The sequence below is a fragment of the Amborella trichopoda genome, chromosome 1 (genome assembly GCF_054954075.1).
Source record: "Amborella trichopoda isolate Santa Cruz 75 chromosome 1, AtrichopodaSantaCruz75HAP2 v2.0, whole genome shotgun sequence".
Lineage (NCBI taxonomy): Eukaryota > Viridiplantae > Streptophyta > Magnoliopsida > Amborellales > Amborellaceae > Amborella > Amborella trichopoda.
Window position 1 is genome coordinate 30,628,298 of NC_142336.1, and position 61,115 is coordinate 30,689,412.

Below are 61,115 nucleotides of genomic sequence, written 5' to 3' on the forward strand. Positions count from 1 at the left end.
CTCTTTTTTATCTAGCAGAGGTGTAGAGCTTTATGGCTGAAGGGAATGTTTAGGTTTCAAAGAACCCTTTTAAATGCCGAACAGGAACTCATATAACAAGATCCCATTAGGATCGAGTACTAAATTGTCTTGAAAAATTAGCATGCATGAACTATATAATATGAGAATGAGAAACAAAGCATAAATCCACTATACTAATGAGTTACATTACAAATTTTTGGAACTTAGCTATAAAACCCTAGCGAAGCTCGGTTAAGCAACCCTTTCAAACTAGCCATGCCCATCAATATCATTCATCTCTATTCTACTGCTAAACCAATATCCAGGAGGAAAATATTGAGAACTTTTAAAATTGTAACTCACTTAAGATTGTAACTCACTAAAAAAAAGATACTACCCAAAATCTAAATGAAAATCTCTTCTCTGTAATAAATCAATCTCTCATTCTACACGAGGCATCGTCTCAACGTTTCTCTCTCCTGGAGTTTCATATTTATTCATATGGAGTCTTGTCTCTCTATGAATGCCTAAATTCTTTATGCAGGAGGCCCCTGCCATCCTCTCTAGAGGAAACCACATTTTTCATACAGTGACCCCAAATAGGACAAGGTTCTCTCTCTCATCATATATATGCGTGTATATATTTCTCACATAATGATCGCAATATGTATGTTAGGAATCTCCCAACAAACAAAAAAGTTTTATTAAATTTATTCAAATCTTAACGAGAGGATTTTTATGGGGTGGTGATTTTGACTATCACATCCTCCACTAGGGAAGGGGAAGTCCGATTTCAATCAAATAAATGGAAATTCAAGGCTGAGTTGACTCACCTAAATCGTAGTGTGGCAAGCTCAACAAAACATTTTCATATCTAAATAAACATATACTACTGAAACTATAATATAACGGATTATAGAAAATTATAGTCCATTGGTTTATCACCATCCGTTAATATAATGGATGGCACAGGACTGACAGCAGACTTTTGCAAAAGACACGTTTGTACCATCTATGGACATGTACACGTTGAAAAGTTGTAGGGAAACTAATCAAACTACACTTGAGATTTCAACTATTTAACATCTCACCCATATTTTTAATTTAATTTCAAGTACCCATCATTCTTTCGATCAAATTTCAAATGGCTCGTCAATGACACGTCAAAATGGGTGTTGAAATTTATCAATTCACGCTTAGAACAAAATGCTAAATAGTGCTAACTTTCATGTATATTTTGACAAATTTTCCAACATGCCTCTCTACATTATAACATAACATCCATGTTATGATGACATTTGGCCTCCTGCCCTAGGGCCCTAATTGGCAGCATCATGGCCCCTAATGGTGGCTAATAGAGGGAGCCCCATATGACAAAAAATTTGGGCGGTGATACTTTGGTTATTTTATATTATTAAAAATATTTTTAAAATTTTTTTTTTGGTGCAACCCATTGAAATGATTGTACGTACCAAATTTTATATTTATATGATTAGTAGAAAGAAAGATTTAAAATAAAATAATCTGAGGCATATGATCTAGGTCAAACAGTTAGTGACTCGTTTGATCTAAATTGAACACCTAGTTCGGAGAAAAGCATGTAATTTCTACAAAATAGGGGAAATATAGAATGCTTTCCCTTTATGTAATATAATATTAATTTAATTTTAAGACATTTTGTATGGTTCTTATATGTTTTGGCCTTGGAAAAAGTTTGTATAAGGTTGCAACCTTATACTATTGAGGAAAGGTGCAACTCAAAAATCCTACAATGGAGAGTGTTTCCACATAGGAGAACCCTCCAACTGATCATCTAGACCTTGAGATGAATGGACATGAAGAAAAAAAGAATTTCAAGCTCAAAAAATAGTACATCTAGTAAAAGGTCATCTGGACCGTCTGTTTTCAAGATTTTCAAGTGTTTATCAATCTGCTTGATTTGTACCATTTTTTAAATTTTGATTTTTCTAACTGAAAGTAAAAAGAGATTTTGAAGCCATCCTACGATTTTCGACACCGAAACAATATCTCTAAGTAAATTTTATAAGTGCACCTGACCTCTACAATATAAGGATGCAACCTTATACAAACCTCACCATGTTGCCTTTGAGAAATATTTCTCAAAAGAGAGTTGTGTAACTTTTAGAGTTGCTATACTAAAACCATTGGTCATCCTCAACCATGAGCATCGTGACATTCGTGATGAGCCACCTAAATTTTAATTCTCTCTTTTTTTTTTTCATTGTGGCTCTATATATGCTAGGGTGGGGTTTTTCACAATCTATTGGAGTCATGTTATACATCATTTTTCCACGGGAAAATGATGACCCAATAAAATGGTGTTTTTGTTTTAAGGGACGGTATGTAATGAAACCATTTACCTTTGGTGTAGGGAGGTCACAATTATCTATAACCATCCGATATGAAATTTGATAGCTTGGATGTGCCACAAAGTTTAAAAAAAATTGTTTTGAACTTTTAGCTTGGTCAATGAAATAAATGCAACCACCCAATTTCACATTCAATGGTCAAGATTAATTGTGATCTCCTTGTTCTCACTGTATACTTGCCCTTTTTTTAAAGGTTAACAAGAAATAATAATTTTAATTATCAAATGGATTATGGGTACAACTCTGAACGTTTTTAAAAAGGACTTGATGAGCATGATCGTCCCTTTGGATTTCAGATCCGGCCATTCGGATCACGATCTGAAAAAACAAAATTGTAAAAAAATTTAAAAATTACGTCAAGCTGGTTTTGGTTTGATCATTGAAGAACTGACCAAATCTATCAGAGAACCCGCCAAAAAAAAGACATAAACTGACCAAAACTGGTCGATTCATTAATAAAATAATAATAATAATAATTTTTAAAAAAATGTAGAATCGGTTCATATGGTTCTCTAACAGCCCGGTTTTGTTAGAGAAACAGTATGTATTGGCTTGAACCGACTAATGCATGGGGGGAACCAGCCTATTCCCAATATTTTTAGGAGATCCTAATCAACTCAACCGTTTCCGAGCAGATTTTGTAAAAGAACCGGTATGCACAGGCTGGAACCAACTGGTTCATGAGGGGAAGCAGCCTATTCCTGATATTTTTTAGATCCAGATCACCTCCACCAATTCCCAATCTGTATCGGCCGGTTACGATGCAGATCAATTTTTTAAACACTGGGTACAAGTTCCGCTGTTAGAAAAGAGTGAAGAGAACTCAAGGCCCAATTTTGAGTCTCTTTCACAAAGTTCCAACTCCTGGTTCTCCTTTATTTAATACGAGAAAACAAATGGGTTTTATATACACATAAGATGGTCTTTTTGTTATTTTAAACAAGGAAAAAGTTTATATAACGTGTCAACTTTAAACTGCAGGGCAACTCATAAATCCACCCCAAAGTGTCCGACATTGAAAATCTCTACAATTGATTGACATCGAGATGTATAGAAATGAGGGGAAAAAAAACAGTGTGTAATAATAACGATCCACGTAAAACATTGTGTAGATCATCTATTCTCAAAACTTTTTAAGGTGTTTGTAGATATGGTCTATTTATATTATTTTTGAAGCTTTAAATTTCATGATTAGAGATGAAAAAACAATTTAAGCTGTCATAAAGATTTATGACCCTAGAATTGTATTTCTTTAGTAAGAGTTAGAGGTGACACCTTGCTCTGATTGCTTGAAGTTAAGCACCTTTTAAACAATTATATTGTTGGTTGACACCGTAATAAGAAAAAAGGTGTGGTTTGTACAAGGTTGTAATTTTAAACAATCAAATTAAGGTGTACCTCCAAATTTTATAATACATATATTTTTAGTGTAAAAAGTTAATAGGATCGCAAGAGAATCCATTTTCATATCTAATTATAAGATTTTAAAACTCTAAAAGTTGTTCAAATCCAATAGATCTATAAACACATGAAAATCTTAAAAATAAACGGTTCAGATAATGTATCATAGATATACTATTTTTGGGACTGAAAATATTTTTTCCTTTGTATACTCATACATCTTGATGTCGTGATGATGGGTTTTTTAACATCAAAACAAATATTTGAGATGCATTATAATTCTACGTTACAACCCTATAGAAACTTTTTCTAAGAAAAATATACTTCTACGTGTTCCATCCGGTATATTCTTTTTGGCTTGGAGGGTAAGTGCCAGCCATTGAAAGTGAAGGCGCATTTACACATAAAAGATACAATCACAATGAAACAAACAATAAATAAACACACAAAAGGAAAAAGAAAATCTTTTGACGCATCACAGTGATGTGCCACTTCAAGGTTCCATGCTCCAGTGGTTACTTTAGTAAAGTGAACTTGGACCGTTCAATGTGCGGATTTTTGTTTTCCAATCAATAGCTTTTTTGTGTGTTGGACGGTGCGGATCACCGGTGCTACTGTATTAGTAAGATCTCCCACTGTTCAAGTATAGTTCTCTCTCTACTGCAGTCCCACAGTTCATGTCTCTCTCTACACTTGGTATATGCTGAGATTACAAGTTGGTTCTTGCTTGTCAATTCCCTTCAATAAACCGTTCAAAAAGAATATAAAAAACAACATCTTTTTATTTTTATTTATTTTTATCTGAAATATTAACTATGAGAATAGGGGAACCTTATGTTGAGGCATCCGCCCCTTTATGTCATACATTTAAGGGCCGTTTGTATCTATGAAAATATCTATAAACGGCCCCTCGTAAATATCATTTGCCCAAGTATTCAAACGGCCCCCATAAAATCATATTGTATGTAATATGTCTCATTTGCCCAAATATGCTCAGTTTTTTAGTTCTTTTTCCTAAATATTTTAGACTCATGGCTCCTGGTAAAATCATTAATTCCTTTCTAATTTTATAATGCAAAAACCCGAGAAGGCAAGTTGGAAAAAGGAACTCTACTTTTCACCAAGCCGCCCCACACTGGTTTTTCCATTAAGAGAGCATATTATTAGCATGATTCCGGGTGAGTATCCAATTCTTAGGGCGGAGCAGCTCTTTGAAAAAGTAGGGCCTAGGTCGCATGAGGGCTACAGCCGCTGCCAGCCCGGCCCGGCCCAACCCGTTTCTATCAAGGCTAGGGCTGGACAGAAATGTGGCCATACGACGGTAGTAATACCATATTTTCAAACCCTACTTTTGTTCGATTTATAACGAACGCCATCACCTCCACATTTCATCGTAGTTTTTCTTTTTTAAACATTAACATTGCATCGTAGATTTTACTTTAACAAGTCAAATCCACAGAATTAGAAGCACAGCTTCGTTACAAATAAAATAAAATAAAAAATAAAAAATAAAATAAAAGAGGGTACAGCTCTAACAGATAAGTTCAAAAAGATTCAGAAGAAAAGAAAAATTCATCACAGGAAAAAGTTTAAACGTGATGCAGTCCTGTTTCCAAAAATCTATATTGCATATAGATTTTGGAACTAAAATTTTTCATAAATACAACCTTGACCACTACGGACATGAATTGCAAAAATAAATAAAATTTAAACCTTTAAAAAATACATTAGTATAAAAGAAACAATACGAAAAATAAAAAAACAAAGCTTACCTAGGCTTTTAGGATTTTCTCACAGAAATTCAATTTTAAGTCGAACCACGATCATAGCTTATTGCATCTTACTGAATAATTTACACCCTTTTGCCCTTGAATGGAAATCCCAATCACTTCCATTAGCCAAAATATATATTATAACAAGGCGAAAGAGGACTCCGACCACCCACCCTTCCACTAGAGGGCAATTCAATATAAGAAGGGCAGCAAAAAGATAAACCAACAAACCACCTAAAAAAGTATTAAAAATCATGCACTTCCTAATCCAAACACGGCTTCAATGCAACCTTTCCCACCTTTTGTCTTGACAAAGGAAAAAGACACAAGTGCCCCAAGAAGTGCTCCAGTCACTCACATCACCACCTCTCTCTCTCTCTCTCTCTCTCTCTCTCTCTCTCTCTCTATATATATATATATATATATATATTGTCTACCAATTGTGGCAGTGGGCCAGCATGATTCTGCTTAAGGGCAAAAGAAATCTGCTACTTGAAGGGCACAATGGTCATTACTTGAAACTTTGGCACTTATCGATCACATTTTATATGCTTTTGCGGGGCTTTCTTAGAAATTTCCAGAGATTTTACTGATGCTTCAGTAATCTTCCCTAAAACACCCCGCGCCAACAGCCATGGATAAATCTTAAGTTCAAGAAACATAAAAGGAAAAGCAGGTTACATAATTGACTTGGAGGCAAATGAATGGAGTCTCCCCTTAGTGCCCTTCACATCAAGACATTCCAATGAGCAAATAAGAGACCCCACTTGCACTTGCACTTCCACACATTCACATGATTATACTATGCATTGTTGGATTTATATATAATTCAAGGGACGAATTGAAGATCTACAAGCCACGTAGCATGCGCAATGCAAAATAATGCTTAAGATTCACAAGTGCAGGGCTGTCATAAAGGGAAAAGCTCCACTTTCAGATTGAGTTTGACCGGATGGATAGAGATATGGGTGGCATGGTTATTGGCTATGGAGCTGAGTTCACCACAGGCTAAAACAAGATTGAGACCAAAAAAGGTTAGTCACGGTTACCATCACCAAAACAAACATGATGAGCCTCAGACACATAGGACTTGAAGATAAGAGAGGACTCCTCAAAAGTCAGAAAGTTATAACAAAAGAGCAGCGAGAGAGAGAGAGAGAGAGAGAGAGAGAGAGAGAGAGAGAGAGAGAGAGAGAGAGAGAGAGAGAGAGAGCTTTAATAACATCACCGTCTTCATAGTTATAAAGCCAGGATAGAGTGCCAATTCAATATTTTAAAGAAAAGAAGAGAAGAGATCCAATGATAAACTAACAAACCATTGTATTAATCCAGAACAAGTTTACAACAGTAAGTCAAATGACAAACCGACCAAAATCATTTTAATTCTTAAATGCCCACATCCATCCTGTTAACTCCTGGAGTTCAATAGAGTTAACAGTCAAGCACCAGGGCCTTCCAATGTTTATGCCCCTTCATAACTATTCTAATCTTGTGACAAGGACGAACTAGATACCATCCATATCTTCAAAGAAGCAAAGCAAACAGTTGATACAAGAATGTGGAGGATACATAAGAGAGGGGTCAATGTCATGGTCAGGAGCTGCAATGGAGCACTTTCTCAAGTCTTCAGTTGACCAGACATTATACGATGTTACATGAACCAAGATATAAATAGCAAAACATGGCTGGCGAAGATATCTAGAAATACATGAAAACCCCTAAAGAGCAAGAAAAAAAAGTTGCAAAATATATGCACAATGCAAGAGTACAATGACAAAAAGTCAGATCCGAGCAATTTGTTCATCCAAAAGTCACTGCACATAACGAAATTTGTGAAATTGTCAAATGATGATGATGATGATATGCCGACCTACCCCAAAAAAAATAAAGGAATAGAAAAATATTCTTAATCATTTTTCCTCTAAAATATTAAAAAATATTCCAAATCATTTTTTAGAATGAGATCGTCTCAAATGAAATTGCAAGCTTCCATACTGCAAATGGCCATAGTCATAGCATGGAGTACCATGATCCATAGCTGCAAAGGCAGGATCATTGATAGTCATGTAATGTTAGAAACCATGTCTTGAAAACAATGCATCTTACAATTGTCCCATAAATGGAGATAAAAATTAACATATGCAAAATTATGAAATGTGTAGTCAAGCTTGCCGTATCCCAGAGGATGCCATGTTAGGAATTATCTACAGTGAACCTTCAGCAAGAGCCTGAATCCTAGCCCGGTCGACATTCAAGGGTCCAATTTCACCACATTAGGATATGGATATCTTGTGATTTCTCAAATCCAAAAGCTGGTATTGGAAAGCCCCCAATGACCTTATATTTTAGCCATTCATTGCTTTCTACACTAATTGTTCATCAAACTCTCGATTGGGTGCTTTTATCCAGTACTACTTCTATCTTGGATGCTATGTACATCCAGATGATTATTGGGCATATGCATATGAACCTTAATGTAACTTGTATTAGATTTATAATAATTATGGGGATGATACTCCCCATCTCAGGATGTTTCATCTGCAAAGCAGACAGCTAACATTTTTACTAAAGCTATTGCCCAATAGGGACATCATGTTACAGAGGACAAACCTATTCTTAACAGACATTCACATCAGTTTGAACGGTAATCATGTATTTGTAATTTTCCGTACCTATGTTGCCTCTAATGTTTTCTTATTTTAATTGTCCGAGGACACATTGTCTTATTATATAATCATAAGAATATTTCAGTCATTATACCTAAAAATGTACTGTGAATTAAACCATTTCAGGGCTATCTATGACTTTATGAAAATTCATGCACATTCTCAACATTTATGCTCTAAGTCTGATACTATCTGTTATGCGGCCACCCCTCATTCAACTGCAAGTGGGAAAGTGAGTCAAACAGTCAAGATCACCAAAAGAAGAAAGAGGATTCGTCATACTGATATCTTTGCACCACAGATGACCCTGAAATCACCAGAAGAGAGAGTGTTTCTATTTCAGTAAGTGGCAATTGAGAATGCCTCCATGAGTGTGTAAGAGTTGGACTTGGGGCACATTTATACCATTTAATGAAATTACTATAGTTTATTTTACTTGAAGGTCAGATAATGACTCATCCTACACTGAAAGCATCCGACTTTGATATGAATGTCAGAAACATAGACCCAAAAATGAATGTCTAGATGAGAACGTGCATTTTCTCTGCTCCCTACACTTTTCACATTCTAGTGATAATAACAGGCATACATAATAGGTTATAATAGTCATGCAACAGTCTTGCATAATGGGCTATAATAGCCATGCAATAGTCATACATAATGGGTTGTAACAGCCATGACAATGATGCAGAAAAATTTAATAAAACAGTAAAATCAGTAAGAAATAAAGTCAAACACAAGCACAATTCCACACCCAAGCTAGGGTTGCAAAAGCTAGAGCTTTTATTTTTTCTCAATTCTAGAAAATCACATAACTGCCTTCTTTTAGGCCCCCACACACCTCTTTATAATTATCATTTGAAATTCCTAGTATAAACAATGTCCAAAAAATATAAAAACCTAGAATCCCTAAAAAACTAAAAAACCCTAAAAAATAAATCCTAAAACTACAATCTACATTCTCTGAAATTGAATAAAAATTAAAAATAAAAAGAATAATTTTGCCCTCCATCATTCTCTTTTGGATAGAGAAAACTCGTCATTGAGTTTTAAAGTGTATGCTAAGATGAATTCAACATCAAAACCACCTTCTTCAACCTTCTTTATTTTTTGTTGGCTCAGATTATTCATGATAAAAAAATTTCCTCAGGAAACTAGTCATGATATACATATTGAGGAATCAGTTCAAATTTATCACATACGGCTATCCTTGAGCTCCTGTTGAAAATCATGTAGAAACTTCAAACCTAATTTTCAGGTATTTAGAGGTTTTTATAGCATCATTACTTTCTAAATCAGGGCCATAATTTGCTCTTTATGAGTTGACCATATCTCATATGTGTTACTCTAATTCCAATACCTTAAATTTTTTGAATGCTCTCTACCTCTTCAATATTAATGAGATCTTCAAAGGCGATGATTTGGAGCAGTCATCCTGCTACCTTCTCTCCATATTCCTCACTTTTGTCCAAAATCTCTTTATCATCATCTCGATCCTTATCATAGATCGGATCCCCTAAATGATCCTGTTGTTTATCAGAGTATGTATCGAAGATTGGTGGTAAATGCCGATATACAACTTGCTGATTTTCGATGCAATCTGTGTCAAAATCAAGAATCTTATCCTTCAAATCAAAAACCCTAGAGTGATACTCCCCACGTCTAGGTCTTTTGTCATTGTCCACATCACTCAACTCTCCATGAGGAGCACAAAAGTGAAAAAGCTTGTACTCGAGATCCTCTTGGGCTAAAAGATCATCGTCTTGTACATTATTGAGGCTCACAAACTATTGTGTCAACTACTAAACTTGCCATTCAAGTTCCTTCTGTCATTACTTTAAATATAATTGCATCGCTTAGTGGCTATAAATAAAAAGATCTCTACTTAAACGAGTATATATAGTCCTAAGACTATACATACTCTTCAAAGTTTGAAGCAAGATTCCAAAAGGTTGGGACCACAATCCCTAACATTTGGGGATCTAAATACCTAACATATGAATTGTATAGACGGTGCTCACAACCATAGGGACAAATACCCAACATTTGGGGACCTCTCTCATTTTTTTGGGTATGAGGATGGATAATGAAGATGAATGAAAGGAGGACCCCCTTTTTCTGGAAATAATGGTTAAAGCAATCGCAAGGGAGAAGGACATTTCTAGGGTTTTGAGCAATTATGTTCCCCAGGAACGCATATATGGAGATGATTTATGGGACTAAAAGGTAAAGAGGCTTAGATTTAGCATAGGGGTTTCGATTTTAGGAGCCCTAAATGTTTTAGAGAGTTAAGGTCTAACGACAGAAAGGTGTGGATAAGAAATATTTATGGGCAAAGGATGAGGGAGAGAACAATGGAGAGGAGAGAAAAAGGATGAAGCAATGGGATTTGCAAAGTGCTTTCTAGGAGTAGGAATGGGTCAACCGTGAGATCTAAATCCTCTCTTTCAATAGCATGTGAAAATGTTACCAAAATGATAAAGACAATAAAGTGAGATGTTGTGATGGACAGTCTAATGGGGGATCGTTTAGGTCCTATTGCATGCAAAATTTACTTTTTCTTATCCAAGATACAAAACACAGTAAGATATTTTGATGCATATTCAGCACCCAGATCCAGGTTATGTGTAACCTCATAAAGCCAAATCCTGCATATGCTCATTCTAATGTGAAACATGGAATGAGCAAATGCAAGCTCTTGGGAAAACTAGCTTTTGTATTAGCGCATATGCGTCTTTCCCTTTTCCTTTCTCAATCCTCATAATAATGATATTATCTGTAGTTATAATATCCATATCCAATATTTATTATTATTATTTTTAAATATTTATAATGAAATATCATCATCATCATCATCTGAGACTTATCCCAACTATCTGGGTCCGCTACACGAATCTTGGTTTGTCATTCCACACTAGCTAGAGTAATGCCCTCAGACTATAAGTCGTATCCCTTCTCATTACTTTCCTCGATATCTTTTTAGGCCTTCCCCTTGCCCTTTCAGACCCTTTCCACTTGAATCAAATCGCTCCTCGTAACTGATGTTGTTCTAGATTGACGCTGCACATGGCCAAACCACCTAAGTCTACTTGCCCCTCATCGTATCGCCTATTGGAACTACCCCCAAGTTCCCTAAGATGTATACATTCCGAATAATATCCTTTCTTGATGTTGATATGGAACATCATCAATATCATTAATATAAGTATTAATATATTATAATATGGTAGTATAACATTACGTTACCATCTTAATATACTAATATTGTATTATATTTAATCCTAAAATATTGTGTATTTTTATTATAATATTTATAAATATTATATTAACACTAATAAAATGATATTACATTATTATACAATTATTATAATTGTGATATTAGTATTGATATTATTATATGTATTATTAGTATTAGTATTATTATTACTATTGTTATTATTATTATCATTATCACTATCATCATCATTTTTATGAAATATTATCAACATCATTGATATTAGTGTTATTATATTATAATGTGTTATTATAATATAATAATATTATACTATAATAATCGTAATAGTAATAATAATATTAATACTTATACTTTAATATTATTACTTAATAATTGCATATTTAAAACATAATTTTATTCGATAGAGAGAGAGGAGGGGGGTGGGGACAGAAATCAAAATTGGGCCCTACAAAATAAGATCTAAATCGTCTAATTTGTTTCTCATATTATAGATAGCTTATTTCCAACGAATCATTTCCAACAAATCATTTTAATTGGAGAAATACTATTATGTAATCATCAAATTATCAAATGAATAGCTAAACTGGTTAATAAGCAAGATGTCAAAACCTAGTTTTACATTTAGAACCATGTCTTACAAATACTAGAATCTTTATACCCAAGATTTGATGCATAACCAAGTTTTGCAAATACCAGGTCCCAAATGACCCATAATTGTTCAACCACACTCATGTGTTGACCCATTATATGTATGTATGTATGTATGTATGTATGTATGTATGTATACATGAAGATTAAGAACAATTAACTTTTATAACCTTGATGTACATAAGATATTCCAGTGAATACAATACATGGAGATTTAATATTACAACTATGCCACATTACAATAGAAATACAAGGTATCATATTGCGAATAGTTTTATGCCAAGAGAAGAAAGACAAAAAGATCTCCAAATTTGGCACATGCAAGAGAAGAAGTTTCTTTGAGAGCTAACAGTCACAGACGAGATAGTCGCTAGGGAAAGCAAGTTGAAGGGGAAATCTCAAGGCACCAAAGGATGAAGAAAAGATTTTTCATTACAATAATAATTGTGATGGAGACTGAGAAAGAGAGGGCATCAGCATGGAAGAGAAGAAGAAGTTCTTCATGGGCTTGCATGAGGCAAAGAAGGACTATCCCAAGGCATCCATTACTGTGAAAGATGGTCTCCACATTATTCACATCAAAAAGAAGACAAGGTGGCTTTCTCAAAGGGCCATCCAAGTATGAAAAAGAGAGAGGACTCTCTACAACTGCTGCATGTTCATGCAGAGAAAGATATTCCCTGTATGTTGCACCAGGTATGCAAAAACAAATAGGTTCTCTACAGGTTATTGTGTGTGCCTAGAACAGAAAGCCGTTCTTATGGGCTAAAGACCAGAGAAAGAGGATTCTCATGGACTGCTGCAAGTGGGAATAGGATCAGAGGATCTCTAAAGGTGCACAAGACAAGAAAAAGATCTTCAAGGGCTGCACAAGTATGAGAAACAATAGAAGACTGAGAGAAACCCTAGAGAATAGGAGAAACTCTAAGAGGTACATCACACGAGGTTCTTGAGATGCTTGGAGGTTCCTCAATTTGGAGTTCAATAAAAAAAACTTTTGCCAAAGTCATGGCGCACCATCCATGATAGGAGATCTGTTGTGGTGTGTCCATCATCAATGATAGATCCTGTGTGAGGTGTATTAAGTCTTAGGAGGTGATCCTACGCAACTCTCACTGTGTGCATTTTGTTTGATTTAGTTTTGTTCATGGTTACTGGGATCAGAATCAAGGTCAGATTCTAGATCAAGATCTGAACTGCGGTATCAAGAGATGCATGATGATCCGTGGGATAAGGATCAAGATCCTTACACCGTGATTCAAAGGGTCATGATCATAATATGAAGGGAGCGTGATCCAAATTTGTTCAGGATCAACTGATAAAGTATATGGAATCGAGATCCGTCCGGCTAAGATGGAGGCTCCTCGAGAGGACTTAGCTAGAGTAATCGAGATCCATCCAGCTAAGATTGAGGCTCCCCGAGATCACTTAACTAGAGTACTCTAGCTCAGGAATGAAGTCTATTGGACAATATGATTAATGGTTTTTCTGAACTAAAAAACGAAAGGATCATTACATACAAAGAATCCTATTTGTAAAGTATTTTTAAATTTTTTTCTTACCAATGTAGTTATTCCATAAGTGAGAAATGAAACTGAAACCCAAAATGAGGATTCAAATTCCAATCCTAAGGCCTGAAAGAAGCTCTAGTGTTTGATGAAAATGCTAGTCATCCAGACAAAACAACTCAAATAGGTTGGTGATCCATGGCCCACTATAAACGAATTAGAAATATGTTGGTGATCTTCAGTAACAACATAAAAGAAACTCGATTTCACATTGGTGGACTATTCCACTTACTCGCGGAACCATGATTTGGATGAGAAGGATTTGGATCCCATTAACCAGAGATCTAGATCTCCGATTTTGCGGATTGAGATCCCTAAATTCAAAAAAGTTTGGAATTGAGGTTCCTGATTCCAAAGCACACGATCTAGGCTCTCGAGCTGCAGCGACCACCTTCTTAGGCAATCCCAGTAACTAGTTTTGTTTTGTATTTTATTTTTACACTGTTAGAATGTGATGGCAACAAGTTAATGGGCAACACCTTTGTTTTGTTTTCTTGATGTTTAGTATGGTAAATATGTTTAAATGTATGTAACAGTATTTGTAAAGTGGGCTTGTCAATACATGAACTAAAAGCTCTCAAAACGTTTTGATATTATATTCCTCGCACACACCACTACCATTGGTCACAAATTACACTCAACTTTGGGACTCGTCCCCCATCTTTGGGCTTTGGCCCTAATTATTGGGCTTTCCCACCTTCTTTGTCAGTAAATTGGGCTTCGGCCGACTTCTTTGGGCTTCCCCACATCGTCAAGCGTTTCTCTACCTTTCCATTCCGCATGCCCTTCTTCTTGTGACCTTAAACGATTCTGAATCCAAATTGTTTTAGGAATCGGAATCGAAATCACGGTCGGCTAGAAGAGTCATGTTTTCGGAATCTATGTCCGAACAAGAGGATTCATGGGAAAAATAGATTCTTACTTTATACGAATCGAGATTCCACCAAAATGGAATCGAGATCCCTATAAAGATAGAATCGAGTTTCCGACCTGTTTGGAATTGACCAATATAGAATCAAGATTTTGACATCTTTGGAGACAAGATTCCTAGGCATTTCAAATCGAGATTCATACTAGTTTTGATCATGATTCGACCCAAAATGAAGCCGAGATTCATAGCAGTTTGGATTAGAGTTTTGACCCATCTGGCAATAGAGATTTGTTGCCCTCTTATCATCAAGCATCAAGTAGACACATGGATAGTTAGTTTTGATTATTTATTCTACTTGGCAATGAAGTATTACCATTCCATGGATAACTTATTACTAAACCAGTTTTCTGAACATGCATTGTCCCCCTCTGCGTCGTCTCCCTCCTCCCCCCCCTCCGCATCACCTCCCTCCTCCCCCCCCTCAGCGTCACCTCCCTCCTCCCCCCCTCAGCGTCATCTCCCTCAACCCCCCGCCCCACGCCCCCTCCTAGTTGCTGGAATGACATCCATGATCTTTACCCCAAGCCCCTTCCTCCGCCACCCAGGTCAACGGCTGCTTCACCACTTTCCACCACCCCCTCTCATTTCAAGGCTTCTTACTCTCAGGTCGCAGCCTCCCAAAAGCCGATCACCACCCCCTCCCAAAAAAACCTCCCCCTGCAACCGCCCAAGAAACCTTATCTTGCAGACAGGTCTCCCTTCCTCCCCTTTTGCATCTCCGTCCCTATTGATGAGGTAGAGAAGACTGAGCCTAAGCTTCTTGCGTCATTAATAGGAAGCTTCCGACCGCTCGCCAAGACATCAGAGGTATTGAAAAGGCCGCGCAAAAACACTAGGGGGAGCCAAACCTCAGTTGCAGACGCCTCTCTACTGGCGACATCCTTTTCTCCTTTCCATCTTCTAATAGTGCTCTTCTCGCGCTTCAGGGTACCAACACTTTCACCTTCCACGGAGCACGGTGCTTTCTTTGGGCCTGGTCACCCACAGAAGGGTCAATCAAGAAACAAAGGGTGTGGCTTATCTTTAACCACATCCCACTTCATGCGTGGTCCCCTGAAACCTTCCGCCATCTCGCTTCTAGATGCGGGTCTCGCATCTTGGTACACTGAACTTCAATTGAAACCCTCCCCCTGGGTTCAATACAAGTTCTGGTGGAATTGTTGGACCTCAATATCCTTCCCAAAGTCTTGTGGATTGAGGTTGGTGACCTCTACTACCCCATTTCGATCTCTTGGGCACCGGCATCCCCCCTTTCCCTCATTTCCTCCATAATGCGGCCCCAGCTGAAGCTTCAGTAGCCCAGTCAGCTCCCTAGGCCCTGGTCGCTAAGAAAGCTCGTTTGCGCAAGAGGCGACGACGACCTTCAGACCTGGCTATAGACATAGGTTGCCACCTGAACCCTAAGCTCCCCCACTTTTAGACCCCGCCACCCCCTCCCGACCCGATGCATCCTAAGCTGGCCCCCCTAAACCTCGTCTACTGAAGCTTCCCCTTCTTTCAGTCGTTGACCTGGTAAAGAGACCCAATGTCAATTGTGTCGGGCCTCTCCCTTGTACCCGGCCCATCCATTTCTCCTACCTTTCACACGTGTCCCCCCACTGCTACCCCTTCGGTTACTTGTGGTTCCCTCCAAGTTGTCCTTTCGGTGCCTCTTGCCACGCCTACTTTGGAGACTATCATGCCACCTCTGTTGTTCTAAGTGTCCCCTCTCCCTTGTTGACTGACGCGTCGCCGTCACCTACCTCCTCTCTGCGTGCCATGCTGCCATCTAGCGTTCTCCCTCCTCTGGGGTCTGATGCACCTGCCCTTCCTGTCGTCTCGGCTTTTACTCCCTCTGTCTCCTTTCCACCGTTGCTGCCGCTGAGAGCTGCCATCTCTGGCCTCGAGCCTCTTAATCTTTTCCCTCTCCTCTCTAGAGTGCCTCGTGGCTCCCTTCGGATGGCAGCTGGCCACCTTCATCTCTCTTTCCGCCCTTTTCTCCTTTACCTCCCCCTTCGCCTGCCTGCGGTCCTCCCTTTTTCATCTGCGTTCCTCCCCCCTCCCTCCTCTACCTCTGCTTTGTGATCCTCCCCCCTCTCTGTTCTTGTCTTCGATGGATTCCTATCCCCCCAACTGCGACCTAGAGCTTTATCATCCCTCTCTGGACTTCTATCCCTCTTCGGGTGTTATCCCCCATGTAGTTAAGGATCAAAGGGTGCACCCCTCCCATCACTGTCTTGGGCCCTTTTGCCTTTCCCACCACAGTTTTGGTTTCCCAGTTCCTAGCCTTTCTTGCCCCTTGCCGTCCTCACCCCCTCTGATCCCTCTCCCCTCCCCCCCTCTGCCCCCATCTCTTGGCATCCCTCCCCTTTTGGGCCTTTTTCACTATCGGCCTTACCCCACCTGCCTCCTGTCCCCCTCCTCCCTTCTCCTCACCCTCTGTCCCCCTTGTCCTCTCTCTCTCCTTCATCCTCCTCTTTCCGGGGTTACTTCTCTCCCCCTCCCTTAATGTGCTCCCACCTCTCTCCTCTGATCTTTACCCTTCTCTCCCCCTCCCCTTAACTTTACTGCAGAAGGATGACCAGAAGGATGACCAGAAGGATGCTCAACAAGAGAAGCCCATCTCTCTCCCCTCGTCTAGGGCCTTAGATGGGGGGGTCGACGGGGATGGGCTCATTATCTCAGCAGCTGACCCACAACGCCCCTCTCTCTTCCCCCAGTGGTCTTTGCCCACAAGGGGGTCGACGGGGAAGGGTCTGATCGAGATATGGAAAGAATGAAGGACATGTACCGCGTGATGGGGTTCCAGTATGATGGCCTTGAAGAACCGACGCACCGTTTCATGCTTGTCGATCCCCAAAGCCGTATGGAGGTGAGTTTCAAAGGAAAGAGGGGGCTTCTGAACCTCTTTTCTTCCTTAGCTGACTAGGGTCCCTCCTCTATCGAAGGGTCCCATCCCTCCCCACTAGACCGCTCTTTGAGGCGTTCACCCAGAATAGCCTCTCTTCTCTACTCCTCTTCTTCATGAATATAGTCTCTTAGAATATCAGAGGCCTGGGTCATCCTCCGAAAAGGAAGGCCATCAAGGACCTGTCCTCCAAAAACTTTCCTTTCATCTTAACTATCACTGAAACAAAGAGCCCAGAGCCCTCCCTACTCCAAGTTCGTCAGGTATGGGGTAGGCGACCTTGCCAGTGGGTAGCTCTACCTGCGGAAGGTGCTTTAGAGGGAATCTGGGTTATTTGGGAACCCACCGATCATACCTTACTCGAGGGTGACACTAGAAACATTATCTCTTGGGCTTCCAAGACAGTGTCTCCCCCTTGGTATCATGTGCCTATTTATGATGAGATTGAGCATCTTCGCAGGGATACGCCAATCTTATGGATGCATATCTCGAGGACGTCAAACGAGTTCGCCGATCTGCTAGCTTGTTTTGGGTCGGGCACTAAGCACGCACTCTACTTGAACTCCTCTCGAACTGGGTCCTTTTTTGTTTTATTCTTTCGTTCCTTTTTGTATCTTTTTCGTACATTTTCAGATTACTGTGTAAGGGGATAATCTTATAACCCCATTTTGTATAGGGTCAGATGACCTATTCTTTTTTACTAGGAGTCCTGGATTTAAGGTACTCTTGGATTAACCTTCATCTCTTGTATCCATCCTTCTATTCAATACCTTAACGGTTATTAAAAAAAAAACTTATTACTAAACCAGTAGTCCGATAATGACATACAAAATTAAATTATGCAACAAAGAGTTTCAGGGTCATTTTTTATGGACTTGGCACAAATGTATGTGTACATTAATTTTAAATTTCTCGACTTATAGTCTTTGTAATTGATCATTACAGTGGACAATTACTGAAATCGTCTCCAAGGAACAAAGGCCACTTTTTTATTAGTCATATGCTGTAAAATAAAATATGACTTAAAGATGATTGCATCATATAACTTGAGATTGAGTGTCGAGTAATTTGATGCTTTGATAGAGGATTGACAAAGAAAACATTACTTCTCCAAATGATAAAGGATTGACAAAGAAAACATCACTTCTCCAAAAAAATAAATAACGAGTGCAAGTCCTCCTCTATGTACAGATGCCTTTGTGCCTTGTGATAGTGAGTGTGACTATGTGTAGTATTTAAATTTTAAGGCTCAAAGGACCAAGTTCTCTTGAATTTAATGCACCAACGCGCTAGTTATACCAACCTTTTTTACCTGCAAAAGATATTAGAATCATACATGTTGAGTATCTCTTATCTGCATTTAAAAGATGATTCGAGTAACAAATACTTCAAGCTGCACTAATTGGAATACTATTTGAAACCCCTAAAAACAACAGGAAACAATGTACTTCAAGTGGGTTTCCAAATAATTGAAATCAAAGTCCATAAATATTTTGAGGTGAAACTGCACATACAACGAGTCGCAGATTTGTGCACCTGTGAACAACAGTTACCTGATTTTGGGGAATCAAGATTCCAAAATAACTTGGGTGGAGATTCTATGGAGGTCGAAGCAAGATTGCATATTGATTGAATCACAGTTCCCGCTCCTACGAACCAAGGTACTTGATACTATGAATTCGGAATTCAAAAGCAAAACGAGTCAAGATTCATTACATGTGGAATCAGAAATCAACAAATGTGAAATCAAGATTCAATAAATGTTGGAATCGAGATTCGAAAAAGTTGGGACTGAGATTCCATCAATAATGGGATTGAGATTCGGAAAAGGTTCAAAAATAAAATCCTGAATTAAGAAATAGAGATTCTTGAGTTCTAAAAAATGAGTTCCATAAAGATTCCTCGCCAGAATCACTGAATCAAGGTTCCAAACTGGAATCGTGACCTCGGCAGAGAGATTCTAGTAATTATGGTAATACCAGCCTTCTCCTTCTAAGGCCATATTTTGGCTTTTCACCAGGCCATTCTTATAAAAGGCTTTGGCTCTACTTTAGACTTTATATTTCGCCCTCTTTTGTTAAACACCACCCTTGACATCCTTTGAGATCTGAATAAGGGCTTTCACTCTTGTAAAATATAACTAACAATTTCTTTCGTGTAAGGGTATGATTAATGGTTTCTTTCTTCGAATCAAGGGTTTCCTTCTTGTAAGATTATAGTTAATGGTAGCATTCTAGCGATAAACCAAAAGTAATGAACACGTGCAAATAAATACTTTTTGCATAGACACAGATCCACTCATTACTATGCTCCTCTTGCAATTGAAACTTTTGGTTCTCTTTCTATCTACATCATGGATCTACATGGTCCAAAAGGTGAAGAAAAGAAATGGATATTTTATACCAAAAGTGTGGCAATCCTTACTGGAGTTGGAGCTTATTCAGGATTTCATCTCATAGACGGTTCTTTCCATTTTGAGACATGGGTTTCGCATCTTGATTAAAAAAGAGACTTTCTCCAATAGCTCAACATTTTTCACTATTGTCATTTCCCTTTTTTGGACGTAGATTGGATTTGGGCTATGCACCCCAAGCGGATTTATTCCCTTCCGCCTGGGGAAATCCCTCGGGGGGACGACGACATCTCTTCTTCCTCTTCAAAATCAGAATCCGACTTATCAATTTGTCTATTAAATTACTTGGGGCTCACGTGACTGATGTCGGATTAATCGTATTCTGGGCGAGAGCAATGAATCTATTTGAAGTGGTTCATTTTGTATCAAAGAAACATGTATATGAACAAGGATGAATTTTATTTCCCCATCTAGCTACTCTAGGTTGGGGGGAGGTCCTAGGGGGAAGTTATAGACAGCTTTGCATACTTTGTATCTAGAGTACTTTATCTAATTTCCTTTGCAATCCTAGGCTTTGGTGGTATTTATCATGCATTTCATGGACCAGAGACTCTTGAAGAATCCATTCCATTCTTCAGTTATGAATGGAAAGATAGAAATAAAAGGACCACTATTTTGGGAATTCACTTAATCTTATTAGGTTTAAGCGCTTTTCTCCTAGTGTTCAAGGCTCTTTATTTTGGAGGCGTTTATGATACTTGGGCCCCTGGTGGCGGAGATGTAAGAAAAATAACCAACTTGACCTGACACTTAGCCCAAGTGTTATATTTGGTTATTTGCTAAAATCTCCTTTTGCGCGAGAAGGATGGATTGTTAGTTGGAAAAAGTTTATATAAGGTTGCAACCTTAAAATGTAGAATTAAAGATGCACCTCAAAACTCCATCAGAAAAAATCGTTTTAATGTTGAAAAGCTTTCTAAATGATCATCTTGACATCGAGATGTACGAATATGAAAAAACAAAAAGATTTGGAGTCCCAGAAATAGTACATTTTGTAACTCATTATCTAGACCGTCCATTTTCATATGTTTATAGAGCTACTTAATTTTAACCATTTTTGGAGTTTAAAATTTTATAATTAGATATGAAAATAGATTTTGAGAAAATCCTAAGAATTTTTTAAACCAAAATTACATGTTATGATAAAATTTGGAAGTGCGCCTTAATTGGATGGTTTAAGGTTGCAACCTTATAGAAACCACACCCTAGTTGCAACCTTGTTAGTTTAGAATATTTTTTTACATACCTTTTTATGTTCTGCCTCCAACCAAATGGTGAACCTCCAAACAAATGGTGAACCCCCATCCACAACTACAAAGAAAAAGCCAAACACACTCTCTCTACCTTTCCTCTTTAAGAATTAACACATCCCCTCTCTCTTTCATCTTTTTATTTCCATGATTTGAAATTCTCTCTGGACTTGGTGGACATCTCTCTCTACAAAAAGATGTCTTTAAAAGATTTGACATTCCTCTTTGCCTTAAGCTCATCTCTCTCTTACGGATCCTCTTTCCTTGTTGCCCCAAGACCTAGCTTCTCTCTCTCTCCCAGTGTTTCAAAAAGTGCTTGGCGGGTACTAGGTGGCTTGGGAGGTCTAGGCCGCCCAATGCCTAGGCAGGCGCCCAAAACCTGGGCGGCCCAGTTGAATCCAAATAAGGATTCTGCAGTGCAGTTATGTCAGTATCAGTTATATGTATTGCAGTACATAATTCAAATATACTATATATTAGTATTTAGCACACACTCCATAAGCATAACCATAATCCATAAGTCGGTTCATACTCCATATCCAATTAAAACTTAAAATTTACAACCAACCAAATTATCAAACCAAGTTATCAAATAGTATCACACCAGTACTGCAGTACACCATCATAAAGAAGAAGACAAAATTGAATTATGAAACTATGAAAGTAATGCTTGAAGACTCGAAAGAATCTTGAATAGTTCAATACACAATAAGTTTAATAATTATTCAACAATCAACATTCATCATTCATTCATTATCAAAAAATCTTGGGTCAGCTGCATTGGCATCATATCCATCGGAGTCGACGGAGTCGTCACCCTCCTCGACATATTGGTCATCCCCGTCCTCCTCCGTCTCTTCTGAATCAGCCTCTTCTTCCTCCTCTTCCTCCATCCTTGTTCTCTATACAGAAGATCTAGTGGCCCTAGGAGGGTCAGCTGATGTCCCTGAAGCATCCATGACCATATCCCATGTCAATCCTTCTTGCCCCTCAACCTCATCATCATCAACTAACCACTCCATAGCATGGTCCATATTTTTTTATCTGATGGGGTCTCTCTTTTCTCTCTTAGCAAACCTGTGCTTCAAGAATTGATAGTACTTGACATATACTAGGTCATTGTGCCTCTTTGATTCAAGCCTGTTCTTTTTCTTCGTATGAATCTAACAAAATCAAATAAAACTAATTAAAATCTAATATCTTCATGTATTATTCACAAAATTATACAAATTATCCCTACGGCCTTGCCCCTTCAAAAGTACTCCAATTGCGCTCACAACCAGATGAAGAAGTGGTTAGATTTAAGATTCGAATGGCCAACGTTTGTAAATTTGGAGAACTACACCTATGTTGGCTCCACCAATGGGTTGCAAAGATATAAAATAAAATCATAAATAAATAATATAATTACTTGATTACTTGAACTTGATGAAGATGAACTTAAGAATATTATCAATATCTGGATTACTTTTGGTCATTTGCCTCATTGCCATTGGACTCCCAAAAGACTTTAATGAGCACTTATAATTTATCAGCTCATCAGCACATATAATATCTTGCATATCAGGATCAAGGACTAGCACCTCTACACACTTATTAAATCCATTCATAATTGCATCATTTGTTTGTATATCCTTGTCAATATAAAAAAAAGCTAGGTTCAAATAATGACCAGTTGCATGGAATGGCAGATGTAGCTGTCTATCCCACTTATCATCAATAATCTCCTAAACAGGCTTGTAGCGGGTTTCTTCATCATTGAAATTTTGGGCTATCTCTCTTTTGCATTTTTTCATAGCATCATATATGTAGCCCATAGAAGGCTTGTCACTATCAACCATGCGAAGGACTTTGACAAGAGGAAAAAATACCTTAAGAGTGCCCTTTACCCCTCTCCAAAAAGCCTTAGAAAGTATAATATCTCTCACCTTCTTCCCAACCTAATCCTTAGACCACTTGCATGCTCTCCACTCATTTGAGATAAACATTTGCCTCAACCGCACTCTCCTCAAATGTATGCTATATAGGCATAAGTACCAGGTCGCAAATCTTGTGACCCCAAGCCTCACAATCTCTTTTTTCTTTGTAAAGGTACGCATCATGCTGAGAGTGAGATGGTGGCTATAAATGAAATTTGTAACTAACTTGGCCTTTTTCACTACACCTGATATCTTAATTAAACCACCAAAGGCCTCAAGCATGAGGTCTATACAATGTGTTGCACATGGTGTCCAAAAGATTCTAGGATAAGCTATGTGCAATAAATTAGATGCAGCAACATTAGAAACAACAATGTCTGTGACAACCTGTACAACAAGATGCTCCCCAACCTCCTTGATTACCTTCTCTCTCACTTGAAATATGTAATGGGCATCATGGATATGATCAGAGGCATCAATAGAACTCAAAAAGACAGTCCCTGCAGGACAATTCACAAGCAAATTCAACTGACTTCTTCTCTTCCTATCACTCCAAGCATCAGTCATAATAAAACCCCATACTGAGCCCATGCATCCTTCTTAAGTTCTACAGCTTCCAGTGTTTAAAAATGCGGCCGCATCGCCGCATCGCCGGCCGCATCATGCGGGATGCGCTCGCATCCGCATCATGCAGGATGCGCCCGCATCCACATCGCAAACTGGCGCATATGCGCTTTTGACAGATGCGGCCGCATTAGGCTGCATCATGGCTGCATCGCTCGCATCACGCTGCATCTGTTTTCTACGAAAAAAATTATCGATTTTGCCGCTCGAGGATGGGCAAAATGGTCTTTTTGAACTTCCAAAGTTTAGGAAAATTGTTTGGGGGGTTATTATACTCCCTAAACGAAGATTTCCAGCCACTTTTGTGGCGTTTTTGCATCAAATAGAGGGAAAAAAAAAATTAGACGAAACATTTTTTTTCATCCAAATCTTGGATTTGGCGGTTGTTCGATACTTGGATGTTCATTTGATGCCTTTGATTGTTGATTTGGGGATGTTAAGGTGAATTTGTGATAAGAAATTGGGGGTTTCAGAGGCCGTGAAGAAATCGAGCACTACTTCACAAAGTCGGTAACTTTTTATTCCTTGTTGTACAATAATACTGTTATACTTATTTTGAGGCAATGTCTTCTTCCCAATCTTCTAGTAACAAGGATCCGGCTTTGAAATATGCTAAACTAAAAAATCCGAAAGATAGAAATTGTGTGATATGCTTGTTCTGTGGAAATACTTATATTTTTTGACAAAAAGAGCATTTCGCCGGGATTTCTGGGAATGTAAGAGCATGCCCACAAGCTACAGATGATATAAAAAAGGAGACTAGAGAATATTTGGATAGATTGAAAAAAGATAAAAGAAAAAAAAAAAAAAAGAGAAAGGAATTACTTAATGCTATGCAATTATTTCATGATGTTTATGATAATGATGAAGATGATGATATGTCTGAAGTTGCTATGAGGCAAAGGGGTACTCATACTCCAACCTCAAGAGAGAGGGTTATAAATATTGATGGTAGTGCTGAGAGAAGAACACCTCTCTCTATGGGGCCAATGGATTCTTTTTTCACCCTTAACCTCGAAATTGTGGTTCAGGAGAGATAGAAAAAAAGAAAACAAACCACAATTGAAAATAAATAAAAGAAAGAACAAAGGAAGTCGGTATGTAAGTGGATTGACATGGCCGGCATTCCTTTTAATACTATAACTCTAGATAGTTTTGCATGTATGGTCCAGGCAATTGGGCAATATGGCCCAAGACTTATTCCTCCATCACTACATGAGGTTAAGGAGCCCTTGTTGAAGGATGTTGCATTTGATGTGAATAAAATTTTGATTTCTCAAAAAGAAGGGTGGGAGAAATATGGGGCCACTATTATATGTGATGGTTGGTCCGATGGGAAATCAAGGGCATTCATTAATTTTTTAGTTAACTGCCCAACAGGTACTTTTTTTGTTAAGTCTATTGATGCATCAGACAAGTCACATGATGATACATACTTATGTGGCTTGTGGATGAGATTGTCGATTTTGTTGGGGAGCTAAATGTGGTACAAATTATCACTGACACAATGGTGCCAACTATGCTACAGCTGGGCATTTCTTGACTTTGAAATGAAGCATATGCTTTGGACTCCTTGCACAACTCATTGTGATAATCTTATGCTTAAGGAAATGGGCACAACATCTTTATTTAGTGGGGTGATTTCAAGAGCTATGTTTGTTGTTGGATTTATTTACAATCACACCAAAGTCCTAAGCATGATGAGGTCTTTTACGAAGAAGAGAGAATTAGTGAGACCGGGTATCACTAGATTTGCCACGTCATTTCTCACTCTTCGAAGCCTAGCCAAACAAAAAAGTGCCTTGAGGACCATGTTTGTTTCAGAGCAATGGAGTCAAAGCAAATGGTCAACGCATAAGGATGGGAGAAAGGCTGAAAAATTATTTTGAATACATCTTTTTGGAATCAAATAATTCTTGCATTGGAGGTGGCTCGCCCTTTAGTGAGAGTGCTTCGACTGGTTGATGGTGATGCGAAGCTCACCATGGACTACATACATGAGGCAATGATTGGGGCAAGAATTGAAATAAAAGATGTTTTAAAGGATGATGAAAATATGTGTAAGGCTATACTTGAAATTATTGATAGGAGATGGGATACCCAGTTTCACAAGCACCTCCATTCAGCCGGTTATTTTTTAAACCCATCTCTTCACTACAAGCACCCATCCATGAGTAAGATCGGGTAATAAATGGTGGGTTCTTATATGTGCTGGAGAGGTTAGTGTCAGAAAAAGATATCCAGGAAGAGATCCAGAGCCATGAATTGATTAAGTTCAAGTTAGCTTTGGAAAACTTTGGAGAGATATTGCCACTCGAAATAGGGACACTACCGATCCAAGTAAAGGCCAAAAGCCCAAAAATAATCTTTCTTGTCTCTTACTTTATGTATAGTTCCATTGTTTATTTTATACCCTTAATTTTTAACTATATTCTAAACTATAAAATATTATACAGCTGCATGGTGGGCAATATATGGAAGCGAGACACCAAATCTACAATGTCCCACTATTCGAGTGTTGAATCTCACATGTAGCTCATCTGGTTGTGAGCGCAATTGGAGTGCATTTGAGCATGTAAGTCCCTTACTCCTTATTCCTTAATCCTTATTTCTTGAATTTCAATTTTCTAATCTAAAATCTAATTTATCTGATTTCAAATTTCTACCACAACTCTATACAAAGAAAAGAAATAGGTTGGAGCAGAAAAAGTTGAATGATTTGGTTTATGTGCGGTATAACGAGCGGCTAAGGGAGAGGTATGAAAATCGCACGAAGCTCAACCCTATTCAATTATATGAAGCTGATGGTGATTCCATAAGTGAGTGGACAATGGATCCAAGACAAGAGCGTGTGTTTGCAGAAGAGGATCTTACATGGCTTGATGTCAAGCTAATAACAGGGGCTAATGAAGAAGATCGACCTAACACTGGAGCATAAAGGAGTAGAGGAGCTGTTGGGTTTAGTCACACTCGCACATTAGCTTCAGATGTCGAGGAGGAAGAAGCTGACTCAAAGGAGACCAATGAAGAAGAATACATAGAGGTCGTCGAGGATGAAATTGATGATGCGCATGACGACTCTCAAAATGACTTGTCTGATTGATATTTGAAAAAATGAAGTTTAAATTTCAAAATTGACTCTCAAAATGGATGATTGTATTAAGTTATTAACTATTAACTCTTCTTGAGCTTGACTTTTGGTTTGTATTTTGTAATATCACTATTTTGTGCTTATGGTTGTACTTATGATTGTTGATGGTTGTGCTTATAGTTGTTCTTATGATTGTTGATTGTTGAATGCTTTATGAAGCTGGTTTCAAGTTTCTAATTTCTATCAGGGGATAGTAGATAACTAGATACAAAATCTCCGAAAGCTAATAGTTTTGAAGTTAATCATTAAACTAAAATACCTACTATCACATATATCACCTTCATATTTTTTTCTATGAATTAACTTATTTTTTTAGATTTTTTAGAATTGTTTTACATTTATTGACCGCATCATCGCGATGCACCCGCATCGGGGCCGCATCGACCCCCCCACCGCATCAGGGCCGCATCCCGCATTTTAAAACACTGACAGCTTCCTTTGTGGCACTCACTGCCTTTTTTAAAAAAGGCTTTGAAAGCTCATATGGGGTTGGGGGTTTCATCCCAGGGCCAAATTGGCCAACTGCCTCTATCGCAGCATAAAAGCTGCTTAAGCGAGCGGTATTGAAAAGAATGCCCGCCTCATAAAACCATGTAGCAAGATAATACGCAGCTTTATCTCTCTCTTCCTTCTTGATTCTATTTTCAATGGTGGTTTGTTTTTTTGTTTTCTCTCCTGCAACCGCAGGGTCAGGCCGAGGTAAAAAACTTTCCTTAAAGCCTCTAACCCGAGGCTTCTTAGTCCCAAAACCAGAAGCAATTACAACTCCCTTCCCTTTTCTCTTAATAATGGATTGCTCAACCTCTTGACATCCCTCCCTTTCCTCATCACTATCATCATCATCAAAATTGACCCGAACCCCAGATCTAATCTCTGCTATAGAGGCAAATCTCTCATCTTTTTTCATTTTTACCATGTTAAAAAAATTGTTTATTTCCTCCTTAACAGCATCAGGAGTCTTTTTACAAGGGGCAACATCCTTCCTGATACCGACAAGATGTTTCTTGAACTGGTTTATGCCCCCTTTTGTACCCTTTTCACAAAACTTGCATCTTATACAATTTTTATCATTAGAATTTGGGTTATAGCCATATTTCCAACCGGATCACCACTCCTATTAGATCCCGAAGAAGACATCTAAAAAATAATGCAAATTACTAAAAGAATAGAAAAAATCACTTACTTTGAGTTTGACTGCTCAATTTTCAAACTTCCACCTCAAAGATGCTTTTTAAATACTCAAAATCTTCTATTTTTGTTAACTTTGAGAAAGCCTTCGATCTTAAAAAATTCACCAAAAACTAAATTTTTGGGGGCTTTCTCTCTCTAAAATTGGCTCCAACAAGTTTTAGGGTCCAAATGAATCTAAAACCCTAATTTTTTTGCCCTTAAAAATAAAAAAAATTGATCAAAACTGCCCCTACCGAAATCAATTTCCGCCCTTGGACGAGGCGCAAGAGCTGGGCGTTGGCAGCCCACCTAGGCGGGTTCCGTACCGCCTAGGTGGCCGCACAAGGATCGATCGCCTAGATTGGCCGCCTCGGCCTGAGCGATGCGCCCAAGCCTTTCGGACCGCCTAGGCCCTAGGCGGTTCGCTTTTGGAATCATTGTTCTCCAGACTTAATTGATCCTATCCAATGAGCAAAAATTCGACCATCCAGTCGCCTAGGCGGCATTTTTTGAAAAACGTCTAGTGGTGGACTAGGCGGCCTGTCCTAGGCCGCTTTTGTTAGGCGGCAGTGTAAAAGGTAGGCGCTGCCATGAAAATATGATAATTAATTCATAATTATTAATTTATTATTTCATAATTATTAATTTATTGGTAATTATAGATTATTAATTTATCGAACATGCTTTTTGCATGTGATAATAATTATTAGTTTATTGATAAACTAAAAAAATAGTATTAATTCCTAAGTATTAATTTATCAAAAATGCTTTTTGCATTTAACAACAATTATTAATTTATTGGTAAACCAAAAGATAGTATTAATCCGTAATTATTAATTTATCAAATGCTTTTTGCACGTGATAATAATTATTAATTTATTGGTAAGCCAAAAAAATAACATTAATATGTAATTGTTAAATTATCGAAAATTCTTTTTGCATATAACAATAATTTTTAATTTATTGATAAACCAAAAAATAGTATTAATTCATAATTATTATTATATAATATATGCAATAAAATAGGGTGCGGTGTGGGGGATCAAACTTTCAAAAAAAGACAGCACCAGCCGCCTTTGGGTCTGGGTGCCCGCCTAGGTGGCTCAGAGCCCAAACTGCCTAAGCGGATGCCTACGCCTTTTTGAACATTGATCCTATCCTTTTTTGCTAGCACCTCTCACTCTCTCTTGCCTAAAGGTTAAAAAGAATCACTTTCATTCATACCACGATATGGCTGGCGGTTAAAAGAGTGTTATGTTGCTCTTGTACCTCCTATTATCTTATAGATGGTAATTTAAGATTTTTAATAACAATTGTATTTCATTTCCTTGATTTGACTATCAAAATAAAAAGAAAAAGATAGAAAAGACCACGGTTCTAAAATTGTCGACCATAACCAATTAAAGAAAAATAAATTATGTATCATAAATAGAGCTACAAATCAAGGCGTTTGTAATGAACACATTGATTTTTCCTAAAGTTTCAATGTTATAAAGTCCTAGCACCAAAACCCATTCTCTCAAAGTTCAGGCTTTTTTGGGTTTCATACAACCCCATGGAAGGACATTTAGTTAAAAAATTTAGCCAAAATAGCAAGCAACGATCCCGCATAGAAACTTTACAAAAAGCAACATAGGACAAGGTTTTCATTGAGAACCCACCCCCTCCAAGTGACTCAAATAATTCCTCAATGAACCTAGATTGAATGCATATGTAGACAAGCACAAAAGCTCACACAAATACAAATTAAACATGCATGCATCTTTGTACGCACAAAAGCAACAACAGAATTTATCAGACAAAATAATGTATGGTTCTCGCAAATAAGAATAAAAGCTTAAACATTGTAGCACTAACATGGTGAAAAGTGAGAATGAAATTTAAAATATCGACATTAAATTTCAGATCCTAGGCATTGGTATTCTATCTAAAACGCAATTACATTTTCATTTCACTAAACTTTTAATAGGATTAAGGACACCTGCCATGCATGTAGAGGTGTTGGCTCCCGTCAGCAATATAGCTTAGCTAGGAACCTTTCAATAGACTTCAAGGCATTCTCTTCTGCCTCATCTTGAGTTGTTCCAGATGATGCTAATATCTTCTTTCCAATCTTAAAAGAATGATCACCACCTTCGATGACATGGAGCTCATTGGGACACTTCATCTTCTTGCAGATTGTAGTAAGCTTATCCAAAGGGCATAGTACATCTTTACTACCCTTAAGAAAGTCAATACATGAGAAATATAACAAAAAAATATTAAGCAACCAGAGTAAAATGTATTACCTTTAGTTAATGACCAGTCAAGAACAGTTGTTCTTCAAGGTAAAATTGCACGAATCAACAATAAACACATGATCATTCAAGCAAAACAACAAGCAAACAATAAAAGAGATTGGCATGTCCTCAAGATTAACTTGAACCCACCAAGTCATTAAAGTTTCCAAAAGCTTGAAAGAGACTTGACGAGTCATCCAAACTCCACTAAGCCTATAATGTTTGTTTACGTTATTTCGTTAATGGGGCACTGGACTAGGCCCCAAGTCAAAGCAAAGCAGGAAAATGATTTTACTCAAGTAAATCCTAAACCTAAGATGTAAAATTACAAATTTTACCAAGTAAATTGGTTTTAAGATGTTGTATATTGTTAACTTCAAACATTGAACTGGCAAAATGATGTGTTGCTTTGTAACCTTATATACATTTTGCCAGCAGTTAGCTTACCTATATTCCAAGCGAGTTTGAACCAATCACATTACTCCGAGATAGAGCCAGGGGTTAGGAGTGACATTGCAAGACTACATCCAAAAGGATGGATAGGTCAAAATAATGAATAAAGGAAATGTAAGTATTTAATTGAGTTATTGTGTTGTTATTCTAATCATTGAATAGCATACCATTGAGTACTACTTTAGTTTAAACCAACTCGGTATTTCTGAAGCACAGCAGAAATTTGAGTCTCATCTAGCCATAAGATATAGAAGGCATACAGTTCTTCTCTACAAAGAAGAAAGTGAAGAATAATAACATCCAAGAAAGTCAAGAAGAACAAGAAGATCCAAGTCCTCCGCATCCACATGAGCTTAGATCTGTATAAACCTCTCTCTCTCTCTCTCTCTCTCTCTCTCTCTCTACATATATATATATATATATATATATATATAATGAGAGGCAGATAAGACCCAGTGAATTAGCCACAAGGGAGTTAAGCCTATAAATCACGATGTCTTTCCTCGCTTATAACACCACGATTCGTCTATCTTATTATCCTCTTTTGTATTCCTCCTTCTCTTTCCCTGCCCTCTCATGGCGCCTTTCTTTGAAACTATTCCCAAGTCACGATTCACAAGGTGTGTAAACAGGAAGCATAAAATATTTAAGACATCAAGGCCTTTATATAAATTGTAGGTCGTAAAAAAATAAAGAACCTTCCTAAGTAGGGAATCCATGTCAAATCATCTATAGCTCATAGTTTAGACAAGAATTTTCATTCAGAACACTAAAATATGCTAGTGATTCATGCTCCCATTGTAAATGATCTCCAAGTGTGTCGGTGATGCTCACTCCTAATGCAGAAGAAGCTCAGTTCTAAGTTGGCGGAGGAGATTCTAGTTAAACATGGACTCATCATGTGGATAAGAAGAATCTGGATCCTACTAACCAGGGTACTAGATCCAGATTTTGCAGATCGAGATCCCTAAAATAAAATAAAATAAAAATTCCTAGAATTGAGATCCCTTGTCTCGTAGCACGGGATCGTGCTTCTAGAGCCAGAGGGAGCACCTATTTGGGAGATCCCGGTAACTATGCTCAAATCACATTATCGCCATTGCCAGGCATTCCATTTGAGTCCAGAATGGAGTCCCATCACATGGCAATTGTAATATCATCACGGATAATGGGGCGTCAGACGCGCTTTCCAAAGGGCACAACACTTGTCTCCCGTAGATTTCAAAGATATCGTGCTCCTAATGCATTTTGTGAGGGAGCTCAAGTTGTTATTCTTTTGTCTAGTAACTCATGTTTTATAAAAATTCCTTTCTACTCATGTTGCATAATGTTATCAAGAAGGACTTGCAAACAGGAAATGTGATGGCTAGTGGGAGAAAATATGGTGACCATATACACTAGAGTTTAGTCAGCCACCATGTTAGCTGAAGATTAGATGTCTTTAAAGACATTACATTCAGGTGGTGTATGTAGACTTACATAACTTGTTACCTTGTTTCATGATAGATAATAAATCTTATTTCTGTTGTGGGATGCCAAAAAGAAAACCTTACCCTAAATAATTCAGCAAAATACAATGTCTCACATTTAATGTGCTCAGTGGTGATGTATAAGGTTGGGTGCCATCTTCTTCTCTATTGGGCTCGTGTTACTACATTTTTCTTTGTGATTACAATTCATTTCCAATGTTTTTACCCAGACAAGGATCAGGATCTCAGTCTGATCCCGAGATGAGTCACATCAAATCAACTTGGCTTAGTCACAATAAACCTTGCCCAAGACTATTGAAGAAACAACACGAAATGGACAGCCTTGGCAAGTATTGCCAGGTCACTGTTCACATGGATAAAGGCTTTGTTGGCAAACAATTCAACATTAAGTTAAGATTCTTCAAACAAATGGGTGTGATTAAATTCTCTGATAGGCAATGGCATTTGGAATCAAAGATCATGCCCTCGCACCATACAAAATTATTAAGTAGCCTAGAGGAACCAGAAACATGTTAAGAAGCCTGCTCTGGCAATGATGTTTAAAGCGAGCTACCTTTATTTCTATGGACTGAGGTTGATCAGACTACAGTTTCCTATCAATTGAGTGCACCATAGGAACCCGAACATATGTCTCCCAACCAGCTGTTATACGGATATGCTATAGAGAACAGCATTTCTCATTCTTTAGTCATCATGACAAGTTTTAGACCATAGTTAGTGGAATCATCCAAGAGACGCTAGCGCTTCTAGAACATATTTCCACAGTTCTGGAGCAGGACTACGTCCCCATGTTTTTGGCAACACCTCCCTTGTCTTCTTTGGAACTCTTACCAATTCAGTTTGTGAAGGGCCACCTTTCCATTGGTGGGCTCCAATGCAGGACCTACACAATGCATCAGAAGCTAAATTTTGAATTTTGGAGAAGGGGAATAATTCATTCAAGATCTATTTCTTAAAGTTTTATATTAATTTTACAGTATAAGCACTCCCATCACACAACCTAACAAGGGAGCTCTTGGCAAGTAAAAATCCATGACTCCCATTTCCAATCCTGCTTTTACTCCCAAAAACTATGTGTCAATTATTCAATGTGCCAGAATCCCTTGGCATGCTACTTTTGATGCGAACTCTGGTCAAGGCTTCTTCATTCTACAGTGCAGGTGGGCCCGATGTTTTACTTCCTACACCCAGGAGAATCAAAACCCAATATTCCAACAGGTTGCAGTACCTAATTCAGAGGCAATAGGCAAATGTTTAATAGGTAGTGAAAGAAAGAAGAAGACAAAAGAGAATATGCGTAAGTAGAGAACAAGAGTAGCTAAATCTGCAATGGGTCGACCAAAGTAAACCTAATTGGTCTTAAACGTCCTTTTGTTCATAAATATATTGTCAACAATACAATTTGCCCATGGCATTATCAAATATTACATAGAGTACAAAATAAACAAATGTGACACATAAATGTCTTAGTTACGAGTCTGCCCCCACACGAGTCCTTAGTATGGCACGTCAAGCTGTACATTGGCAACAGCCATAGGCAGCTTTCCCTTTGGAAGTCTATATCTCCGCTTGGTCAGCCCTTTTTTAAAATGTATGCTACATGTTCAGTTGTCCCAACAAACTTTGCAACTATTTCTTTGTCTACAATTTTCTCTCTCACAAAGGGTTGATCTATCTGAATATGTTTGATCTTCCATAAAGCGCCGGCTTTTCATGGAAATGGTTTACACTTTTGAGTATCACAATATAGAATAGTGTTGTGTAATTTAAGACCAAGAACCATAGTTAGGCTCCTCACCCATGTAAGTTTAGAGGTGACCACTACCATTACCCCATACTCAGCTCCTGTGCTTGAACTTGCAATTGTCCTTTGTTTCATGCTACACCAAGTTGTTGCCCATAAACACACAATAACATGTGACAAATCTACTGGTAATTGGGTCCCCAGCCCACTCTGCTTCTGAAAAGGTAACAATCCGATACTTTTAAAGAAAGTGCCCATTATGTATCTCAATATCCTCTTGGCGGCCTCTAGATGATCTCTTCTTCAGTTATGCATGTACTAACCATAATTGTTGGAAACACCTGTGATTTCGAATCATTCTAAGAATCGACATGCATGTACTAACCATAGTGGCTGGCAAGAAGATTCCTGTTTTTAGGAATCGACATCCATACAAGTGGAATTGCAGGAAACAAGATTCCTACTTTATAGAAATCATCGATATTCGACCCAAATGAAATCAAGATCTACATATATGGAATTGAGATTTGGAATCGAGCCATATGGAACGGGATTCCTTCATATATGGAATCAAGATTCTAACATCTTTGGAATCGAATTTCTGTCATATTTAAAATTGAGATTCGTACTAGTTTGGAACCATGATTCCTGTCAGTTTGGGATCAGAATTCGACCCACATGGCAATTGATATTTGTAACTTCCTGGGGTCAAGTTTCAACCAATATAGAATCAACATTCCTACATTAAGGACATCTCGTGCCTTAAAAGCTTAGAACCTCATTAAGCAATCAAGATCAAAGGTATCTAAGGCCTGAAGAAGGGTTCCTTAGATTTGAAGTCAATGTAGCGACTATTGAGCCTCATACACAGTATCAGAAGTAAGGTCAATTGCTCGACACTCGTAATCCACTTAGGGAATTATCTCATGTAGTTTTAAAATGTGATTTTGATTTCATAATTATAGTTCAAAATGGGATTTTGTATATGACATACTGTTGTCTATTTTGTAGTATGTGCCTTTAATAACCAAAGTAAAGATGTGGAGTATTCAATTTTTAACATTACAAGACCCAAGTTCTCTTAATTTTAATGCTCTAACGCTGAAGTTATACTTGCCTTTGTTACATGCAAAAGAAGTTATACTTGCCATTGTTACCAACAAAAAACATCGGAATGATATATGTTAAGAACTTAACTCTATATATTTGTATTTGAAAGTTGATCTATGGAACCAATACTTCGACAATGCTTTCAGGGGGATTATTATTCGGAGCACATATGAACTATGGGAGACAATTGTCTCCAAACCGGCTTCTAAATAACTTACATTGAAATCCATAAATATTTGAACCAATCCATCTCACAAATTTGTGCAACTAGAACATTAGCATTTGACTGTGGAATTGTTTTAAAAAATGGTCCATTTGACACCTAGGCAGGCCATAACCACCGTACGCCCAGACCCTGACGACCCAACATAGGCGGATGTACCTGGGCGAGCGCCCTAGGCCGTAGGCCCTTTTTCGTTCTTTAAATTGGCCCAAAAGGGCAAAGGGGGTCATTTTTACCCCCAAGATAGTATAAATATATGATGGGAGTTACTTTTAACCCCCAAAGTGAAAAAAATACCATCAATCTCTATGCTAAACTTATTTCTAAGAATTTAAAGTAATTTAAGAGAATCGAAAGTAATTTTTTGTGGATTGAAAAAGTTTCCTTTCTCATTGAAATTATTTTTAGGGTGTTATTGAATGTAGTAGAAGACTTTTGAATTGATTAGTAGCTCGATTGAGGTAACAAATATCGAAGACCAGAGATTGGGCAAAAAAGGCTAGTTTGTAATCTTTATTTGAGTTTTATTTTTCCGATTTGAGATGGCATCTGTGGGGTCTACTAGGGGTGGGGATCCAAGATGGAAGTATTGTGTTAACCCGGATAAAAATGATAGAAATAAAATTATGTGCAATATTTGTGGACATGTTTCTAATGCCGGCATTGATGAGGTTGGAGACGAACTTGTAATTCAAGTGGTCACAAACAATGTTGCTCCCAATCTAGTGGTAGGTCATTTCCATCGACAGAAAAGGCCTTGCATATTTTGGACTCCTTGTGCTGCAAATCGTAGATCTTATGCTTGAGGCTATTGATGAGACAGCTACTATTAAAGGAGTTCTTTCTACGGCTAAGGAGGTTACAGTTTTCATATACAATCACACCATTACTCTTAGCATGATACATAAGTTTACAAAGAAGAGAGAAAGCTAGTGAGCTCAAAGTCACTAGATTTGCCACTGCCTACCTTAGTCTAAAGAGCATGTATAGCAGGAGGATCCCATTGAGGTCTATGTTTGCTTCAGAGGAGTGGAGTAGGTGTAAGTGGTCTAGAGATGCTAAGGGAAAGAAGGCACACGAAATTGTTCTTTCTAAATATTCTTTGGCATGGGGTAAAGCATGCGATAGTAGTACTTCTTCCCTTGGTGAAGGTCTTGCGCTTGGCTGATGCTGATAATCCCTCCTTGGGCTTAATATATAATGCACTGGCAAGGGATAAGCAATGATGAGGCCAAGTACAGCCCAATTTGGGAGATTAAAGATGACAAGTGGGATAGGCAACTCCATAGACTATTGCATGCAGCGGGGTACTTCTTGAACCCCAAATTCTTTTATGCAGATGCAGATATTGAGGCAAATGGTACAATTATGGATGGTTTTAATGAGTGACTTGAGAGATTAGTTCCCGATCCACATATCCAAGATAAGATATCAATAGAAGAGCTCATTTTGTACAAGTGTGCTTTGATGTCATTCGGGGAAAGATAAGGCACTAAAACATATAAACAAAGATGAACCAAGTAATACGTTTTGTACTTTTATTTTATAGTTTTCTAATTTTCTTTCAACTTTTAGGTTCCTAAATTTATGTATGATGATGTTAAAGACTTGAATTAACTATAAAGGCTGTCCACATATATCAGCCCAATGGTGGAGACATGCGAGTGGTGCTCCACACCTCCAGAAGATGGCTATTCAGATCCTGAGTTCGACAACTACCGCTTCTGGTTGTGAGCCCAATTGGAGTTCATTTGACAGGTATTTTTTTTATTTTATATGCTTTTCTTGTTTACAAGTTTACCTTTCTAATTTATACATTCATAGAAGATAATAAGATCATACTAGTCTAGTACTCATGCATTTTCCTTATAGGTGCATACAAAGAGAAGAAATAGGCTTGAGCAAAGGAAGCTCAATGACTTGGTTTATGTTAGAGAGAATCAGAGGCTCAGGGAGAAGAAAAACTAGCCAAAGAGAGATCTCGTCACTTCGAAAGACATAGAGAATGCTTCAGATTGGCTAGTTGGGGACCCTGGCACTGAGGAGGTCTTCTCGGAAAGGGTTTGACCTGGGAAATGATCGAGGAGGCTTCGAGACGAGCTTCTGATCCTAAGAGGGCCACTCAAGCAATGACTTATGCTAGTACTTCACACTCACAGAGGGAAATAGAGGAAGAGGAGGCAGATTCAGAAGAATCTATGAAAGAAGATGAATATGTTGAAGAGGGTGATGATTCTGATGATGACGGCCTTGATTCCGATGTAGATGCAAGCAATAAAGATAATGATTCTGATTCTTATTCATGTCCTCTCTCTTCTTTTATAGTATCTTTAATGCGCCATCTTGGTTTGGGCTTTAAACATTTGGATTTTGGATGTTATACAGACTTTTTTTTTGCCTTTTTGGACTATTTTGTTCTGTGGTTTTATACTTGAACTTGGAGAGTTCGATACTTGAATGTTGTTATGCTTTATTTTACGGATATGAAATATGGAGAATTGGAGAGTTAGTTTATTATGGTTTGAATTTTGAAATTTTGAACATGTATATTCTCAACAATCAACATGCGATATGTCGATATGTCAGATGTTTGTTATAAAAGCGTATGTCACAATATTTTCAAATGCAATAAATTACAAATTTGACACAAATATATGCACATATGTGTGTTTGGACATCAAATACATGACTACATCTTAAAAATTTATAGTACACGGCACACGAGATTCTGGGCGCCCGCTTTTGCGCCAAGCCAGCCGCCTAGAGGTTTTGGAAACCATGTTTTGCGGTATTACGATTCAAAAAAAAATCAGATTCTATGAGGGTGGAAGGAAGATTCGCTGTTTGATTAATTTGTGGTTTCTTACATACTACAAACAACGGTACTTGATGTTTGGGAATCTAGATGTGATAGCAATCGAAACCGGTATCATTACATGTGGAATCCAAATCAACAATTAAGGAATAGATAATCGATAAATATTAGAAACGAGAATCTAAAATGTTGGAATCAAGATTCCTAAAACAAGGAATCCAAATTCCTGACTTCACAGAAATGTATTCCAAGAAGATTCCTTATCGAAATAGCAAAATCAAGATTCCCAATCAGAATCGAGACCTTGAGTGAGAGATTATGATAATTATAGTATTGATTTACCTGATTAACTGCATAAGATATATCAAGTCTTGTGAATATGAGTTGCAATGCACCAATAATACTTATGTATTCTTCTGGATTTCTTAAGTTCTCCAAACTTTCATTATCTCCCACATTCCTACACAAAACTACAAATATAGGGGCTCGTCTTGCATTTAACATCCTTTTGCTTTTTGAAATGTCCAAGCATATTTGTGTTGTTCAATTATCATCTTGTCTTTCTTTCTTCCAACTTCTAAGCCTAGGAATCATTGATACCCAAGATCCATCATTTGATTCTTGTTTTCAAGGTGTTTAGAGGGATTTGAAATTTTGGGGTGTGTACATCATATGGGCTGCTATGGAAGCAAAGGAGGTTTTTTGTTTTGAAGTTCTATGTTTGGTGGGGTAAAATAAATGCATGTAGTTAAAGTACAAAGGCGGTAGTTAGGGAGGTTCAGGTATAAGTTCTTTACAGGTAGGATAAAAATGGCTGGATTTAAGATAGTGGTTGACGAGAAGAGTGGATCCAAGATGGTTGGATTTAAGATGGTGGAGTAAGCTAAAGGCAAAGTCAGGAAAGACTTTCAAGATTTCAAACGAGAAGAGAGTGCGGCACACAAACCACAAAAGGTTGTCCTTTGGTCTTGGGACCATCACCCATGTTCGTCATTTATGTAGTGCTTGAATCTCCTCATTCATTGGCTCTATCCATCTCACATTCCACCCTGCTATTTCATATGAGCCAAGCTAATGCTTCTTCCATAATTTTTATCATGAGAACTTGATGTTCAACAAAAAGAGGGCCAGAACTTACACACCTTTCTATTGGATGTCGAATGCAAGCTGATCTACAGAGCAATGTTCGAAAATTCGACCGCCTGACCGCCTAGGCGGAAAAATTTTCAAAACACCTAGGTGCAAATCTGGGCAGGTGCATCAAGCGTTTTGCTTCTGAGCGCCCGCCTAGGTGCTATTGTCTGGGCGGCCGCCTAGGGGCCACCCCGTGACAACTTGAGGGCGGCGGAAAAGAACTCTCGAGTGAGGGTAAAATACGTAATTTTTCCCCCTAAAAAAGAGGGAATAGGGTTTTAAGGGGTATTCTAAACCCTCAATATACAATCTGTGGCCTTTAAGGTGAGAAAAACCCCTCAAAAACCCCTATTTTGTGAATTATCGAAAGATTGATAAATTTTATATTTTTTTGATTTCTTCCAAAAATGAAGACAATAGTTCATGGGTGGAGTTGGAGCATCTAGTAGTTGATTTTGAGGACTTTTGGAGACACAATAGACAAGGTTTGCACCGACATCGATTTGATTTTGATATTTTTTTAAGTATTATCATATTTGAAAGAGGGTTTTGATTTTATTTTGCTACAACATATCATGTTATGAATCGTGTGCTTTTTCTTTTACTTTTTTTTTTCTTTTATGATATATTTACATATTTACATGTCTTACAATTTACAAGTTACAATCTCTTTGAGACTTGTATGATTGTCTCATCTGTAAATATGTTATGTGATTGTACTCATCGTAGTATTGTATTGTTGTACTATTATGCTTTCGTCTATTTCATGATCACGAGGAGTTTGGGGTTCTAAAATTGCCTTAAAACCTCCCTAAGGCTATAAATCAAGCTCTAAGAACTCCCCTATTTTTTATGTTTGGGGTGGGGGGTTTTTTAATTTTGGTGAGGGCACCCTGTCCCTGGGCACCTGCCTAGGCGAGCGCCTGGCCACCTTGGCAGCCAAGCACCCAAACCGCTTAGGCGCCCATATCCTTTTTTTTTTTTTAACATTGCTACAGAGTTGATTTTGATCCCAACATCTATGCATTGTGAGGTACAACATACTTGATTTGATTGTTCTCGAGAGCTAAGGGATATGTCAGCCTCTTGCTCAATGACCTCTGCTTCTTGATTCACAATTTCCATACTTGGAATGTGTTTCATAGGTTGCTCCCTTTTTATTTCTTCTCTGATAGACTATTCATTTATTATCAAGTTTCTCATGTGTCTTACTTTGATATTCCTTAGATGAGCAACTTCTACTAGTTGTTGTTTTATCATGTAATGAGCTCAAATCATGTTTTAAGCAATAGTGCACAAGGAAGAATCAAATTTAGGTTCTTGGGCAAGCCTCTCTTATATCTCTATGCTTTCTTTATGCTACACCATTTTGTTACAATGTATCAATTCAAGAAAGCTATTGCTTAATTCCATCCTTGAAAAGGAAGTCTCTTATTTTATCATATTCCTCCTTCATCACTTCATAATCAAGTAATCAAGCATTAGAAATGTCACCCAGTGAAGGATCAAAATTTAACAAAGGCATCGAAAACATCAAATTTTAGATTTAAGAAAAAGATCCAAGTGAATCTACGATAATCTACAATGAACAGCACACAATATTTGAATGAGATTAAATTCCACAAGAGAAGGACCCCACACATTAGAACCTAGTTTTGAAATTGCCCATCCTATCTATGAAAACACTAAGAGGCACAGGGATTCCTTTTACTATAATACTAACATGTAACAAGCTAGTTGGCACTGGCAGGCTGAGGAGGTACTCGTAGAATTTCCAACGCATTATGTCCTTGTTGCTGATTGTTAAAACCAGCATACGTTTCATTTCCATAAATGCTAGTCTAATACACTTAATGGTCTGCACCCACGACCACAATTGCTTCTTCGACTTCTTCGGCTTCCATGGCCTATAGTAGCTAAGCCGGAGTTGAAAGAATTGACATTTATGACTTCATTAACATCCTCATTGAATTTTTGAGTGATTTTTCTTGAAGAAGCTTTATGTTGTAGAGGGAGAGGATGAAGTTCATTGGAACCAGGTGTAGGTGGTCCAGACATGACCAATGTCATGAACATGTCATATTCATCACCTAGTCGTCCAAGTTGATAAGTATTTGTCATCATTGTTGACCTCATGTATCATCATTGTTGACCTCATGACCAAAGACAACTATTTGATACAAAAAACTTTCAATTTATTAAAGTACTCGTTGATGGAGGAGTTTTCTCTCCTAAACTGCTGGAATTGACAGGCAAATAAGTATGACTTGCCTTAGATGAATGAAAGTGAAGCAAACGAAGGAGATCCCACAATTCTTTGGCTGAACGAACAACCTAACACTGGAAAGAGAATGTCATGGGAGAGATTGGAATTTATCCAGCCAATTAATGTCTGGTCTATGGCAAACCAGCTCTCATATTCAGGGTTAGATACTAGTTTCGCAAACCACCTCTCATATTCAGGGTTAGATACTAGTTTCATCTCCTTTATGCCCTCTTTGAGGACAATTTCTTTATCGATGAGCTTTGGAGGGGAAGATAAGATTCAATTAAGATATTCCATCAATTATGAAGTTGGTACAGTCCAATTTGATAGAGACCATATGTGGGTGCATGTTATGAGTCAAAGGAGAATTTGTACATGTTGAAGCCATCTTTGAGGCAAAAGGAGAAGAATCTTCGGCTCATTTGACCAAAAAAAAAATTTGGGCTTTAAATTCAGAGTTTTAGAAGAAGTGAAATTTCAGATTCGTAAGAATTAAGGTTTTCCATAAGTGATAGAGTAGAAGAATAATTAGGGTTTCTAGTGCTTCCCAATATCTAGGATAGCACTAGGGTCCAAGATAGATATGATGAACCCAAAAAAAAATTTACAGGAAAGAGAAACATAATGGAGAAAAAAACCTAAATGAAGTGACCAAATCTAATTTACAGAAAATCAAATCTGACTTCGAGCAAATAAAATAAAATAAATAAAGTGGAATAATAGTTTTAAGAGTGGAAAGAAAGCAAGACAACATAGAGAAGATTCGGGTTTGAAGAAGAGGAAGAGTTAGAAACAAGAGAAAAGAAGAAGAAGAAGAAGAAGAATTAGGGTTTGGATTTGTGAAGAGATAAAAATTAGAACAGGAAGTGAAAGAAATAGAATTGCAGTTTGTAGAAAAGAATTGAGTTACAATCAAGAAGAGAAATAGCAAAACTACGGTTCGAGTTTGAGAGAAACGCTAGAATTCAGGAAAGGAAATAATCAGAATTAGGGTTTAATAACACCGTATAATGTAAGCCTCCATGACCAATCCCCAACCAACAAATTGATGAAAGGAACAAGAAGAGGATAGAGAATATTCACATGTAGAGAAGGACAGTACCTGAATCTTCTATGGAACGAAGAAAGCTAACCTAATAGTTCGTATATATATATATATATATATATATATATATATATTAAAAATGGGTGAAAAATAAACAAACATGATAAACATAAATGTCTTATCATATCCATAATGGGAAAAACACTACCAAACTGAAAGGTCCATTTTGTTCAATCTCTCAAACCCTCACACATGACGGATGCTATTGTACCATCAAAGACATAGACATCAACCCAAGAGTGGGATATGGCAGTTCAACATTCTAAGGCAGAGATCGTAATTCGTCAGAGACTAGTAACGTGCATATATTTAGTCAGTAGTCATAACCAAACTGAACATATCTCTTTAAGTGGTCGGGCAGTTTGGTTAATCTCCCAAAGCCTCATATATGATGAATGTTATCATACCATCAACGACACGATATTGTTATGTCTTTATTAGATCTTCAGGTAAAATTTTACACATATCAGATTCTACATGTTCGCTTATACAAAACAATCTACACCTAGTTCTATGTAGTCTATGATGTTCTCTTCATTCATTTGTGTCACCTGTATTGATTTTATCATGTTTCCCAAGACAATATGAGCACACCCCGAGCTAGATTGACATTTATTAAGGACAGGTTCTTTGATGCATTATTAGTTTACCTAATGTCAACAAACCGGAGTGGATTGTATACCTGTTTACGAGTCATTGACAAACGATGATTACTCGGCAAAAAAATCACTTTTTCCATAAAAGCTCCAAGTTGTAAAGTGTGAATAGATTTGTACTCCTTCATATGTTTGCCTCTGTGCACTTGATTTGGCATACAATTTTGTTTTCTTGCCCTATCGTATAAAGGCATATATCCATGCAACATGTCTAATTAAAATGAAGCTCATTTTCACGACTTTTATCTCAATTTGACATAAATGGATGGCTTAGTCAAGTAAAACACCGATAATATGGAGTATGATCTAGCACCTTTAGTGTGAAGGATTGATGATGACCAACTAGCATTAAGGGAAAAGAAAACACACAAGATGAACAAGATCCACGAATAGAAATTTATACTGCCCACAGATCTCCTGACCCACCATAAAGAAATAAGGAAAAAATGAAAGAACTAGAAGCCAAAAATACACCACTACACTAACCAAGAAAAATGAAAGTCCAGACATCTATGATTCCAATATCAGAGAAATACTAACTATTAGCATGTGCAGTTAGCTCTATTATGAAGCCAAGTAAGAAAGTGGCGCACACACTTTTACCTGTACGAACATAACAGGAGTCGAAAGTTGCAGTAAAGTTTCATCCCGAACTGCTCCATTTGTTCCCTAATATGATAAGCTCTTAAATACTGAGTACCATAACATTAAAATAAAACTTTTCTTCCCTAAAAAGCTAAGTCTTAAAGCAATGAATCTTAAAGCAATGAATCTTAAAGCAAAGCTTAGGCACGCCTTTCTCTCTCTCTCGCTGCCTCTGTCCCTTCTCTCTCTTTCCTCTCACGGAATCCTCCCTTCTCTCTCTATCATCAAAGGAGTTTTACCCTTCTTTCACCCTGGTTTTGCCAGAATTGGGTTTTTGTTTTCAGGGTTTTCGAATCTAGGGTGGGTTTTCATGTTTTGATCTGATGGATGTTTTTATTCTTTTGGACCTGCGAGTACGATTGATTGGGTCTTGGTGGTTTAGGTTTTTATCTTTATGGTCTTAAGTGGTTTTGAGTATTGACAGTGAGGGATCTCTTGTTTTTTGTGGTTTATGGTGTTGATTTTATGGCTTCTTGGTCCTTTGGTTTGGGTTGATATTTTCCATTATAGCTTGGATAGTCATGATCATGGTGGGATTAGCAAGATTGTTGGGTGATTATAGTGGTCTTAGCCAAAGATTGCTGGGTTTTAATAATTTGCTCACTTTGCTCTCAGTTTGAGTAATTATTCATTCATGTAATTTAGAATTTTTTTATGAGTTATTTAGAATGCTGTGGTGTGTATTTTTGTAGGTTATTGACATGAACACAAACACATTCAAAAAATTAGAATTTTAAACAAATGTAGACTAGAATAAGTAAAGGTTGACATAATCATATCCATGTAAATTCATAATCATTTTAGTAAGTGCTTATAAAAAACCATAGTTACCAAGATAAGAATCAAGACTGATTCCGGGAATGGATTGGGAGCAAGGGATTGTGAAAGGCTAGAGGTCCCAAGGTTCGGGATTGCCATCCGTACACCCCAAAATCTAGGGATCGAGATGTTATTATGTTGGGGACCTCGATCCCAACTTTTGGAAAGGAATGATATATTATGCAGGTCTAAGTTCCATCAAGTTGAAAATTAAGGTCCTAACTAGAATTCCCTAGATTATGTATAACTAACTAGGGTTTCCAAGGTTAGAAGTGCACTCCATATAATATCATAAATAATTAATTTAAAAATTAATATTAATTTAATATTCTACTCCTTTTGAGTGTAGTCTATATTTTAGTTACACAATAAAAAAATAAAATATTTTGCAATCCTTTTGGATCTAGTTTATATTTTAATTAAGTCAAAAAAACTTAAAGAAATTGAAACTTTATCAATATTTTAACAAAATCATGTCGCTGTATAATATTTTAATCTTTGCATTCTTTGAGTGTAGTTTATGACTTTATGTAACGTAATAACAATAAGAGTTGTCCTTCTTTTTTTGAATGAGGTTAACAATTGTATTACTAGAAAAGGAGCAGTGTACAGAAGTATGTCTCGAGAGTACCCACAAGCCGGATCTCTCGTCCAAAATATAGGTCACTACATTGTGACCCTATACCAAAAATTGGGGCTTATAAGACTTTCCCGATTACAAGTGTACACAAAAAAAGCAACAAAATATGCACCCACAGAGGTCTAGAGCAAAAAAGGAGATGGATCAGCGACTAAACTATGAACAATGCAGCATCACAAAAAGTCGCGACTATACGGGGACATCTACTAGGGCCTGAGCACCGTCCCTAGCCAGAAGATATGGGAAGTCGTTCGACGCCCTCCAGATATGCATCCAGGAAACGACTATATCCTTGCAAATATGCACAATTTTGTCAAAAATTGTGGAGAGATACCAAGGAGGGGGGGCGTTTCCAGCAACCCGGGATAATATATTTTTGGCGTCCCCCTCGACGAACAACTGAGATCCCCAAGAGTGGTCAAATCTCTTTAGTCCCAACAATAGTGCCATAGATTCAGTAAACTGAGAGTCTGCATGTCCTAAGTGTTCGGAGCAAGTGGCAAGAATATTGTCACTGTGGTCCCAGAAAACTCCTCTAGCTCCTGTTGGGCCTAGGTTTCCTAGAGAGCATCCGTCAAAATTTAGCTTAATGATGCCTTCCGGTGGAGGCAGCCAGTTGTTGGGTCTTGAAACCCGATGGGGTTTGAGGTGGAGGATATTTTCCCATTGGCTAAGGAAAGTATTTGCCGAAACCCAGGCAAAGGCCCTATGGTTGGAGGCCCAAAAGATTACTAAGGAAGTAACCTTGTGGAAGAGGGTTGGAACTTCGCTTTTGAGGCCTTGGAAGAGCCTACAATTTCTTTTGAGCCAAAGTACCCAAATAGTTGTTGCAATAGAAGCCCTCCAGAGGATTCTACCCGCCTTTGGTCAATGAGATACGAGAGAATAAGAGATGAGAGCCAGAATGGAGGGTGGGGTGACCCATGAGAGGCACAAACTTCTTTGGCGCTAGAAAGCCCCAAGGTCGGCCTAATGCACAATCCTCCTCAATAAAATAGATATTTTAAATAGAGAAAGAAGAAAAAGAGAGCAAAAGAAGTAAGAGAGATAGAGGTAAGAAGAAGAGTGAGAGAGAGAAGGGGTGAGAGAGAGGTGGGGCAGCCTAGCCGCCTGACTCTTGAAATGAAGAGAAAGAGGGAGAGAAGGAAAGAGGGGAAGAGAAGGCCAGGCGACTTAGCCACCTGGTTGTGAGAGAGAGGGGGAGAGATAGAGCGAAAGAGAGAGAGGGAGAGAGGACCAGGTGGACTAGCCGCCTGGTTGTGAGGGAGAGAGAGAGAGAGAGAGGGGTCCATGCGGTATATCCACCTGAGGGGAGAGAGAGCGAGATAGATAGAGTAAGAGAGAAGGAGAGAGAGTCGGGCAGCTTAGCTGCCTTACTCAAGGGGAGAAGGAGAGAAAAGGAGGGAAGAAGATAAAGAAAGGAGGAAAGAGGGGCAGACAATTCAGCCGCCTCCCTTTTGACCAGGGGGAGATAGAGAGAAAGAGAAGGAGATAGAGAGAGTGAGAAAAGAGAGAGAGAAAGAAGAGAGAGACGAAGAGAAGGGGAGAGAGGAGAGGGATGGACCGGGCACTTAAGGGTGAGGTGATGTCTTGAACCCAACGAATGACAAACATATTTAGGTATAAAAACTCACTCCTATTGGAATGGAACAGGAGCTAGGGTCTTCAGATAAAAGGTTAAGGCGTATAGAGTATGATGAGTGTAGGCTATGATAGCCTAAAGAGGAGTATGGTGTATGGTGTGGGTATAGGATGTGGTGTATGGGTTATGGTAATCTAGGGAATATGGTGGAGTATGGGTTATGGAAGCCTAAGGAGTATGGGATACAGTTATAGTGCCCTATGGAGAATGGTGGAGTATGGGTTATGCTAGTCTAGGGAGTAGGGTGCAGGGAGTAAGAGGTTTGGAAGTGTTGGGTATGGAACTGGGGAATTCCAAGGGCAACTCTTAAAGTATGAAAATATTCTCTCTCCTCTCTCTTGAAGCAAGAAAGAATCACAAACTTAAGCTAAAAGGGGCAAAGCTTAGAATTTCGATCTTTTCTTTCCAACTTTTTCCTATGTAGGTTACAAATGATGTCAAAGAACTTACATATGAAATCCATTAGGGTGGATGGCCAAAAGACAACAAAATTGCTTGAAAATAACATTCAAGTGAATAAAATAATCAATCCCGTTTTTAGACATAATGACCACTTTACCCCTAACTAGAATCTTGAAAATGACAAAATCATCCTTCCAAAAGGGACCTCTTGCCATAGCCATGCTTCGGGTAATTTTTTGATGTGGTGACATCTCGAGTGATTTGTCAACATATAATGATAATCGTCTCGAGACAATCAATTTGATACCCATTTTGAAGCTTGAATCGAACTTTGAGTCAGGAACCCAAAAATCTGGTCATGTCCATATTCTTGAAAACTTAGATCATTAACGTAGCTTAACTTGTCGCGTTTATAGTCGATTTCTTTATCACAAATCGAAGGGGAATTCGTAGTGATTGTTTGCAACGAAAACCACCCGATTTGAGTGTGGATTGATCATTTTCCTAATTTGGATGGTCCTCAGAAAATGGAATTCCGGAGTCAAAAAAATCATGCCTTTTTTCGAGCATCAATAGGACGCCTTCCCGGCCTCCATTTCTAGCAAATAAGTACTCAAAACTAAGCCCTTCGAGTCGCGATCACAGCAGACCTGCCCTTGAGGTCGTAGGAGTCCCAAATCTTGAGATACAGCGGCCAAAGCAACGACATATGTTGCTGAATTTTCCTGTAATTTCATGTTTTTCAATGAACTTCTCTCTAAGATTTCTCCCTATCTGAGAGTCCCCATGGTGCGTGTCACCCGCCAAATCGTAGATTTTGGTGAGAGCAACAACATACTCGAATTTGGCGTCGATCCGCTTCACGACGAAAGAGAATCAGGCTTCACAAGTTGCTCCGTTTTAGGAAAACACAGTTACTATAAATAGTAATTGGTTCATATGCGTTCAAGTGAATAGTAAAAAGCTAGCCATTTATGAAAAGTACAACCTAGGAAGGTCCAATTGAGCTGAACTTTGGCAAGGTGGTTGTTCTCAACCTTCTGAATCCATTGCGATGGTCCCATGGCCACTAGAGGTCTTTTGAGTCGAGTTCTAATCATGATGCACCGTAGTTATGCTAGTGGCCTGGGCCAAAAACCGATTTTATACATGTTTCTTCCACTCGCGCCAGAATTGGAGAAACTTGGAGGGCATCCTTGGATCATCATAGGAGACTGATACGCTTGATTTGGGGCCGAGATGACATCTCTATCATGGCTCTTCAAAATAAGGCTTATTTGGGAGGGGCTTCTATAGTCCATAAGCGTGACTGGCACCTATAGGCCTGAGTCGCAACCGCCTCCACTATTATTCGCATCAGGGAATTAGTGCGTCAAAAAAACACACTAACAGTGTGCCCCGCCGAATGTTGCTCTTCGAGATGAGTGAGAAGTGTGACATTCGAAACAAAAATACCAAAATTTATCTTTCGAATCATTACCAAGGCATTCTTTCCCTCTCAATATATTTATACCACAAGGCCACTAGCGTTGCCTTTTTTGGCTATGTGGCCTTTCAAGGCCTTAAATTCAAGATTATTTAAAGTGAAAGTTAGAAAGAGATCGAATCTAGGGGTTTGGCACATTGGGGCCCAGATTCATATACCCCGAGTTTTGTGAGGCATTGAGAGCTTGTGTTTTGAGAGAGTAATCTCTCGGAGAGGTGTGAGGGTAACCTCCGAGTCAGGACTATATTTATTAGAACGCCTCATAGGTGATGCGATAAGCTAGGGTTTGGAGAATCCAATCAAGAACAATAGAACCCGAGTGTTTAATAAAGAATTGGCCCTGTATAAAACGATCATGGTTTATAAGACATGAGCCTGTATCGTGACACGAGACCCTTTCCATGGCATCTGCACCCACAGCCATATGGGGAAGCTACTCTTTTATAGTACTTTCTAACTTAGAAAAGCAAGTGCACATGTGCTTTGAGAGGACCCCTGTATTAAAGTAGCAATATGTCCCACAAGGGTGCACCAGTAATCCATTGTGAAAACAGATGATAGGAAGCTCCAGCTAAGCGACTTTGATATGGTCAATTATGTGTCATTGCCATAGACTATGGAGCATAAGTCCGTTGGGTCGGCTTGAGACACCGGTGCAACGACGTTCCGGTCAGCTCAATAGAAAACTCCGACTAGTGTTATAAGTTTAGAGATCTCATTTATGTTTAGCCCAAATTAATCTAAAATTAATGATAAAAGATTTTATATTGATGAAAAATGTGTAATAATGTTGAAATATCATTTGGAGAATATTTGAGATTTTTTGGAGAAATTTTCAGAATTTTTAAATCATCAAAAATATGATTTTTGAAATTGTTCTGCACAAATGACCACTAAGGACATCATATGGGGATGCCACATGGGTCCCTAGTGGCCATAGGGATGCCACGTGGCACCCCCACATCCCCCTTTGGGCGTTGACGTCATGCCTAGCGTGGGGCGATTTTTGTCATATGCTCATTTGTTTTAAGTGTGCTATATTATATTATAATGTTGTTTTATAATGTTGACTTAAAAAGTATTTTGTCACATGGTATTTTGTTTACACGTGGTTTGTTTAGCATGTGTGAAGTTATGGGATTTTGAGAATTTATTTGATTTAAAATGTAATTACCCACATATAATTCATGTCAAGTATGTGTATCTTATGTGGCACCACCTTATGGGCTTGACCTATGTGAAACTTTAGTGTTGTTGAAATCCTATTGGTAGTGTCATAATATATTTTATTGACATGTGTGGATATCCCATATTACCTTTATGCCCATGCCCTTGCCTTTTTACTAAGTATAACAAACATAAATTTGGACATAATGAAAATAAAACACGGAGCTTAGGGCCTTAAGGTAAAATGACTATAACCAAAGTTTAATGGAGTGAAGGGTGTCAAAATCTCAACCACTGATCTTGGTAATAAGATATGGATGAGTGGCTTGGATAAATGCCTCTCATGTGCCATTGATTCCAAGGCATTAAGGATCAAAATCAAATTCACACTTACGATCAAGTATAAAAGTAATTTATGGGATTATTTCAAACCCTAGTTGAGGAGTCACTTCAAAAGAGAGAGAAAGAGAGTCCCTACTTAAGTTCAATGTGGCCATCATGGCCTCTTGAGATCCACGCCGCACCTTGGTTATTTTCTTCCTTGTGCATTGAGTTCATATCCTTCCATGGTGTGGTCCTTCATATAGACGATCAAATCCATACTATTGCATCTTCAAGGTATTGATTTAGCTTCTTCCAATTGACTTCCCACTTCTTTTATATCATTAAAGTATGCTGTAATTTTTGATTTACAGTAGCTTTCTTCATCCCTTTGTCATGAATATTTAGTTTTTGAAAAATCTCAAAGCAATAGAGTAGTCTATACCAGTGTTCGCAAAACCGCCAGTTAGATCGGTACCGCAAGGTACCGACTCCGGTTGAAGCTAGTTTTGTGGTACAAGTAAAAAGTCGAAAACCTCCACAAAAAATTAGCACCAAAACCAGCCGATTCGATGTCGAACCTGCTATTTTCATTAAAAACCGGCCGGTTTCTGCTAACAGATCCCGTTTACCACATAACAGGCGATATAACGTTCATAACGGTAGCAATTAAATAACAGTCGTTGTATGACATAGAGGCCGTTATTTTAAGCAAAACCTGTGACTCACGTTTTGCAACCTTTTTTTATTCAATTTTCTGGCTTTTTTTGTTTTTTTTGGTGAATTATTGCACTTATACACCAGAAATTTCCTATAAATAATTGTTCTTTGAATAAAAAATCGAAGAACAACAATTTTTTTGTGGATTGAAATGACGGATTTCTAAAACTGTGAAATTTCCACATTTTATCAATCTGAGCTTCAATACCCCATGAATATGCATGTAAATGGCTTTGATTCATTATTGAAGCCTTAAACTTTTTTCTATTTCGATTTGTTGAAAAAGATGAATTTTGGTGGTTGATTTCGACTGAAAATGCTGTTGCTCTAAGAACTGTGTTCGATGAATAAAAATTGATTTTTGGTCGATGTATTGATCGTTTTTTAATGAATTGATCAATTAATTTTTATCATCAAGGCTTCAACAATCGAATACATCAAGTATGTTGATTTATCATTGAGTATATTTATTTATATGATTTTTTTTTTCTGCATTTTTGTTTTGAAAATTGCGTGAAGTGAAATATCTGCCATTTTTTGAAGAACGATATCAATAGGGAATTGATCTTCATGATATTTGAGGCATTTTAATCATAATTGAACTATCTATCATATCCCCATGTCAATTTGTTCAAAAAATGAAATATTTGGAGTTGATTTTGACTCTAATGTTTTTGTTCTTTGGCTCGATTTTAGGGTTCTTAAAAAAAAATTGTTTCTTAATTAAAATACTTTTTTTTTTATATATAAAAATATGCTAGTTGTGATGAATATGAGAAAAAAATAAATTCTTTCTTTTAAATTTTTGATGAGGTTGTTGGATTGTTTTTAATGTTATAATTTCCTTTTTACAAAAATATGTTTGTTTGTGATGAATATGAGAAAAAAATTTCTATTCTTTTTAATGTTATATATTTTTGGTGAGCTTCTTAGATTGTTTTTAATGTTATATATTTTTTTATAAAAATATGTTTTTTGTGATGAATATGAGAAAAGAAATTTCTTTCTTTTTAATGTTATATATTTTTGGTGAGCTTGTTGGATTGTTTTTAATGTTATATATATATATATATATATATATATATATATATATATTGTGATGAATATGAGAAAAAAATATTTCATTATTTTTAATGTTATATATTTTTGGTGAGCTTGTTGGATTGTTTTTAATGTTATATATCTTTTTACAAAAATATGTTTTTTTGTGATGACTATGAGAAAAAAATATTTCTTTCTTTTTAATGTTATGTATTTTTTGTGAACTTCTTGGATTATTTTTGATGTTATATATATTTTTTTTACAAAAATATGTTTTTTTGTAATGAATATGCAAAAAAAAATATTTTTTTCTTTTTAATGTTATATATTTTTGGTGAGCTTGTTGGATTGCTTGTAATGTTATTTATTTTTTTATAAAAGTATGTTTTTTTGTTCTACTTTCTTCTTCAGTGTGTAAATGTGGAATGAATATGTGTTAACTGAATAGTATTAAAACATTCATGTTTCTTGGTTAAGTTTCCCATATAAAACAATGAATTCCTTGGGCTTTGGATAGGAAATCATAGCACATAGTAAAGGTACTCCATTATGTGCTACATTTTATCTTTCAAATCGTATCCTTTTGCAGGTTTGCCTGTGTACATTCATCACAAATTTCTAGCCACAATCTAGTTTGAACTTTGGAATAGTTATAACCTTGTTATATAACATTTCATTAGGCTAGACTTTATACGTACCGATATATTTATTGCAACACTACTGACTGTTATTCAGTGAGAATCTATGGAAATATTGTAGAAGTCTTGTGAATTTGCAAGAATTTTCTATTGCTTTGTTGAAGCCATAAATTGTCTGCACCTTATGACGCAACTTGATCCAACTGACTAATATATAACCAGTCTAGAAGATGAAAAGAAAAAAAAATGACTTATATATGACTTAATTTATGTTTTTCTATTTTTTTTATTTTTTTAAAATGCTTTGGGGGTTTTTGACCCATTTTTTTTTTTGAAAAAAATCTACTTGACTGGTTAGTCCAGTTAACCGCCCCGGTTAGTCCAGTTAACCACCCCGGTTAGTCTGGTTCCGGTTCGATCAGCTCCCAATCTCATGATCGGTTAACCTCTCCGATTCGATTTTGTGAACACTGGTCTATGCACATGATATGTGTAGACCAGCTTGATGACTCCATAATCTTCAGTAGTTTCACCTTGAGTTTCTTAATTCAAATTTTTTGAAATTTTCATTGAGAATATGCATATGATCAAATGTTAATATTATCATATTTGAGCATACGAGATAATATCTTGAGCCTTTTTTTGCATAATGAAAAGTTTGTGTGGTCTCTCTTGCATCACATAGTGTAGTTTCACCATATCTTCCTTGTTTTGTATGGTATCTCTCTCAAACTTTGAATGGCTGTTTTGAAACATGTCTCTCTCATGATTTGATCCTCATTAAGTGAAATAAAGTGATCATATGCTTCCCATAATGGATTGATCTTCCCCTTGAGTTTTTATTATTACCCATGCCTTACACAATAGGATGAAATTAAGTCTTCAAAAAGCCCGATCATGGCGCGGGCACAAAGGATTCGAACCATGGCTTTCCCCATGTTTGTTTGCATACAAATTTGATGTATTTGCAGTTATTGATTGATTCATGATTAAATGTATTGAGTATGTTATGTGAAAATTGACATTGTTTTATGATATAGTAGTATATGCTTTAAAGCTATGCCATATTATCAATTCACATTGGATTACTATGATCAAGTATATGATGCGCATGAAACATTGTGGCATATGATGAAGACGAAGATTGAAGAAGAAATTATCATGCAATTTCGATAGAATGAAGAATCTTGAGTATATATATCATGTAATATATTGTAAAGAAAAACATTGTGAATATTTGAACATTGTATAGAGTTTAATTGTATTTTTGAGTAAGGTATTTATAAGGGACCTATTAAAGTTGAACTTTTTATTATTCAAGATATATATAAATCTAACTGATGGACTAGAATCAATGCTTTATAATATTTATGAAGGTTACATCAATTTTAAACCTCATATTTTTCAAAACAACAAAAAAAAATTTAGTATTTCTAGCCCCTAGTTCTTATACCACCAACAAATGGTATCAGAGCAGAGCTCTAATACGGTCTCTTAGTCCTTCTATATTGTATATAATGTTATTTTCAAAATGCATACACAATTGATCATGATTGTCATGATGTATGTGATTTGATTTCGAGAATTGATAGTGTCAATGGCATGAGAACTGTGACTAAATATTTTCTAGAATTGTTGTCTGTTTGTGAGAGAATGGTAGGGTATTCAATACTTTATATAAGAAAATGATATTTCATAGTATTTTGAGTTATTCAATGTACTTTCATTTGGAAAATGTCTCATGACCATATTATGTATATTTTGAAAGTTGTGGACCGTTTGTTAAAGTGTGTTAAATTTATGAGATAATTTTCCAAGAACTTTGCACTTCTGTGCGTGATCTTTTTGGACCATCTGATCACATTACAATTTATGGGGGGTATGTTCTTATAGGAAAATGAATCTAGTTTTTTTAAAAAGAAGCCTCATAAGTAAATTTCCCTATATTTTGAAAGTTATGGTCGTTTTACTAAAGGGGTGTCATACCATAATTTCTACTACACCGAGCAGAAATTGACCCTCAGAAAATCATGTTATTTGACCCACTTCGATTCATTATTAAATATTACTTTCTAAATGAAAGTTGTCTCATTTTGAGTTTAGTTTAGATGAGAACAAGTCTCATGATTAAATGATGCCGTAAATTTAAAGTTATGTGCATAGAAGCGGATCGTGTTAATCCTTAAAAACTAAAAACACTTTGTAAGCTATATCTCATCTATAAGAAAGGTATGAGTACATTACATTTTTTGTAATCCCACTATAGAGTACAAGTTTGTTGACAGTTCTTGTGAGTTCTTAGAGTGTTTTAGATCAGTGGGAGGATTATATAAACCCCACTGAATCATGAGTATGAATTTTAATACCCGATATCAGAGTCATGGTCTAGATCTGGGCTACTCCTTGATAGTGTATGATGTAATTGACAACAAGACCAAAAGCACATGTGGATGGATGAGACAATGAGCACAGTTACAAAAGAGACAAAGAAAATGTGAAACCAAATCACGGATCGAAAGCAAAGGGATTGGCACACCATGTCTTAGTTACCTTAAGACTATAAGTTACGACTTCTTTCTACCTTTGAGCATGATTTTAATATATTGAGAATTCATTTATTTGAGAGCAACCATTTTGACTTCATGACATCTTGTGAGTAATTATTTATAGTATATATTGGCATATTATATGAGTTTAATAATTGGAAGGCTTGGACTAGTCACATAAGCTATAAACTTGAATTAGGTCAATACTTTCATACTAAGACATTTGAATGCATGACTGATACTCCATAATTAGAATACAACAATGTGAAACACCCAATGAAGTCATAAGAACTTCTAATAATTGATACTACATAGTTATACCTCATTTACAAGAGTGTGAAACACCTATGCCTCATTTATATGTTGGTTATTGATTATACAATTTTTTTGATTTTTCAAGATGAGCACGATCCACACCTACAGGCATAAGTTTTAATCTACTCAAAATTTACTCAGGAATTTTTCCAGTTACCATAGGCTTAAAATAAAACAACTTTCATTTAGAAGGTAACACATAATAATAGACCAAAGGGGATCAAATAGGTTAATTATAAGAGGATCAATTTCTGCACTACGTAGCATAAAAAGCAATTTGACACACCTCTAATAAAAAGGTAATAATTTTAAAAATATGGTGAATTCACTAATGAGGCTTAGTTTTTTTAAAACTAGACTCATTTTCCTATAAAAAAAATGTAACTCCCATTAACTGTAATGTGATTAGATGACCCAAAAGGATCACACACAGAAGTACAAAGTTCCTGAAAAATTATTTAACAGATCCAGCACACTTCAACAAAATGTCAACAACTTACAAAATATACATGATAAGGTCAAGGGACCTTTTCCATATGAAAATACACTCAAAAACACAAAATACCATAGAATATCATTCTCTTATATAAAAAATTAAAGATTCTACCAATCTGTTATAAACAGTGAACATTTCTATAAATTTTCAATCATAATTATCATGCAATTGACTCTATCAATTCTCAAAAATTAAAGCACATACACTATGGCATCCATGATCAAGCGTTTATGTATTTTGAAGAACACATTATATACAGCATAGAAAGACCTAAGGACTATATTAGAGCCCTACTCTGATACCATTTGTTAGTGGTATAAGACCAAGGAGCTAGAAACACTAAAAAAAATTTTCAATTATTTGAAATCATAAGTTTTTAAATACACAAAAACTCTCATAAGAATCTATATTGCACTGATTATAATTCACAAGCTAGACTTATACACATCATGAATAATAAAATACAACTCCAACAAGTCCCTTTATGAATCCTTTTTCAAAATACAAATAAATACAGTGTAATGTCCAAATACAATAAAGCTCGTCTCTACAATGCATTACATGAAATACACTCAAACTTTCTCATTCTTTCAAAATTATATGGTGACTTCATCTTCAATCTTCATCCTCGTCAAACACCACAAAATTATACATTCACCATATACTTGATCTTGATAAGCTAATATGATTTCAACTTGCATGAATAATAAAACATGGCATTAAAGCAAATACTATAATGTTATCAGAACAATTATATTTTTCACATAATATACTCAAATCCTCCAATCATGAATCATTCAATAACTGTAAATACATTTAATAAGCATGCAAGCAAACACGGGGGGAAGCCATAGGTCGAACCCTTTGTGCCCCAGGTCACAAGCGGACCTTTTGAGGACTTAATTTTGTCCCATTGTCTAAACCACGGGTGATAATAGTAACTCAAGGAGATCTATCAAATAATTGAAGCATATGATCACTTTTATTAAATTAATGAGGATCAAAACATGAAAGAGATAAGTATCAAAACAGTCACTCAAATATTGAGAGAAAGATCACACAAAATAAGGATGATATGATGAAACTACACTATGTGTTCCAAGGGGGACCACACGAACTTTTCAATATACAAAAGAGGGGTTAAGAAACTATCTCATATACTCAAATGTGATGATATGATCCTCTGATCAGATATATAATCTCAGTGGAAATTCCAGAAAATTCGGACCAAGAAAATCAAGGTGGAACTAGTCTAGATCATTGAGTAATCAAGGTAGTCTACACATACCATGTGTATGGACTACACTACTGCTTTGAGATTCTTCAAAAACCAAGTATTCATGATAAATGGATGAAGAACGCTACTGTAAATTGAAAAATTACAACAAGCTTTGATGATTGAAATGAAGTAGGAAATGAAATAGAAAAAGATAAATCATTCACCTTGATGATACAATAGTATAGATTTGATCACATGCATGAAAGACTACACCATAGAAAGGTATAATATATAAGCTCAAAGCTCAACGTGGAAGATAACAATGGTGGTCACGTGACTCTCAAGGAGGACTCTCTCTCTTTCTTAACTTTGAAGTGAATACTCAAACATTAGGACATGAATTAATCCCATAAGTTACTTATAGACTAGATCATAAGTATGGATTTAAACTTGATCTTTCATGCCTTATAATCAATAGCACATGAAAAACATTTATTCAGGCCACTCATCCACATCTCATCACCTAAGATCAATGGATGATATTTAACACCCTTCACTCCATTAAACCTAGGTATAGTCATTTTACTTTAAGGACCTTAGTCCCATATTTTATTTCTCATCATATCCAAATCATGTTTACACTTATGCCCATAGTTTTTGAATAATTCGTGAGACTCAAGAAAAGACAAGGACATGTCCCAAAAGATAATATGGGACATTGACACATGTGAATAAAATATCTTATGGCACCACCAATAGGATTTTAACATTACTAAAGCTTCACATAGATATACCCATATGCCATAAAATTATATGTGGATAATAATTTTTAAATCAAATTAATTCTCAAAAATCCATGACTTCACACATACCAAAAAAAAGTAGCACATGTGAACAAAATAGACATGTGACTTAAATCAAACTTAAGTCATAACAATATATAACACATTAAATGACAAACTAACATGTTATAACACAATGCCATTAAAAGAACTAATGACCAAAAGGTCCCATGTGGATAGGACATCAGCATGATGTCAACAACAACAGGAAAGATGGGGGCGACACGTGGCATCCCCATAAGATGTCCTTGTTTGGTATTTACGTCAAACAAATTCGAAAAAAGTGATTTAGTATTTAAAAAATTCCAAAACAAATCTCAAAATTCTCTAAATGATTTCTCAACATTATTACATATTTTCTCATTAATATAAAATTAATTGGATAGAAGGTAAATGAGATCTCTACATTTTTAACACTAGTAGTTGGAGTCTTCCATTGAGCTAGTCCCAAATGACATTCCACCGTTGCATCAAGCCAACCTAGTGGACTAATGCTCTAGAGTCTATAGAAGGGATACATAATTGGCCACATCAAAGTCACTGAGCCAGTGCTTTCCATCATCGGTTTGCACAATGGATTATTGATGTACCCCTGTGGAACATATTTTTACTCAAATACAGGGGTCTTCTCAAAGCATATGTGCACTAGCCCTTCTAAATCAGATAATTTTATAGAAGAGTGGCTTCCCATACGACTGAAAATGCACATGTCATGGAATGGTCTCGTGTTGGCATAGGGTGTGGTGTATGGGTTATAATAGTCTAAGGACTATGGAGTATGGGTGTGGGGTATAGTCTATAGTGGTCTAGGGAGTATGGTGGAGTATGGGTTATGACAGTCTAAGGAGTAAGGTCGTAGGAAGTAAGAGGTTTGGAAGTGTAGGGTATGAAAGTGGGGAGTTCGAAGGGCAACTCTCAAAGTAAGAAAATATTTTGTCTCCTCTCTATTGAAGCAAGAACGAAGCAAAAACTTCAGCTAAAAGGAGCAAAACTTAGAATTTCTATCTCTTCTTTCCAACTTTTTCTTGCTAAGGTTACAAATGATGTTAAAGAACTTATATATGATCTCCACAAAACAAGGCGGATGACCAAAAGACAACAAAATTGTTTTAAAATGCCATTTAAGTGAATAAAAGAATCGATCCGGTTTTTGGGCATAATGACCATTTTACCCCCATTTATAATCCTGAAAATGACAAAACCATCTCTCCAAAAGGGGCCTCTTCCCATAACCATGCTTCGGGGACTTTTTCGATGCCATACGGCAACATTTCGAGTGATTCGTCATCATAAAAATGATAATCATCTCAAGACGATTAATTTGATACCCATTTTGAAGCTTGAATTGAACATTTGGTCATGAACCCAAAAATCTGGTCAAGTCCATACTCTTGAAAACTTCAATCATTGATGTAGCTTGACTTCTCGTGTTCGTGATCGATTTCTTTATCACAAATCAAAGGGGAAGTCATGATCGTTTTGCAACGAAAACCCCCCAATTTGAATGCCGATTGATCATTTTCCTAATTTGGATGGTCGCCGAATAATGGAATTCTGACGTCAAAAAATCATGCCATCTTTCGAGCCTCAATAGGTGTCTTAACGTCCTCCAGTTCGAGCAAATAAGTACTCAAAACGGAGCCCTTCGAGTCGTGATCGCAACGAACCGGCCTCAAGGTCGTAAGAGTCTGAAATCTTGAGATACGGCCACTGAAGCGACGACATACGCTGCAGAATTTTCTTGCAATTTCATGTTTTTTGATGACCTTCTCTCTAAGATTTCACCTTATCTAGGAGGTTCCATGGTGCGTGCCACCCGCCAAATCGTAGATTTTGGTGAGAGGAACATACACAAATTTGGGGTGGATCCTCTTCAAGACGAGATAGAAACAAGCTTCACATGCTGCCTTGTTTTTTGGAAAACACAGTTACTATAAATAGTAACTGATTCAAATAAGAGTAAGTGAATAGTAAAAATTTTGCCATTTATGGAAAATACGACATGGGAAGGTCAGATTAAGCTGAAATTTGGTAGGGTGGTTGTTCTCGGCATCCCATGATCATTAGAGGTCTCTAGAGTTGAATTCTAGCTATGGTGCACCGTAGTCACGCAAGTGGACGAAACTTGGAGGGTATCCTCGGATCATCATAAGAGACTCGTATGCTTGATTTGGGGCCGAGATGACATCTCTATCATGGCTCTTCAAAATAAGGTTTATTTGTGAGGTCTTCCATAGTCCATACTGGCACATACAGGCTTGAGTAGCAACCGCCTCCTCTATTATTCACATTGGGGAATTAGTATGTCAAAAATACGCACTAACAAACGCATTGGTGGAAGCTCAGTTTAGTATACCAATGAACCCTTAGATATGCTGTAGAGAAATTTCGATACCTTGGAACTCAAGATCTCAACCCCTAATAAAAGATCATGATCTAAATGTTTAAAAATCGCAGAGGAGCATGAACCCCTCCTTGGAGCATAGAAGTAAGCTTTCTGATCGAAGTCGACCCTCAATTGGAAGATCATGATAACTATGAAAAAAACACCCTCCCACAGCAATACTTGGGAGCACACCCTCCCCCACTCCTGGTTTGAATTCAGATAATGGGATATCCACTCTTACTAGGGCTCTAAACCTTAACACCCTAATTATAAGAGATCGACCAAGAGGAGAGAGCAAAACAAATGGTTTTTAAAGCACTTCCTACTGTAATTATGAAAACAATTTGCAGGCCATTTTGTTAGCACATATGCAAGGCCTAAGGCATTTCTCACCATATTATAGTAGTAAAACTACAATTTTACCAATACATTCACTAATACATATACACAACTATATATATATATATATATATATATATATATATATATA

The 61,115-nt window shown here is 37.1% G+C and overlaps 1 long non-coding RNA gene across 4 annotated transcripts; it reads right to left on the reverse strand.

Annotated features, from left to right (window-relative positions):
* Nucleotides 1–6,863: 6,863 nt before the first annotated feature.
* Nucleotides 6,864–44,398, reverse strand: LOC110007525 (uncharacterized). Of its 4 annotated transcripts, XR_016052192.1 has the most exons (5): nucleotides 43,904–44,398; nucleotides 32,801–33,475; nucleotides 30,011–30,246; nucleotides 8,512–8,536; nucleotides 6,864–7,377 (listed from the first exon to the last, which is right to left on the reverse strand). It is a non-coding gene; the product is annotated as an uncharacterized LOC110007525 (long non-coding RNA). The 4 variants fall into 4 exon arrangements; XR_016052183.1 differs by lacking the exon at nucleotides 32,801–33,475 and having other exon boundaries at nucleotides 43,904–44,381; XR_016052186.1 differs by lacking the exons at nucleotides 8,512–8,536; nucleotides 32,801–33,475 and having other exon boundaries at nucleotides 6,864–7,163; nucleotides 43,904–44,377.
* Between the last annotated feature and the right edge of the window lie 16,717 nt (nucleotides 44,399–61,115).